This window comes from Pinus tabuliformis, chromosome 2_2 (genome assembly GCF_031772625.1).
Source record: "Pinus tabuliformis cultivar Carrire ecotype Pingquan chromosome 2_2, CPIR1, whole genome shotgun sequence".
NCBI lineage: Eukaryota > Viridiplantae > Streptophyta > Pinopsida > Pinales > Pinaceae > Pinus > Pinus tabuliformis.
Genome location: NC_142300.1, coordinates 860,837,381 through 860,909,469, shown reverse-complemented (window position 1 = coordinate 860,909,469; position 72,089 = coordinate 860,837,381). Strand labels below are relative to the sequence as shown.

The window sequence follows — 72,089 nt, the reverse complement described above, 5'->3', positions numbered from 1 at the left end:
TTGCATCTATGTATATTTGTATTCTGAGTGCGGAAGAGAGAGGAGATTGAGAGTGAAGAGGGAATTACAACGGATCTGTTGTAGGTTGTATCTCTTCAGTTTGTTGGATAATATAAAAAGAAGGATTGGCTGTTTCTCCATGGACGTAGCCCAAACTAGGTGAACCATGTATATTTGTGTCTCTCTTGTTTTATGTGTTTTCTGTGTTCATATTTCTACAGTATTTTATGTGTTCCATTGCTCTATAATATAAAATTCTCTAACATGGTACATACCATAATATGGAGAAGAACTTTGCTATATATTCATTCATGGTTAAATATCCTAATCATAGATCATGGAATTATTTTGCTTTATCATCATAAAATCGTTATGTTAAATATATCCCTTTGAATTGTTTTTCAAAATTTTCCCATGCGAGTATTTGTTCATCAATTTCATGTACTTCCTTAACCTCCTCCCACTACAAGGTGGCCTTTCCTTGCAACTGGTAGATGGCTAATCGGGCTTTCAAATTTTCATCATATTCATAAATTTGGAAGTACCTTTCCATGTTAACCAACCATGATTCTGTTGCCTCCTCAGTTTCACCATAATAGCTCGGGGGTTTTATCTTTCTTAAATCCCCCCTGTAATTCAACATTTCTTTTCTTAACTTTCTTTTTCATATCACTCCCAGAGGTATTACTAGATTCCCTCTCATGTGTTTTACGGTCTCCCTCAAATTCCTGTGTTTGACTCCCTTCTAGCATATTGGCTTCCCTCCTCTTATGATATTTTGCCCTATTGCCATTATCAGTACTCGAGTTTGAAGCCCGGTGGTTCTGTCTATTTGTCAAAAATTTTATAAATCACTCATGTTCTTTCATTAAACATTCATTATTTTCTCTAAGTGTTTCCATTTCAGTTGCTTCATAATCTCCATTACTCTAGTAGTTGTTTTGTGAGACTCATTCTCTAATTGGATCCACAATTTTGGTTTGGTTCCTCCAACAGGTATTGAACTAGATCCTAGAGGAGGTCTTGTTGGGTGCGTGAATTCCATACCACTGTCTCTTCTCATATTTCTTTCCCTGTGAATCACACAACACAACTTATTATTTGCTATTCCATCCAATCAGGCCACAGTGTTGCAAACTTGGCTCTGATACCACCTGTAACATACCACAATAACTAACCATAACAAAAAAAAATTATCCTACAACATTTACCAAATCTTCGAGCATGTCAACATAGGTGAAAATGGTTTATTACACACATATTAAACTTCCTTTTAAAAAGGTCAATTTCAAACCCATCAGGAACAAAATTCAAGCCCGAAGGCCATAAAAAACTCAAGAACTAAGCTTAGTTCTTTTCCAGCACCACATTTTATGGTGGGAAATCATATATATAATTTAATGGGTTATATTTGATATTATTTACAATTTCACCCATTAAACATTGGATTCATGACGTTGTCCTTGGAGACCTTCTTAACAATACTATACACATTTTAAAGTTGTAACATAAAACTTGATTTTTTTACCGCTTCCAACTGTTATCACGAGCAGGGAATTTAGCAAAGGAACTATTGAGAAGGTGGATGGATTATCACCACCTGGATGTTACCTCTAATCTAGGGATCCGAGAGAGGATCTACCACCCAAATAAGTTAAGGCTATATAAAACAACAAAAAAAACAAAAAAAAAAAACAAAAAAAAAACCTAGGTGGTTACGATAATTGTTTACCCTCTTCTGGTGTTCCATTATGCATTGTTTCACCCTCTTCTGACATGTATTTTCTTTGCAACTTCGGCAAAAGGATAACAAATATGGAGACTGGTGTCATGGCACATTCCCTATCAGGTAGGTTTTCCAGATTCTTCCAATCTCAACAATTTATAGGGTTTTCATCTCTTGTACCTATCGATGTTATTTGTCTTTTGTTTATAACTCAATCCTTCAAGATTTTAGCACGGTGATGCAACGTACAAAGTTGAACCAACCTCCACATCAAGCTTAGGTAATTTAAGCATTCAATTAATTCTTCTATGGTTTTTCTTCCAACAGCGCCGCACCTAACCCTAGGGTTTAACCATTGCTATGCAGGCACAACCCATGAACTCCTCCAGGTAGCCATTCCTTCTACTCTACAAAATATTTTGAGGATATATACTCTTAATTATTTTCTATTCTATCTAACCAACAGTTTTTTTGTTGCTTGGAATAGTGAAATATGTGTTATTTTCTTTTCTTCTAGTTTTACCAGCAGCTAGAATTGATTTACCATTAATTTCTTCTACGGTGCAGGTACAATCCTAGCTATGCACATTCTATATTCCATTATCTTTCCTACAATGATGTCTCTGGAAATAAAGGATTATGGTTCCTCATGTTTCCAAGTGCGACTAAGCTTTGGCGTCCTCTTTTACAAAAGTATTGTTGTGACTTGCCGAATATGCTGGGTTGTATCCCTAGGGTTTAATTTTCTTTTGATAACATATTATGGAATTCTTTACACTGTAAATGGTGAATTTTCCTTTCTAGGGCTCAATTGTTAGTTGGTTTTTTATTGTTCATGACTCCACGAGTGTTTTTTACCTATAGAACTATTGCTCAACTGAATCATTTATACAATATTCAATATTCATGCATGACCACATGGTTCTACCTCTTATGTAGATGGACATTTCTCTCTATTATATACAGTCTCTATTTTTTTTTTTTAAAGAAATATTTATGATGGTGGTTTTCTCATGGAAGAATTTACTATTTGGCAATGTTTTTCACCTATTGAAAATGTGAATATTTGGCTTCAATTCTTCCATGAAATTACTACGAAAATTTCTTGCTAAGTTTAATGTGCACTTGTATGTATTTCTTGTTATCAGCTCAGTCTCTAAAAAAAATAAACTCGAAAGTTTTCTTTTTATGTGTTGCCTACTGATAACGTCAAGGTTTTGTGGGACTAATTCTAGGTTGTTGGTCTCCCAACTCGACCTAGAGTCTAACCCTTGCACCCCTTTCTAACGAAGCACTATAACAAAAATTATCTGTGTGCATAACATAAATGAATTCTAACACCCAAGGGGTAACATTTGTGAGACATTTAATAGGAAAAATAGGGGTAGATTAAGAGAAAGACAGTAACCCTATAATACATATCATTATAACATCTACAAAAAGAAATATAATCCTGGAAAAGTAACACAGTTATCTCATATACTTATCCGGTTTCCTCTTGTCAACCACAAAGTTCCACGAATAGGAATACTCCTCCCAACTTACGAGAGCTAGTAACACCACTGGAACTCCCCCCAAGCCAATTTCATATTCAACACAGTTGTAGGTTCAGAAATCTTTAAATCAGTCTTACCCAATACCACCTAGTCCCAACCAACTTCAATCAAGGTTTTTTCAAAGTTCCACTCACTTCACCAACTCAAGAACTTGAAGTCTGGCAGTGTTTTGCCCCTCCACAACATCATGTCAGAGGTTTTTATCACAGTCTCATCCCTTTTAGATTGCCACAGGTCCTTTGTACCTTATTGGCCTTTCCTTAGGAGTTTTTTTTCTTTCTCTTTGTCTCCCAAGAGAGAGGTTGGGCAGGCAACTGCCTTAGCCCATAATTGTTTCTTGCCAATCACTTTTGAATATGAAATCCACTTTTCATTCCTTCCTATAGTTTGTATTTGACTTATTTATTATTGAAATATTATATATATATATATATATATATATAGACAACACTTACCAATACGTTTACATTCGCACCCTTATCTATAATTCATTCAATGTCTTTATTTCTAATTCTTTTTGTTTTGTAAAACAAAGTTAACAAAATTAATTCAAAGTTACCAAATATATCACCATATCATCATTATCAAATACAATTGTATCTTCTTTAAATAAATAAAAAAAAAAAAAAAAAAAAAAAGTACTCAAAAAATATAAATAGATACATGAACTACCTTTTATTTTTATATAAATCAATTCATCTTTTAATGTTAAATGAATGGGAATAATAATAATAATCATATCACTAAGAGGTCGTTCAAAACCACAAAGGTAGAGTATGCATGTCTTTGTATACTTAACAATCAAATTAGTGTGGGGAGGTGAACCCATTGTCCCACAAACAAAAATGTCTAACCTAATAATAACAACAACAACAACAACAAAACTTTTACTAATTTTTTTAAATATATATATATATATATTTAAAAAATACATTAATAAAATATAAAATTTAATTAACTTCATCTTCACATGCCACTAAGTGAATTCTCACCGTTACTACATCTAATATATGTGTTATCCCTATAAGCTCATACATATTAATGGAGTCCCTCCCACAACACACATAGCTAATAATGAGTATAAACTAAAGTAAGGACAAATTATTTCACATATTCCATACATATTAATAGAGTCCCTCACACAACACACAGCTAATAATGAGTATAAACTAAAGTAGGGACAAATTATTTCACATATTTCATATATAAATATGATATAGAGTGACTTAAAAAGTGATTAAATCCCAAATCCCAGGTTTTTGTTTCTTGTGGTTATCATTTTCTAACGAGACAAAGTTTTTTAATTTATTGTTTTTTATTGAAAATTTAGATAATATGAATGTTTTAGGATTAAGTTTGACCGAATAAAATTTGATGTTTAAAATTTTTATTAATAAAATTTTTTAATATTTTTGAAAAACTAATTTAACATATAAATAATGTTGAGCTTATTAATTAAAATTTAACATATAAATAATGTTGAGCTTATTAATTTTTAATTTATTTTATATAGTATTTATGAATACATGACTATATATTTAATTTGTTATATAAAGTCTTTATCAAAATCAATGTGTTTCTTATAGATATTTATTTTTTTAATATAAATTATTTATCTTCTGTAAAACTCCATTGTATGTATGGTATTTATTTTTTAATCAATAAAAATATTTTGGTGTATGTATGGTATTTATTTTTTAATCAATAAAAATATTTTTATAAATGAAGTTTCAGATAATGTAGTAAAATTGATTCGCTTATACTTTGTTTTTCATTACTTGCTTATATCTTGTTTTTCATTACAAGCATGTTATTACAAGTATTGATTAGAATGGCCAATAGAACTTTCTTTCATAATCTCCCCCAAATTCCAAATAACATCTAGTTAAAGCAGCCAACCAACTTTCCTTCATAATCTTCCCCAAATTCCATATAAGATCCAATGAAATGTCATTCTTAATTTTATTTTAGTTTTAAGCAAATGCATGGGCTACAAGAGAGTCAACAATTAAATGTTTGGAATTTTATGATTGGGAAGAACTTTCCCTCAACTATACTATTAAGTTCTTCTCAAGAAAATAGACTATCATATCTTATGCTTTACTTTTTAGGTTCTTCAAGCAAAATGATTACCATATCTTAAGCTTTTTATACTTTTATTTTGATAGTTTTGCTTCTAAAAAAACCTACTTATATCAAAAAGGATTTTAGCTAAATGATAAAAACAATATCTCATTTTAAAGAATTAGAAATTCAAATTCAAATGGAATAGATTTATGTACATCTTCATAAAATCAAGATAAAATTATGTAAATATTCATAAAATAGTCATTTTTTAAATAGATGCACTTTTTTTTTCTCACAAATAAAAAAAATTATATACATCTATTTTGTATTTAACTTAACCTTGATTTTAAAATTATATTATTATTATATTAATTATTAAAATAATAAATTAAATTATTATTATATTAATTATTAAAATAATAAATTAAATTATTATTATATTAATTATTAGAATAATAAATTAAATTATTATTATTATATTAATTATTAAAATAATAAATTAATTTCTATAGTTTTCGACCTTTTAATATTATTATGATTCATGATTATCTTATGATCATGACTTATTTTAATTAATTTTTCACTTCACTATAATATATCTAATTATAATTATATTTGTTTAATTTACAAATTAAAAAATATTATATATTTATTTATTTATAATTTTAAAATATTATTATAATGATATACTTTTACTTATAAAAAATAATATCAAATTATTAAATAATTATTATTATAAATAAAATTATTTATATTATTAAAAACTATATTTTTAAAATTTCACGACGTTAAAAGAAGAATCTTCATAACGTCATTGCCGAGAGTTTCTCTTTTGTCTTTAATATTTCCCGATAAGTTCACAACGTCACTCATAGGAAAATATATTTCTTCACAAAATATTTTAATGAGGGCATAGACGATGCATAGATTCTATAAGTACGGGTTTCTTAAAGAAACGCTATCTTTATTTTGGTAAGACAGTTTCATTAATAGTTTAAATTGTTATTTAAATTGTTATTTTGATATTTAGAGTTGATATGATTTTTTTTTTATAATTTTTTAATATTATAAAAAAATATTTGTTTAAGTTGTTTAATTTATAAAATAGTTATTTCTCATATCTAGTCATAAGTAGTCCTTTTTCATACTCAGCCATAAGTAGTTTTTTTTACGATATTTTTTGGTATGCTACTTTACAGCTTGTTGATTGGGTACACAAATTTGATTTCTATAGGTGAGCAAGATTTCATTATTAATGACACAGCTGAGTCTCTTCTCCTAGCTATTTTATTGTTTGGCTTGTTGCCACAGGAAATGATATTCAGGATCCTTCATGGCAGCTTCTTGATTGGTGAAATCAAATTTTAATTGACTGAAGGTAATTTCATAGGTACAATTTAGCTTCCTACTTAGAGTATATGCCACGCGATTCTCTTTATCTTTTAAATATTTAATGTCAAAGTCAAATTCGCTTTGAAATGCGGTCCATCTTATTTGAAGGGAATTTAAGTTTGGTAACTAAAGAAGTTGGTTAAGCTATTGTGGTTTATCATTAAAATAAACTTTTTCCCCTATACGTAATGCCACCAAACTTTTAACTTGCATGGACTACCGCAGTAAGTTCCAAATCATGAGGATAGTGCTACTCATCCTCCTTTAACTTCCATGATTCGTAGGCTATTACTCGGCCTTCATGCATTAGTACACCACCTACCTCAACTTGACACGCACCAGTACAGACTATAACTTATTTGCTTGGGTCTACTATTCTTAAAACGGGTGCAATAGTTAGTAAGTGTCTTAGCTGATCAAAGCTTTGTAGACATTCAGTGGTCCACTTAAAAGAATTCCCTTTCTTTTGTAGAGAAGTTAAAGGATAGGCTACTCTAGAAAATCCCTCTATAAAACGATGGTAATACCCATCAAACCCAAGGAAAGAATGGATATCTGCAACATTCTTAGGGACATGCCGCTCCGTTATAGTTTTAATCTTCTCTTGCTCCACTGCTATACTTTCTTTTGTAATAACATGTCCTAGGTATTGTATTTGTTCCTTGAAAAAATCATATTCACTGTATTTGACATACATTTGATGCTCTCGCAAGGTTTTTGCACAATATGCAAATGTTTTTTTATGTTCCTCCATATTTTTAGAATAAATCAGAATGTCATCAATACAAATTTGTCTAGGTATGGATGAAGTATCCCATTCATAAGACACATGAACGTATTCGGAGCATTAGTTAGCGCAAATGATAAAACTATGAATTCATAATACCCATAGTGGGTACTAAATGTCATCTTACAAATGTCCTTCTCTTTTATTCTAATTTGATGATACACCGATTATAGGTCAATTTTTGAGAACACAGTAGTGCCTCTCACTTGATCAAACAAATCATTAATTCTAAGGAGTGGGTACTTATTTTTAACAATTAATTTTTTCAACTATCGGTAATCAATGCATAATCTTAAATTTCCATCCTTCTTCCTAACAAAGAGCACTATGGCTCCCCATGGGGATACGTTGGGATGAATATAATGTTTGTCTAATAACTCCTGTAATGGAATCTTCAATTATGCTAATTTTGGTATACTCATCCTATAGGGTGCTCTTGACACCACGGAATCTCGTGCGATTAACTCAATGGTAAAATATATCTCTTTTCGATGGTAGTCCCGATATTTCCTTGGAAAATACATCTACAATATCTTGGACTATTGGTAAATTTTCCAATATGTCTGCTTTTTCCTTAGCATCGGCATATCCCACCTACACTGCATAAATTCGGCATCCCTTCCACATACATTTGTATAATTGGGAGGCAGTGATTGGTCTTAACTACCCAAGCCTCCTGATTCATTGCACTTCATACCTCTCTCCTACCTCATTCAAGAAGTTGACAGTCTTCTCTTTAAAATTCACAAGAGACCAATAGGCCTCCAACCAGTCCATCCTGATTAAGATATCATAGGATCACAGGGGAAAAACATTCAAATTTACCTCTATAGGTTGATCTGCCAGCTCCACCATGCAATTTTCTACCTTAGCTACCACTCATCCTTTTGCTCCTATAGCTAATTGGACTAGTCATGGACTTTTAAATTTGTAAACCTATAATTGACACATTTCTACCACTTTAGGAGTCAGGACTTATGTAACTTAAACTAGCTCCAGGATATATTAAAATAGAAGCAGTATGTTTAAAGAGCTTACCTTCAACTTTAATCATCCTGGGCTAATATTCCTCCGGACAATCTTCTAACACCGCATTAATTTTAGGTATACATTTTTCCACTTCGCCCACTATTGAAGCTTCTTGAATTTTAGATATTGGTTCAATCCTTCCACGATAGGGGTATTTCTTCACATAATGTGGTCCTCCACAGCCCTAACATTGTAGGGGTTGTTTTTGGAGTTGGCTTCCTTTAGGTATGGAGGGTTGTTCTACCATTTAGACTCATTCTACAGGCAAGTTTTTTGCTAACCCTTTTCTCCAGTTTTCCATTGCTTCCCTCTATGGGCACTTTTAAAGTTGGTGGCTTTGTTATTTTTTCCATTACATATATTTCTCTGCCCCTTTTTAACTACCCAGGTTTTATTGTTATCTTTCTTCTGCATCTGTTGGTAGAAAATTTGAGCTTTCCTTATAGAATCATCCATAGTTTTGGGGTTGTGGAACTCCATTCGTTCTTTCATGTGCAAAAGTAAGCTACTAATAAATATTTGAACTTTAGCTTTTTCTTCCCGTATGTATGGTGCGTACCATAATAGGGAGGTGAACTTTGCTACATACTCATTCATGGTTAACTATCATAATCGTAGATCATGGAATTATTTTGCTTTATCGTCATAAAATCGTTCTGTTAAATATTTCCCTTTGAAGTGTTTTTGAAATGTTTCCAAAGTGACTAGTTGTTCGATCAATGTCATGTACTTCCTTAACCTCCTCCCACCACAAGGTGGCATTTCCTTGCAATTGGTAGATGGCTAATCAAGCTTTCAAATTTTCATCAAATTCATAAATTTGGAAGTATTTCCATATTAACAAACCATGATTTCATTTCCTCTTCAGTTTCACCATCATAGCTCGGGGGTTTTATCTTTCTTAAATTCCCCCTGTAATTCAACATTTCTTTTCTTAACTTTATTTTTCATATCACTCCCAGAGGTATTACCAAATTCCCTCTCATGTGTTTTACGGTCTCCCTCAAAGTCCTGTGTTTGACTCCTTTCCAGCATACTCTCTTCCCTTCTCCTATGAGATTCTACCCTATTTCCATTATCAGTACTCGAGTTTGAAGCTCGGTGGTTCTGTCTATTTACCAAATTTTTTATAATGCACTCTTGTTCTTTCATTAAATGTTCATTATTTGCTCTAAGAGTTGCCATTTCAATTCGTAGTTGCTTCACAGTCTCCATTAATGAAGTAGTTGTATTGTGAAACTCATTGTCTAATTGGATCCACAATTTTGGTTTGGTTCCTCCAACAAGTATTGAACCGGATCCTATCGGAGGTCTTATTGGGGGTGTGAATTCCATACCACTGTCTCTTCTCATATTTCTTTCCCTGTGAATCACACAACACAACTTATTATTTGTTGTTCTGTCCAATCAGGGCACAATGTCGCAAACTTGGCTCTGATACCACCTATAACATACCACAATAACTATATATATATATATATATATATATATATATATATATATACCAAATCTTCGAGCATGCCAACATAGGTGGAAAGGGTTTATTACACACATATTAAACTTCCTTTTAAAAAGGTCTATTTCAAACCCATCAGGTACAAAATTCAAGCTCGAAGGCTATACAAAACTCAAGCACTAAGCTTAGTTTTTTTCCAGCACCATAGTTTATGGTGGGAAATCATATATATAATATAATGGGTTATATTTAATATTATTTACAAGTTCACCCATTAAACATTAAATTCATGACGTCGTCCTTGGAAATCTTCTTAACAATATTATACGCATTTTAAAGTTGTAACATAGAACTTGATTTTTTTACTGCTTCCAATTGTCGTCATGAGCAGGGACTTTAGCAGAGGAACTATCGAGAGAGTGGATGTATTCTCACCACCTTAAGGTTACCTCTAATCTAGGGATTCGGGAGAGGATCTACCACGTAAATAAGGCTGGAGCTAACCAGCCATATATTGGGTATTTAATGCCTTCAAAGCAACAAGCAACTTAGCCCGATAACACAGGAGCGGGCAAATATTATTTAATGCGGAATTTTCCCACTCCAGTGTTATCGCGTTAAGTCGCGTGCTGCTCTGAGGGCATTAAATACCCAATATATGGCTGGTTAGCTCTTTCCCGTAAATAAGTAGGGCTATATCGAACGGCAAAAAAAAACTAGTGGTTACGGTAACTATTTACCCTCTTCCGGTGTTCCACTGTAAATTGTTTCACCCGCTACCAACATGTTGTTTCTTTGCAACTTCGGCGAAAGGATGTCAAAGATGGAGACTAGTGTCATGGCACATTCCGTATCAGGTAGGTTTTCCAGATTCTTCCAATCTCAACAGTTTATAGGGCTTTCATCTCTTGTACCTATCGATGTTATTTGTCTTTTGTTTATAATTCAATCCTTCAAGATTTTAGCATGACGATGCAACGTATAGAGTCGAACCAACCTCCACATCAGGCTTAGGTAATTTAAGCATTTAATTAATTCTTCTCTGGTTTTTCTTCCAACAGCACCGCACCTAACCCTAGGGTTTCACCATCGCTATGCAGGGACATCCCACGAACTCCTCCAGGTAGCCATTCTTTCTACTCTACACAATATTTCCAGGATATATACTCTTAATGGTTTTTTATGCTATCTAACCAACAGATTTTATGTTGCTTAGAATTGTGAAATATGTGTTATTTTCTTTTCTTCTCGTTTTACCAACGGCTAGAATTGATTTACCGTTAATTTCTTCTGTGGTGTAGGTATAACCCTAGATCTGCATATTCTAGATTCCATTATATTTCCTACCATGATGTCTCTAGAAATAAAGGATTATAGTTCCTCATGTTTTTAGGTGTGACTAAGCTTTGGCATCCTTGTTGTGACTTGCCGAAAATGTTGGGTTGTATCGCTAGGGTTTAATTTTCTTTTGACAACATACTATGGACTTATTTACAATGTAAATGGTGAATTTTCCTATAAGAGGCTCGGTTGTTAGTTGGTTTTTTTTTGTTCTAGACTCCACGAGGGTTTTTAACCTATAAAATTATTGCTCGACAGAATCATTTATACAATATTCTATAAGCTTTATGATGATGGTTTTCTCATGGAATAATTTACTATTTGGGATTTTTTTTCACTTATTGATAATGTGAATATCTCACTTGAATTCTTCCATGAAATTAATACAAAAATTTCTTGCTAAGTTCAGAGCGTACTTGTATGTATTTCCTGTTATCATCTCAGTCTCTAAAAAATTTAAACTAGGAAGTTTTCTTTTTATGTGTTGTCTACTGATAACGGTAAGGCTTTGTGGGAGTGATTATGGGTTGCTGGTCTCCTAGCTCAACCCAGAATCTAACCCTTGCCCCCCTTTCAAACGAAGCACTATAACACAAATTATCTGTGTGCATAACATAAATGAATTCTAACACCCAAGGGATAACATTTGTGAGACATTTAATAGGAAAAATAGGGGTAGATTAAGAGAAAGAGAGAAACCCTGTAATTCATATCATTATAACAACTAGGAAAAGAAATATAATCCTAGAAAAGTAACAAAATTATCTCACATACTTATCTGGTTTCCTCTTTTCAACCACAAAGTTCCAGGAATAAGAATACTCCTCCCAACCTACGAGAGCTAGTAACACCATTGGCACTCCCCGCGAGCCAATTTCATATTCAACACGGTTGCAAGTTCAGAAAACTTTAAATCAGTCTTACCCAATACCACCTAGTCCCAACCAACTTCAATCAAGGTCCTTTCAAAGGTCAACTCACTTCACCAACTCAAGAACTTGAAGTCTAGCAGTGTTTTGCCCCTCTACAACATCATGTCAGAGGTTTTTATCACAGTCTCATCCCTTTCAGATTGTCTCAGGTACTTTGTACCTTATTGGCCTTAGGAGTTTTTTTCTTTTTCTTTCTCTCCCAAGAGAGAGGTTAGGCAGGCAACCGCCTTAGCCCGTAATTGTTTCTTCCCAGTCATTTTTTAATATGAAATCCACTTTTCCTTCCTTCTTGTAGTTTGTAGTTGACTTAAATATATATATAAGAGACAACATTTACCAATACTTTTACATTCACACCCATATCCATAATTTATTCAATGTCTTTATTTCTAATTCCAGTTTTTTTTTGTAAAACAAAGTTAACAAAAATAATTCAAAGTTACCAAATATATCATCATTATCAAATAAATTGTATACTCTTTAAATAAAAATAAAAATTACTCAAAAAATATAAATAGACACATGAATTATTTTTCATTTTTATATAAATCAATTCATTTTTTAATGTTAAATGAGTGGGAATAATAATAATAATCATATCACTAAAAGGTCACAGGGTCAAAACCAGAGGAGGTAGAGCATGTATGCCTTCGTAAACTTAGCAATCAAATAATTGTGGGGAAATGGGTCCATTGTCCCACAAACAAGAGGATCTCACCCTAAAATTAAATAATAATAATAATATCATAACTTTTACTATTTTTTATTATTTATATATATATATATATTTTTCTAAAATAAATTAATAAAAATATAAAACTTAATTTACTTCATATTCGCATGCCACTAAATCAATTAATATATTCATTATCACTATAAACTTAGACATATCAATGAAGTCACAACACATAAAACTAATTGACATTATTACAACTATAACATCTAATATATTCATTATCACTATAAGCATTATTACAACTATAACATCTACTATATTCATTATCACTCTAAGCTCAGACATATCAATAGAGTCCCTCACACAACACACAGCTAATAATGAGTTTGAGCTAAAATAGGGACAAATTATTTCCTATATTCCATATATAAATTTGAGACTTAAAAAGTGATTAAATCCAAGGTTTTAATTTATTAATTTTCATTGAAAATTCAGATAATATGAATCTTTTAAAATGGATTAAATTTGGAAGAATAAAGTTTAATGTTTAAAATTTTCATTAATCAAATTCCATAATTTATGATAAACATTTTAATATTTTTGTAAAATAATTTAATATATAAATAATTTCAAGTTTATTAATTTTTAATTTATTCTATATAGTATTCATGGATACATGATTATATATTTGATTTGTTTTTCACCATACAACTTATCGTTAAAATATGAAGCACTTATTGTTAAAATATGAAGCTTTTATCAAGATCAATGTGTTTTTTTAAGAGATATTTACTTTTCCAATATAGCTTATTCATTTTTATTTTTTTGTAAAACTCCATTGTATATATGGTATTATTTTTTTAATCAATAGAAGTATTTCTATAAATGAAGTTCTAGATCATGTAGTAGAATTGACTAACTTATACCTTGTTTCTCATTAGTGGTTTATACCTTGTTTTTCATTACAAGCATGCTACTATAAGTATGGGTTAGAATGGCAAATGAACTTTCCTTCATAATCTCCTACAAATTCTTGATAACATCTAGTTAAAATGGCCAATGAACTTTCCTTCCTAATCTCCTACAAATTCTAAATAGGATCTAGTGAAATGTGATTCTTAATTTTATTTTAGTTTTAAGCAATTACATGGACTAACAATAGAGTCAACAATTAACTTTTTTGGAATTTTAAGGTTTAGAAGAATTTTCCCTCAACAATTAAATTTTTGGAATTTTAAGGTTTACCAAAACTTTCCTCAGCAATATTATTAAGTTCTCAAAAAAATAGACTATCATATCTTATGCTTTGCCTTTTTTAGATTCTTAAAAAAAATGATTTTCATATCTTAAATTTTTCATACTTTTGTTTTCATAATCTTACTTTTTTTTTTTTGTAAACATGGCAATACTTCCTCTATTTATATTAATTTTCCAAAATCAAAGACTTCCATTTGTTCCAAGTGGCTTACCTACTCGAAGGAAACTAGGTAGCCACTTGTCTGCATTAAAACCTGTCCAAAATTTAAAAGGTTTTTTTTGCTATCCATCTAACGGCATTGTCTTGACTGTCTATACTACTGCTCAGATAAAACAAATTAAACCACTGAAAGCATTTCATCAAAATTTTATCAGATTTGAACTGGACCACTACATCATTCCTCGTCCGAGGATATTACTGGGGCTGGTGCTTTGGTACTGGAGCCAGGAATCTCGCTCCTCTTCATATCTTGTAGTGTCTTCTCAATTCTTCCCAAGGCCAAGTTGTTTCTGTAGGTCTGTATCTGAACTGTTTCTATTTCCCTAAGTAGTTCAGCCCTGACTGGATCCTTTTCCTTGTTTTTCTCCTTTGCCTCTGTTCTGTCACCCGCTGCTTGTTCTCGATTCAGGGTCATGGCTCGTGCCACCACATTCTTCATTACCCAATACTGCTATATTGTTTTCCTGAAGAGGGAGTGGCGGCCTCGAGAATTCCCTGGATCGGGAACCATGCTTTCCCACTCCTCCATGGGGATGTCCTAGTTCTTGATACTGTCATTAAGTTCTCTCTCCCAACCAGCAATTTGGGCTCTGATGTCCGGCGGGTTCCCTGCCATATATGCGTCAATAAGGGTTTTCATGTGTTCACTGCCCGACTTCCTCCCTCTTTTCCTGCTCGAACCGCTTGTTCCTTCTTCCTTCTTGTTATCTCTCTTGCCTCTCCTGGGTGCCATGTTACTTCCTACCTGCCTGTAACTGTCTTCTTCTCATTGTTATCTATCTTCTTCACTGTGTTGTCCACGGTGTGAGGTGAGACCAACTTACAGGTCTGATGCCACTTTCGTCTGCAGGTTGGATCGTCGCTCTTCGACCACCTTTCCTCTCTCCAGCTCTCGTCTCCGTCGTCTGCAGGCATCTAACTATGCCCTGATTTCCTTTAAGTTTTATGCCCCTCTCCCTCCTGTCCCTTACCTTTACTGCCACCTGTTTGGCATTATTACCTGCGCTGATCCCTACGCCGTCACCTCGGAATGCTGCCCCCCGGTCCTGGCTGCCACCTCCTCTCATTAATCCTCACTTGCTCCTGGCTTCTCTTGCCGTGTACGTGTTGTCCTTGTCTTGCCACTTGCTGACATCCTTCTGCCTGCCCCCTTGCTTACTGCCCTACCCTCTTTGCTGTCATGCTCATCCATCACCGCCCTCATTCTCTTGGGGGTTGTACCTTCTCTTCTCTACTCTACCACTTGCCTTCTTACGTGTCTGCTCACTTCATTTCCCTCATTTGTCTGTTCCCCCACTTGTCCTCTTCCTCTCCCTTCCCGGTCACATCTCCCCGGTCCCTTTGGATTTCCTGTGTTGCCCCCTGATCAGGGGTTCCCCTCTCCTCCTTTGTCGTGTTCTAGGATTTTTACTAAGTTTTCCATCTCCTCCATTTGGGATAGCTCTTCCTCGTTTGCGTCTAAGGTTCTTCCTACATGACTGCTCCCCCAATTTGCCAGGTTGTCTACTGGTGCGTTGCCTTTCCTTCTCACATGGGTGGGTAGGATGTAGTCTAACTGTCTGGTAAGTTTGCCAATCTCCTACACCAGCCAAGCGGTTCTCCAACTACAGTTGATCTTCTCCCACTGGGTTCCTTGTTGTAGTTGTTTGACTATATCAATTGCCATTTTCGAGTCTCCTTCAACTTGTAGTTTTTGGTATTTCTCTCTTATTGTGATTTCCAGCCCTTTTTTCAGTGCATGAAGCTCTGCTTCATTGTTTGTAGCGTTGCCGCAATCCATCGCATAGATTCTGAGGGTCCTCCCCCTATCATCTCTGAATACTCTGCCGGTCCCTGCCTCGCCAGGATTCCCTTTCGCAGCCCCGTCGAAGTTTAGCTTGATGAACCCCTTCTGGGGTCTTCTGAAGTGGTTGACCTCCTCCGCCTCATTGATTTGGTGTTTCCTGGCTAGCTTGTGCATCATGCTTGTGTTTAGGTTTAGGCGTGTCATTATCTTCGTTTCCGTTGGGTTAGTTTTCCAATCCTCCTCAAACCAGTTCTCGGTTAGAATGGTCTCTCTGATATTTTGGATAATTTGGTTCCATATTTATGTTTTTGCTCTACCTTCCTCCTTGAATATCAATTTGTTTTGTTCTTTCCATATATTCCACAGAACAAAGCCTAGCGAAAGTCTCCATGCCCTATTCAGAATCGTGTTTTGATATGGTTTTTTCCTCCAGTTCTCTATTGTTGTTTGCATACTATTTAGATTTATGTCGTTGATTTCAAATATTTGCTAATAATCTTACTTTTTAAAAAAATGTACTAATATTTAAAAATATTTTAGTTAAATGGTAAAAACAATCTCTCATTTTAAAAGATTAGAAATTCAAATCCAAATAGGAATAGATTTATGTACACCTTCATAAAATCAAAAATAAAACTATGTAAATATTCATAAAATAATCATTTTTTTAATAAAGAAACTTTTTTTCTCACAAAAAAAATTATATATAAATTTAGTCTTTAAGTTAATTTTGATTTTAAAATTAAATTAAATTATTAGAATAATAAGTTAATTTCTATGATTTTTTACATCTTAATATCACTGTGATTCATGATTATCCGGTGATCACATACTATTGTGGTTTATTTTAATTAATTTTTCATTTTAATAGTTTTCTATATATATAGATTAAAAAATATTATATCTTTATTTATTTTATAATTTTAAAATTAAATAAATATTTTTATAATGATATATTTTCACTTATAAAAGTTAGTATCAAATTATTAAATAATAATTATTATAAACAAAATTATTTATATTATTAAAAACTATATTTACACCGTAAGGCGTTCCGCTCTGAAATCAACTCCCCCAACTGCCTTTCTGTCATAATCCTGACGGTTAGATCATTTGTTAGACGATTGGAGGATTGTTAATCGTTCAATCAAGGGAAGGTAGTTGAATGGTTGCAACTGTTCATGATGCTAGATTGGAGCCTGAAAGATTTGCCTGGGGTACCCTTTTCGTCTTCTCCGCACGATAGATACGATCATGCACTTTATGTATACTGTGTTGCAACTTGCTAACCATTATTTTAAGGTTTTTGGTAAGCATGCCAGGATACCTTGCGCCTGGAATGTGCTTGCTTGTATTTCTTGTGCTGGAGTTCACTTAATTTATGCACGTCAGATCACTTTGCGCTCAGCATATCAGATTTCATAATATCTTACAGCATTCACATTTTGCAACCGTTTTGGGACCATTCAGTCTATGAATAGGATCTGCAACATCATTGTAAATGTTGTTATGGAGTCTAGTCATGCATCCTTGGTATCTATACGGTTTTGGGAGTCTACTAATGGATGCCCTAAGTGCTTACTGTGTAGATTCTGGATTGTGATACTTCTGTTCTGAAGCCATGATGGTGAATTTCTGACTATGATTTGGATGAATACAATGGATAGCCGAAAAGCTTCTGTGATATTGTTGTCAATGGATCGTACGGATGTGGAAGGTTTTGTGCTTTGACAATGTTATCTCCAATTTGTTATGATTAATATGTTAAATGTATGGTTCTTTCTCTGTTTTATATGCGCACTGTAATATTTTGTCTCGCGCCTACTTTTCTGTAACTCTTGGATTGATACTTTGGGTGAGACTGCTCTTTCTCTAAAAGGCTTGTATTTCTTGTGCTGGAGTTCACTTAATTTATGCACATCAGATCACTTTGCGCTCAGCATATCAGATTTCATAATATCTTACAGCATTCACATTCTGCAACTGTTTTGGGACCATTCAGTCTATGAATAGGATCTGCAACGTCATTGTAAATGTTGTTATGGATTCTAGTCATGCATCCTTGGTATCTAGACGGTTTTGGGAGTCTACTAATGGATGCCCTAAGTGCTTACTGTGTAGATTCTGGATTGTGATACTTCTATTCTGCAGCCATGATGGTGAATTTCTTACTATGATTTGGATGAATACAATGGATAGCCGAGAAGATTCTGTGATATTGTTGTCAATGGATCATACGGATGTGGAAGGTTTTGTGCTTTGACGATGTTATCCCCAATCTGTTATGATTAATATGTTAAATGTATGGTTCTTTCTCTGTTTTATATGCGCACTGAAATATTTTGTCTCGCGCCTACTTTTCTGTAACTCTTGGATTGATACTTTGGGTGACACTGCTCTTTCTCTGAAAGGATTGGAAATGTCAGTATCCTTTAGTGTACAAGGTTACAATTCCGTCGAATAACCATGAGGACCTCTGGTTTCATATTTAGCCCCAACCGGTACCCCAAAATGCAAATGAGAGCACAAAGATGGGTTGGTAAAATTAAACAAACATAAACTGAGTAGGGTCTAAATGTCAGAAAGAAATTATAATTAAAGTGGATGTAGTGTATATGTGATGTGGCAATGTCATGGCCTAGATTGTCAATCATAGCAACTCTCTGATTAGGACACGGTTTAATATGGGGATATGTGTTCCATCTGCAGCTTTAATTAATTTCCAACCCTTATTGCGATGTGAACGATTGGTATTTGTCATTTAGTATGCATAACAAGCTTTAACTTATTTTGATAATAAAAAATGCAAGCTGCATACTCGCATTTGCCTCTCAATTGGACTATTTAATGGTTATTTTCCACATGTAAATAAACAGTCTTCATTTCAGATGGCATTTTCTCTTTGAAACTGTGCCTCTGGACAACAGCCTGCTAACTTAATTGAACATTCATAAAGCTCTGCCAAATCTTAGTAGTTCACAGCCTATTTTAAATTCTATCAAACTTATTCGAACTAACACAGTATTTACTTAAGCGGGGTCATTTCACACTGCTTAGTACAATAGAATGATCTTTCTTGAAATAGAATAAGTACTTCAAAAAAGTACCTATGAATTTTACTCATAGTTATTTGACTTTAACCTTAACAGAATCCTCTGCGGAATCCCTATATGTCTTCTGGTACAATGTGTCCCTTGTTTTACCCAAAAAAAAAAGCAAAAAGGGCATCCTGGCCTTGCACAGCCGGACATTAGAAACTAAGGAATTGACAACAACCATAAAAGGAGGATTGGAAAGGAGGAGACTCTTCCTGTAGCCTGAAATCTTAAATAATCCCCAAAGTTTTCTTAGCTTTTCATAGAATTAACAAACACTCATATCCTTTATACAATGTAATTGAATTGGCACCTGAAAATAAAAAAACCTCAGGAAAAGATTTGCACAATCTTTCATTTGCAGAAGAGGCCAGCAAATTTTCAATTTTTCAGAATTTGGCCATAATTTTAAGGTTGAACAGCGTAACCTTAAACCCTAACCCCAGAAATAAATATCCCACTAAACCCCAAGTAATACATATAAGATCAGACTGCAAGCCAAAGAACTCAGTTTTTGAAATTTTTCACACTGCTGGAATGTTTGAGAAAGAGAAGCCCTTGTAGCCCTTGTACGCGTACCATGCAATTCTCGAATAATAGAACCCTGGGACAAACAGGACTGTTCCCAACAATGCAAACAACATACCTGAACAACAATAAATAGAAATCCCACAAAAATAAAATCAGATATAACCCTCAATCTTCAGCAGTAAGGCAACACCGATATAAGAGGCCAAAAAATCCAAAAACAGATTTGAGAAATAGAAGAAAAATGAAATGCTTTATTTCCGGATAAAAATCATAGACAAACCATGGGTTCTGTCACCGCCGATTTGCTGAGAGAACATGAAGAGGCCAATGGCAATGACGATGGTGCCGAGGATTAACAGTGCAACTGCCAATGATATTTCCTTTCTGGGGGGCTTGTTGGGTACAATAAACTTACCACTGAAATCATTGTCGTTTACATAAGCCATGGACATGGATGGAAAAAATAAAACCTCTTCTATTCGGCCTTATTATGGCAAAAACGCTTCTCCAAATTGCTCTTCGTCAGATCTATTCATCCCAGAGATATTCAATATCTATATATAGCCACTATGATTGAACTTAGCTCCAAAAGCCGCTTTCTCTGCAAACATCTGCCTGTGACAAGGAGAGTAACGTGCATTAAAGCTTCTCCCAAACGCCTTGTTAGAGGCCTTACCTTGGAAGTTGATCTTTCATGCTTCAAACCTCATTAACTTAAAGCTACCGATGAAAATATCAGCATAATTTTGGCTGGGTAATAATGTTGTTTAATTACGCCATAAGGCGTTTCCCTTTGAAATGAACTCCCATCATATGTTGCAGGTCAAATTGACAGATCATTGAGTTGGAAGGTTTGTAATAGTCCTGGTAGAGAGATATTTCAAATAATTCTTCAGTATTGTGTTTGAATAGAATGAAAATGGATAGAGAAGCACCTGGAGAAATCTTGGGGTTGAGTTGTTGCCTTTGCTTGTGACCTTCTGAATCTCAGAAAAATTATTTATGATGAGTCATATTATGATTTACATCTTCAAGAAATACTTCGTATCCTTTTTCAAGAAATATTATGTATCCTTTTTCCAACTTTAAGCTGAAAATATGCATATTGTCACACCAATGCATTTGATTACCCATTTAACACCAAAACAGAAGGCACGGGTCTAAAAATTGTTTAGTTTGAGTTTGTGAGCAGGATGTGAAATGGTTCAATTTGTTTCTGCATGGTTGTTTTTTATTTTTTTTACAAAGATAGCCCTTCAATTGCTTGCATATTATGAGTTTCTTATGGATTCCACAATCTCCCCTGTTTAGCTACTGTACCTTCAGCTAGTACATAGTCATTTGAAAAAGATGTACCTTCAGCTTCCATATCTATTTTTTCACCATCTTTATGACTACAATCAGATTAGATAAACATTGAATAACTATAATTTTCAATTTTAATCACCCTGTCTTGGGCCAAACTTTTGAACATTATGGAACCTCTTTCATTACAAGCATCAGGAGAATTGACATTATTACAAAGATTTTGGTTGATGTTGTATGTATCAAGTTCCGTCCCTGTATATTGGTTGATGTACAAAGGTGGATCTGAGTACCACTGTGTTGGGATTCAAGATATCAATGCCTATTATGATTGCTCCAACTGCCATGCAAAAGATGGCTCATCCCGAAGGTATGCATTAGATTATTGTATTACAGTTAACATCTTATTTTGATGCATATATTTTCTGAAAGTGAATCCATCATCTTTTATAGGAGAGTATGCTACTACAAGAGTTGCTGGAACTATAATGGTTTGGGCATCGGTCTTCTCTTTGTGGGATCGATCTTCCGAATGTTTTAATTTCCTTCTAGCTATTAAGGATTTAAGAAATTATAATGATTTTGGATTTTGAAATAGTTTGTTGTGTTGATAAAAATTGAGGCTTGGACATATTTGTTGTAGACGCTTTCTTCATGGGCTACATCAAGTGTTGAATAGGTTGCTTCAACTAGACCAGGCATTCGCTTTTTTCAACTTTATGTAAGTTTATCATTTCCACCCATATGATTGTCTTCCCATGTTTTCTGAGATGTAATTGAGTTCATATCCATCCAATTGTATTATAGGCTCCTAAACCAATGGTAAGATCAGTTATATTGCGTTTGGTTTACTAAATGTGGATGTATGAGTAGTGTTAAAATTTAGATGTCATTGCTGGTAGGTTTACAAGAATAGGAATGTTGTTACACAACTTGTTAGAAGAGCGGAGAGGGCTGGTTTTAAGGCAATTGCACTGACTATGGACACACCTCGACTTGAGCGGAGGGAGTCTGACATTAGAAATAGGTAGTGAAAATTCATTCTATTTTATATTTTCTGACAGGACTAGGTAGACACGTGGGATAAATCTTATATTCAGAGTATACTCCTCTTTAACGTTATGAGTTTGTACCCATGTTTTAACACTTTCTCAACTCTCAATAAAAATCAGAACATTGTGGAATTCTTTTAGGATCAGAAGAAACACTAGGGTTAGAAAAAGCATTTAGCACCTATAATGTATCAAGCTTAAAATAAGTCAGAAGTCTCCATTTTATCTAGGATTCCTCTTTGTTCATCCCTTGTCTGACACTGAGGTATCTAATGTTCTGAAAAGTCTCATTGTGATATCCGCTAACAGAAGGCACAGGTCTAAAAATTGTTTAGTTTGAGTTTGTGAGCAGGATGTGAAATGGTTCAATTTGTTTCTGCATGGTTGTTTTTTATTTTTTTTTACAAAGATAGCCCTTCAATTGCTTGCATATTATGAGTTTCTTATGGATTCTACAATCTCCCCTGTTTAGCTACTGTACCTTCAGCTAATACATAGTCATTTGAAAAAGATGTACCTTCAGCTCCCGTATCTATTTTTTCACCAACTTTATGACTACAATCAGATTAGATAAACATTGAATAGCTATAATTTTCAATTTTAGTCACCCTGTCTTGGGCCAAACTTTTGAACATTATGGCACCTCTTTCATTACAAGCATCAGGGGAATTGACATTATTACAAAGATTTTGGTTGATGTTGTATGTATCAGGTTCCGTCCATGTATATTGGTTGATGTAACAAAGGTGGATCTGAGTACCACTGTGTTGGGATTCAAGATATCAATACCTATTATGATTGCTCCAACTACCATGCAAAATATGGCTCATCCTGAAGGTATGCATTAGATTATTATATTACAGTTAACATCCTATTTTGATGCATATATTTTCTGAAAGTGAATCCATCATCTTTTACAGGAGACTATGCTACTGCAAGAGCTACTGGAACTATAATGGTTTGGGCATCGGTCTTCTCTTTGTGGGATCGATCTTTTGAATGTTTTAATTTCCTTCTAGCTATTAAGGATTTAAGAAATTATAATGATTTGGATGTTGAAATAGTTTGTTGTGTTGATAAAAATTGAGGCTTGGACATATTTTTTGTAGACACTTTCTTCATGGGCTACATCAAGTGTTGAAGAGGTTGCTTCAACTGGACCAGGCATTTGCTTTTTTCAACTTTATGTAAGTTTATCATTTCCACCCATATGATTGTCTTCCCATGTTTTCTGAGATGTAATTGAGTTCATATCCATCCAATTGTATTATAGGCTCCTAAACCAATGGTAAGATCGGTTATTTTAGATTTACTGACAGGACTAGGTAGACACGTGGGATAAATCTTATATTCAGATTATACTCCTCTTTAACGTTATGAGTTGTACCCATGTTTTAATACTTTCTCAACTCTCAGTAAAAATCAGAACATTGTGGAATTCTTTTAGGATCAGAAGCGACGCTAGGGTTAGAAAAAGCATTTAGCACCTACAATGTATCAAACTTAAAATAAGTCAGAAGTCTCCATTTTATCTGGGATTCCTCTTTGTTCATCCCTTCCCTGAAACTGAGGTATCTAATGTTCTGAAAAGTCTCATTGTGATATCCACTCATACATGCTAGACAGTAAGGCACACCTCTGTGTTGAGATTCAATTCTGGATCCATAATTGTTTTTGACTTCTATTGATTTTTCTTTGTCAAAAATGTAGATTCGCATTGCCTCCATATCTTACCTTAAAGAATTTCGAAGGTTTGGATCTTGGGAAAATGGAGAAGGTATGTATTCCATTTTATGAGTTCTTTAAATAGAAGGATGTTGTTTTTAGTTCTTCCTATATTCAAGGTCCAGACTTCTTCCTTAAGTTGGTTTTTTCTTGCAGACAGCGGATTCTGGACTGGCATCATATGTTGCAGGTCAAATTGACAGATCATTGAGTTGGAAGGTTTGTAATAGTCCTGGTAGAGAGATATTTCAAATAATTCTTCAGTATTGTGTTTGAATAGAATGAAAATGGATAGAGAAGCACCTGGAGAAATCTTGGGGTTGAGTTGCTGCCTTTGCTTGTAACCTTCTGAATCTCAGAAAAATTATTTGTGATGAGTCATATTATGATTTACATCTTCAAGAAATACTTCGTATCCTTTTTCAAGAAATACTCTGTATCCTTTTTCCAACTTTAAGCTGAAAATATGCATATTGTCACACCAATGCATTTGATTACCCATTTAACACCAAAACAGAAGGCACGGGTCTAAAAATTGTTTAGTTTGAGTTTTTGAGCAGGATGTGAAATGGTTCAATTTGTTTCTGCATGGTTGTTTTTTATTTTTTTTACAAAGATAGCCTTTCAATTGCTTGCATACTATGAGTTTCTTATGGATTCCACAATATCCCCTGTTTAACTAATGTACCTTCAACTAATACATATTCATTTGAAAAAGATGTACCTTCAGCTCCCGTATCTATTTTTTCACCATCTTTATGACTGCAATCAGATTAGATAAACATTGAATAACTATAATTTTCAATTTTAGTCACCCTGTCTTGGGCCAAACTTTTGAACATTATGGCACCTCTTTCATTACAAGCATCAGGGGAATTGACATTATTACAAAGATTTTGGTTGATGTTGTATGTATCAGGTTCTGTCCCTGTATATTGGTTGATGTAACAAAGGTGGATCTGAGTACCACTGTGTTGGGATTCAAGATATCAATGCCTATTATGATTGCTCCAACTGCCATGCAAAAGATGGCTCAACCCGAAGGTGTGCATTAGATTATTGTATTATAGTTAACATCCTATTTTGATGCATATATTTTCTGAAATTGAATCCATCATCTTTTACAGGAGAGTATGCTACTACAAGAGCTGCTAGAACTATAATGGTTTGGGCATCAGTTTTCTCTTTGTGGGATCGATCTTCTGAATGTTTTAATTTCCTTCTAGCTATTAAGGATTTAAGAAATTATAATGATTTTGGATTTTGAAATAGTTTGTTGTGTTGATAAAAATTGAGGCTTGGACATATTTGTTGTAGACGCTTTCTTCATGGGCTACATCAAGTGTTGAAGAGGTTGCTTCAACTGGACCAGGCATTCGCTTTTTTCAACTTTATGTAAGTTTATCATTTCCACCCATATGATTGTCTTCCCATGTTTTCTGAGATGTAATTGAGTTCATATCCATCCAATTGTATTATAGGCTCCTAAACCAATGGTAAGATCAGTTATATTGCGTTGGGTTTACTAAATGTGGATGTATGAGTGGTGTTAAAATTTAGATGTCATTGCTGGCAGGTTTACAAGAATAGGAATGTGTTGTGGTCACCAACAACCCCCCCTCTTTGCTCGACATTAGCAATAACGTCGAGCAAAGGGGGGACCCTGAGCAAAAAATCCCAAAAAATATTTTGTTAATTTTTTGTATTTTTCTCCCTAAGGCTTAAATCGCATCGCAAAGAAAGGCTGAAGCATTACTTAAAGTGTGAAAAGTAAAACTGCGAAAGAGCGACGCGAAGTTCATCGCGTCGCATGCATCTCAAACGCGCTCTAAAAAGAGGACCTCCAAGCAGCGCCGATCGCCGATATGCGACATCGCACATCGCAAACGTCACGCTATGGCACCATGAACCATTGAATAAAATCTGCGATCTGCGATGACTGCGATCTGCGATATCAGTAAATTGCGATCTGCGATCTGAAAAGACTCATCACACGATAAACCCAAGACCAAGCGCGCGCCTTAAAGGAAATTAATGACCGCATGCTTGAGTATCAAGGAATGATTGCATCGCATTTATCGAAGAGTCAAGTCATGATGAATGTCAGGATTATGCATTCATTAGAGTTTAATGCTTTTATGTCAATCTTTTCATTTCCCTTCTTCTTTGCGTAGACTGCAAGACACGCAACTGATATAAATCTATATGCAGGAAACATCTGAGAGAAAGGGGAAAGCGCCAATCAAATAGCAGAGAGAAGATGCCTCCGCAAACGAATGCCGCATGCAGCAGGACCGCGGATTCCAGACTATCAGACAACCGGCACTGATGAAATTAGACTATCCAAGACTCAGAGTTAAAGGCGCACAAAAGCAGCGTGTTCACAAAATATCCTGAAGCTCAGACTTGGTAAAGCAGAGAAAGAAGCGCATAGGAAGGAAGACGCTCCAGAAAAACCTGGAACAAAGAACGGAAACAATTCTCGAAACAGGGGGATGTCCATACAGCGCGACTCCTAACCCACTCAGTCATTCGCACGACCGGAAACCGAAACAGCAACAGCAAAATCAGTTCGAGAAGAACCTGGGTTGTGCTAAGTATACACGCGGCGAATACACCCAGCTAGAGAAAGGTTTTCGAAAATATCTTCTGGTCTGTCAGAAGGAGGTGCCAGCTCTTGTCATTTCCACTTTTATCTCCCGAGCAAAAGAAGAAGGCAGCCAGCCGACTCTTCCCAAGAAAGCGTTGCGCGGTTGACAGCACTAAAGAGAATATACAGAAACGGTCAGAGATTAGATTTAAAGTTTTAGAAATAAATTTGCTTTTAGTAAAGGGCGGTCATTTAAAGCCGATTCCCTAAATTCGTGTAATTAAGATCAATTAGCTAGTAGTATTTAACCCTTCTCATGGCATTTGGAGAAGGGTCCGGAAATCTGTCAAAAAACTTGTCCTCAGAACATGCACTTCTGCACCCTCAGAGGAGGTTTTTGATGAATGGATGGATCGAGATTTATTTATGTTTGCATTTTAATGTCTGTTACTGATGTTGCACTTCTGTACTCTTAGCAGATATTAGAACAAGTAGAAGTAAATCATTATTGCTTGAAGTTTATTAGTGAAATCAGTCATAAATGGTACTTTTATCTCTTGACTAAATTCTGCTAGTATCCCTAAAGTGATATACAGCTGAGTTCTTTATATGTTACTGTATGAATGTCTGTATTACCATTTGGCACTTCTGTATGGTGGAGTCATTTATTTATGCTTGACATATAGAAAACTGATTATGCGATATGCTGTTCACAACTACTCTGCCTAACTTCTTATGCAGAATGGTTTATCTTTATCGATTTATATTCTGATAACAGTTGAATGATCTTTATTACCAGCTGTTGTTAGAAATCTTTCTAGATCGAATAACAAAAGAGAACACCCCGGGTTAGCGTAGATTAGATGTATTGTTTCTCTTCATTAGATCACATTAGTATAGAAGTAGTTTAGCTGTTAGAATTAAGACTAGTTCAGAGAAACCTTTTAGATTAATATCATCAAACTATACACACACACGCACACCCTTCACATTGGGAAACTGGTCCCATTACCCCCAGTCGGACCCGCTACTCCAAATGGGCAAGGAGCCGCCAACCAGGTTCCGGACCGGGTGGGTATCCCCCTTGTTGTTGACCCGACTTCGGGGCCCTCAACATTTATGGCGCTAGAAGGAGGGCACGAGCTATGAATGGCGCATAATTCAAAATCCAAATACCATTCTGAGAGCAAATCACCCTCACCAACTTCCCCGACTTCTCCAGTACGACTAAACTCGGAACTAGAAGTCGCTCGGACATCCACCGCTGCTATACACCCCGATACATCAAACCGTCCTATTATCGATCCCCCTGAAGTTCAAACTTTGATCCGTAAACTCCAGGGATTCTCTATTTTCACCCAGAAGTCTGATAAATCTAAAGGCAGTTTGACTTCGCAGTACAACCCTGCTCATCCCCTGACCCGATTGAAGAGTGAAAAGTTTGGCATCCAGCCAACTGAAACCCCTCTCCCTACTAGGAAAAGAGCAAGGAAAGCACTTCCAGAGTCTGACAGAGAGACTCTTTCATCCACTTCGTCCATTTCAACTCCCTCTCCGCGAAGTCTACCACCCACGTCGTCACCTCAAAACACTCATCCATCTTCCACAACCCTTCCTCCGCAATCGTCGAAGATCGTAACATCTCCATCTTCTCAACATCAAAGATCATCTTCTGCACTTTTGTTAACTAGTCACTCAGCGATGGCCCAATCTCCATGGAACAATCCTGGGGCGGTTTTAATGCCTCCACCCCTAAGTCCAATACCTGCCCATCCTGAGAAATGGCTGCCGAAATTCAATCCAGAAACAGGAATGCTAGCTGAAGAACATATCAATAATTTCATGCTTTCTGTTAATCTCAACGGAGTTACCAACGAAGATGCCGTGGTCCGACTTTTCCCCTATACAATGCAAGGGACAGCCGGGTCATGGTACTTTTCGCTGCCCTCCGGATCTATCACCAGCTTGGACATTTTTCAAAATCAATTTCTCACCAAATTCGGCGATGATAGATCGACAGCGACACTGATCAACGATTTGTCCAATCTCAAAGCTGAGGCTAGAGAACCCATTAAAGATTTTAACTTACGGTTCAACAAGATCCTCAACAAAATCCCCGCTGCTTCTCAACCCAGCGAGGAAGTAAGATGCGAATGGTACATCACGGCCTTACCTTCAAACTTGGCCATCTTCGTATATAGGGCAAGCAAGACAACCTTAGTCGAAAATTTGGCTGAGGCGTTGGCAGTTGAAAGACGCGTAGTAGCCCTAGAAAAGAGATCTACAATCGAAGAGCGTAAATCTAAGAAAATCTCTTTCAAAGAAGACACCAAGAAGAAGCAAACGAAGGATCCTTTCGACATGGAAGGATTACAAAAGGTATTAAAGGCCATGTCCAATGAGATGATTGACATAAGGAAACAAGTAGCAGAATCGTCCCCAAGAAAGCCTTTTAGGAGTTTTAAGAGAAATCCTCCTATGGAGACGAAGCCACCCAACGTGGTCTCAAACGTGGAATCTGAAGAAGAAGAAGAAGAGAGCACCATCGAAACGCAGACCGACGATGAAGAAGTGGTGGAACTGCAAGGAATGTGGGATTTCATCCTCCCACAAGAGGAAGATCAAGAAGCACTTCCGGTTAGCACACGAAGCAGAAATCAGCTTGATCCTCCCCAGAATATCCCAAAACAGAAGGGCGCGAGCCCTGCAGCAAAAGAAAGGGTTGCACCAAAGAAAACAACTGCTAAAGCGACCTCATTTAGCCCAGTCCAATCAGAGCAAACGCCTCCATCAAAGACATTAATAGTGTCGGATGAAATGGAGTATAACATCATCGATGACATGAAAAAGACTAGGGCTAATATCACCCTGTACGAGTTGAGCAAATTGAAACACCAACAGAAAATCATGATGAAAGAGTTACACGTCGTACCTACTACGCCTTTACCCACAGCCATAGCTTCCCATAATATAGGAAGACCTCCAATCAACACGATCAATAAAATCGATCCAAATGACATCGCTTTGATTGGAGGGAGATCTAGATCTCATACTCCTCCTTTCCTCCTCACTTATGAAATCTTTAACAGAAACGTGCACAACTGCTTGGTTGATTCTGGTGCTTCAACCAATATTCTACCCAAGTCAATATGTGCCAAACTCAACGTTCAACCGCAAAAATCCGCAGTGCGCATAGTTCAACTTGATCGATCACAAGTCGAAGTGATAGGCGAACTGAATCAAGTGACCATAAGACTATCGTCTAACCCCAAGGTATGCCAAGTTATCGACATCCTAGTGGCTGACATCCCTGAATTTTATGGCCTGATTCTTAGTAGGGACTGGTCCGAGAAACTCCACGGATACTTTTCGACCGACTGGTCGCACATGTGGTTACCCTTCAACGGGAAACCAAATCAAATAAAGGTTGAACGAGAATTGCACCAAAAATACATAGTGACGGATTTGGAAGGAGAGAATGAAGCCATAGCATACAGCAGCAGCATCATAGGCAACTACTCGGTAGACTCTTTCCTCGGAAATTTCAATGCTCACATATCACCATATTTAGAAAATTCAGTTTTGTCCCAGGTAGAAAACTTTTCCCAAACTGATGATTCAAAATGTGTTAGTTTCTTAGATAACCCTGTAAATACTTCTTTATTTTGGAAATTATATTTTGATGGCTCTAAATCCAACGAGGGAGCGGGAGCAGGATGCGTTTTGATTAGCCCTGACGGAAATAAGACCATGCTCACATGCAGACTGGAGTTCGATTGCACGAACAACACAGCGGAATACGAAGCCTTGGTGCAAGGCCTATACAAAGCAATCGGCTGCAACGTCAAATATCTTCAGGTCTTTGGAGATTTCGAGATCGTCGTCAAACAGGTACGTAACACCATACACTGCCTGTCTAGTCATTTAAAGCACTATCAATCTTTAGTACAAGATCTCACTGCACATTTTACAGCGTTCAATATTTCGTCAATCCCGAGACTTCACAACGCAAGCGCAGACCTGTTAGCTAACGTAGCCTCCAGACTCATTCCCTCCGAAGACTTTAGTCCAGATAGGTTTTCGATAGAATTGATTTTTAAACCGTCTATCCCTGACAACATCACTAACTGGAGAGTATTCAACGACGACCCAGACATCATAAGTTTCCTCACCTCCGAAGGATCCTACTCAAACCAGATAATCGACGAAGACTGTCATGATCACCAGATACAACAAAATAACACTGATAATGCCATACCCAAATCGGTGGTCAAACTAGAAGACTTATACGACTTGAAAAGTCGGTTCAAAAGGTCAGCTAATGCCAAACTTTACAGTTCGACTCTGAACTACGAATCAGTGAACCTAGGAACCGATGAGAAGCCGCAAAACGTTAATCTAGGCCAAGGCCTGGCTCCTGAAGAAAAATCAGCATATATTCGTCTTCTACGACAGTACAAAAACGTCTTCGCATGGAATTACAATGAGCTGAAGACTTACAACACTTCTATCATTCAACACACTATCCCCATGATTGACAACGAGAAACCTGTCCAGCAGAAGCTCAGAAAAATCCACCCCAACTTGGAAAGTCAGATAAAACCTGAGCTGAATAAATTGTTGAGAGCCAGAATAATCTTCCCGGTCAGACATTCCAAATGGGTATCCAATATGGTACCCGTTAGGAAGAAAAACGGAGATATTAGAATCTGCATCGACTTCCGGAATCTCAACAAAGCCTGTCAGAAAGACAATTTTCCCCTCCCACCTATGGAGCAAATATTACAGGCAGTCGCAGGCTCAGAGTTAATGTCTTTCCTGGACGGATTTTCAGGATATAACCAAGTGTTGGTACACCCAGATGATCAGTTAAAAACCACCTTCCGAACTAAATGGGGTACCTACGCGTATCGGAAAATGTCGTTCGGTCTGATCAACGCCGACGCTACTTTTCAAAGAGCCATGGACATCGCGTTTAAAGGTTTAGTCAACAAATCGGTAGTGATTTACCTGGATGATATAACTGTGTACTCCAAGAACCGAAACGACCACCTCAAAGATTTGAAGCAAATCTTTCAAAGATGTTTAAGGTATGGGATCTCACTTAACCCGAAGAAATCTTTTTTCGCGTTGAGTGAAGGAAAATTGCTAGGATTCATAGTGTCCAAATCTGGCATTCACATTGAACCTGACAGAATCAAAGAAATTTCCGAGATATCCATGCCCCATAACAAAAAGACCATGCAATCTTTCCTAGGACAGATCAATTTTGTCAAAAGATTTGTCCCAGATTTTTCACGTATTATTTCTCCTTTACAAAAAATGATAAAAAAGAATTCAAACTTTAAATGGGGTCTAGGCGAGCACGAAGCGTTTAACTTAATCAAACAAGCCATCATCAACGCTCCATCTCTAGCAACCCCAAACTTTTCAGAGCCTTTTGTCTTATACACGTTTGCCTCAGAGAATTCTTATGCTGCAATCTTGACTCAAGCGAATCAAGAAAAGGTAGAAGCTCCGATTGCATTCTTTAGCTCAAACTTACAAGGTGCTGAGCTGAAATATTCGGACGTAGAGAAACAGGCATATGCCGTTTTTAAAGCGATTAAATATTTCAGACCATTCTTGCTAAAGGCCCATACCAAGGTCATAGTACCGTTCCCAGCGGTAAGAAATCTCCTGATACAGAAGGATGTGGGCGAAAAGAGAGCGAATTGGATCACCGCCTTGCAAGAATACGACCTGGAGATCAAGCCGGCACACATCGTTCGAGGCCAAGGCTTCTGCAAGATGTTAGCTGGAGCATCGCAAATCCCCGAAAAATCGTCTGAAGAGGTACACGCGTATGAGGTAAGCCTAAACGACGCAGAATCATTATATGTTGACATCATTTATTTCCTGAAGAATGGGCATGCTCCATTTCACCTGGATCACATCAAGAAGAGAGCCCTGAGATTAAAAGCCAAACAATACCAACTCGTGAATGATGTCCTGTTTAAAAGAAATTATGATTCTGTGCTTCTTAGATGTCTTGAGAAAACTGAAGCCGAAAAGGTTTTGCAGGAACTCCACAATGGACCAGCAGGTGGACACTATGCTGGAGAAGCCACCGCGCACAAAATCTTACGTGCAGGATACTACTGGCCCACGATGTTCAAAGACTCGTACAATCGCGTAAGAAAATGCCAAGTCTGCCAGACTGCTGCAGGAAAACAAAAGAAGTCATCCATGCCACTGCAGCTGGTTAACATCGAACAACCGTTCAGCCAATGGGGCCTGGACATAATAGGTGAGATCGTTCCTCACTCCTCTAAACAGCATAGGTATATCCTCACGGCAACTGACTATTTTACTAAATGGGTAGAGGCAGTTCCTCTCAAGACAGCTAATTCTGAAAACATTATTGAATTCATAGATCAGTTTATCATTACTAGGTTTGGATTGCCAACGGCCTTAATATTCGATAATGCTTCATATTTTTCTGGAAATACCATGACTGAGTTCGCGCTCAAAAGAGGGTTCAAACTGAAGTATTCTGCCAACTACTATCCGCAAGGTAATGGGTTGGCTGAATCAACGAACAAGAACCTAATCAGGATTATCAAAAAGACAGTCGACCAAAACCAAAAGAATTGGCATAAAGCGCTAGTAAACACCCTATGGGCAGACATAATTACAAAGAAAGCCTCTATCGACACTTCTCCCTTTAATTTAGTTTACGGGAGAGAAGCAGTTCTTCCTACTCACTTAGTCATTCCCTCCTTGTCCTTAGTACAATACATTGATGAAGTATCCACTTCTCCCTTACAACTAAGGAAAATGGAAATAATCAAGCTAGAAGAACAACGAGAACAGGCCAAGAAAACCCATGCTCACCACCAAGCGCTGATAAAATCCTCTTTTGATTCGAACATAATGACCAGAAAAAACTTTCAGATGGGAGATTTAGTTTTGAAGTGGGATAAGGCACATGAAGAAAAGGGCAAACATACGAAATTCCAGAAGCTGTGGCTTGGTCCTTTTCAGATTGTAGAGGTCATAGGCCCGTCGACTTTTGTGTTGCAGGACTTGACAGGCAGAAGAGATTCTCTGCCTGTAAATGGACATATCCTCAAAATGTATTTTCCATAGAAGGTTATCCTTCTAATTTTTGTAGGATAATTTTAGTTTTATTTTCTATAAATAAGGTTGGTTGTGAATGATCATAAATTGTATTTATGAAGAATATACCATTTCTCTATCAAATTTTGATTTCACTTGTATAAATGGTAAAACTTTTCGAAAAATCTGACTTTTATTATTGACAGATAGAGTTAACTTTAGCCTGAATATGATGTTAGTTTCAACTTCACAAAGAAATCTGGGATGAAAGTAACTTTTGGCAAAAAATTGTTTTATGCCAACGCAATGAAAAGTATCATCAATAGCAAAATAAGTATTCTCTGCAAAACTACTGTTCTTAAACTCTATTATTGTCGTCCAGAGCTTTCTTAAGGAAAAACAATGACTTCCTCCCTGTTAAGGAAAATCGCAGCATCCAGAGAAACAATCCAAGAAAACACTATATCTCAAAGAATAAGAGGTCTCATCACGAGCCGGCTTATCATGATCACAAATATTATAACTTGCTGACTTTGCCACTACTGTCTATCAAAACAGGGCAACGACTCAAGATTGTTGCAATCAAAAGACAAGGGGTCTCATCGCGAGCCAGCTTGTTCAGCAAAAGTGTAAATCAAGTGAATGACTGTGTCATAATTTGGCCACCAAACCAAGACATTGTTCTTTAGAGAATAAAAAAAAAAAATCAAAAAAGAAAGAAAAGTGTCAAAAGGATTTTTCTCTGGAATGTTGTAAATAACCTCAAGCAGGAAAAAGGATCATTGCTGGATAATATGGTAACCCTGTCGAGGCTATGGACGCTTGCGGGTAGCAGAGGCTCTACCTACGACAAATGAGCATACTTTACAAAGCCAGTACGCAGAGAAGACCTTATTTTGTCTTTGAAAAGACTGAGTAATGTCTAGGTGTGAATACAAGAAATAACCCAGAGGAAGCAAACAATCGGAATGAAATAAAAAGTTGTGACGAAACATCATTGACAGGATAAGGGGTAATACTCTATCCGTCCATAACAAAATTTAGACATAAGAAAATTTTTCTGTTTTGGAAGTGAAAATGCAATAGAACAAGCAGAGATAACTGGTTCTTCACAGTGAATCGCCATTGTTGTGGTCACCAACAACCCCCCCTCTTTGCTCGACATTAGCAATAACGTCGAGCAAAGGGGGGACCCTGAGCAAAAAATCCCAAAAAATATTTTGTTAAATTTTTGTATTTTTCTCCCTAAGGCTTAAATCGCATCGCAAAGAAAGGCTGAAGCATTACTTAAAGTGCGAAAAGTAAAACTGCGAAAGAAGTTCATCGCGTCGCATGCATCTCAAACGCGCTCTAAAAAGAGGACCTCCAAGCAGCGCCGATCGCCGATATGCGACATCGCACATCGCAAACGTCACGCTATGGCACCATGAACCATTGAATAAAATCTGTGATCTGCGATCTGCGATATCAGTAAACTGCGATCTGCGATATCAGTAAACTGCGATCTGCGATCTGCGATCTGAAAAGACTCATCACACGATAAACCCAAGACCAAGCGCGCGCCTTAAAGGAAATTAATGACCGCATGCTTGAGTATCAAGGAATGATTGCATCACATTTATCGAAGAGTCAAGTCATGATGAATGTCAGGATTATGCATTCATTAGAGTTTAATGCTTTTATGTCAATCTTTTCATTTCCCTTCTTCTTTGCGTAGACTGCAAGACACGCAACTGATATAAATCTATATGCAGGAAACATCTGAGAGAAAGGGGAAAGCGCCAATCAAATAGCAGAGAGAAGATGCCTCCGCAAACGAATGCCGCATGCAGCAGGACCGCGGATTCCAGACTATCAGACAACCGGCACTGATGAAATTAGACTATCCAAGACTCAGAGTTAAAGGCGCACAAAAGCAGCGTGTTCACAAAAGATCCTGAAGCTCAGACTTGGTAAAGCAGAGAAAGAAGCGCATAGGAAGGAAGACGCTCCAGAAAAACCTGGAACAAAGAACGGAAACAATTCTCGAAACAGGGGGATGTCCATACAGCGTGACTCCTAACCCACTCAGTCATTCGCACGACCGGAAACCGAAACAGCAACAGCAAAATCGGTTCGAGAAGAACCTGGGTTGTGCTAAGTATACACGCGGCGAATACACCCAGCTAGAGAAAGGTTTTCGAAAATATCTTCTGGTCTGTCAGAAGGAGGTGCCAGCTCTTGTCATTTCCACTTTTATCTCCCGAGCAAAAGAAGAAGGCAGCCAGCCGACTCTTCCCAGGAAAGCGTTGCGCGGTTGACAGCACTAAAGAGAATATACAGAAACGGTCAGAGATTAGATTTAAAGTTTTAGAAATAAATTTGCTTTTAGTAAAGGGCGGTCATTTAAAGCCGATTCCCTAAATTCGTGTAATTAAGATCAATTAGCTAGTAGTATTTAACCCTTCTCATGGCATTTGGAGAAGGGTCCGGAAATCTGTCAAAAAACTTGTCCTCAGAACATGCACTTCTGCACCCTCAGAGGAGGTTTTTGATGAATGGATGGATCGAGATTTATTTATGTTTGCATTTTAATGTCTGTTACTGATGTTGCACTTCTGTACTCTTAGCAGATATTAGAACAAGTAGAAGTAAATCATTATTGCTTGAAGTTTATTAGTGAAATCAGTCATAATGGTACTTTTATCTCTTGACTAAATTCTGCTAGTATCCCTAAAGTGATATACAATTGAGTTCTTTATATGTTACTGTATGAATGTCTGTATTACCATTTGGCACTTCTGTACGGTGGAGTCATTTATTTATGCTTGACATATAGAAAACTGATTATGCGATATGCTGTTCACAACTACTCTGCCTAACTTCTTATGCAGAATGGTTTATCTTTATCGATTTATATTCTGATAACAGTTGAATGATCTTTATTACCAGCTATTGTTAGAAATCTTTCTAGATCGCATAACAAAAGAGAACACCACTGGTTAGCGTAGATTAGATGTATTGTTTCTCTTCATTAGATCACATTAGTATAGAAGTAGTTTAGCTGTTAGAATTAAGACTAGTTCAGAGAAACCTTTTAGATTAATATCATCAAACTATACACACACACGCACACCCTTCACATTGGGAAACTGGTCCCATTACCCCCAGTCGGACCCGCTACTCCAAACGGGCAAGGAGCCGCCAACCAGGTTCCGGACCGGGTGGGTATCCCCCTTGTTGTTGACCCGACTTCGAGGCCCTCAACAAAATGTTGTTGCACAACTTGTTAGAAGAGCAGAGAGGGTTGGTTTTAAGGCAATTGCACTGACTGTGGACACACCTCGACTTGGGCAGAGGGAGTCTGACATTAGAAATAGGTAGTGAAAATTCATTCTATTTTAGATTTGCTGACAGGAATAGGTAGATACGCGGGATAAATCTTATATTCAGAGTATACTCCTCTTTAACATTATGAGTTTGTACCCATGTTTTAACACTTTCTCAACTCTCAATAAAATCAGAACATTGTGGAATTCTTTTAGGATCAGAAGCAACGCTAGGGTTAGAAAAAGCATTTAACACCTATAATGTATCAAACTTAAAATAAGTCAGAAGTCTCCATTTTATCTGGGATTCCTCTTTGTTCATCCCTTGTCTGACACTGAGGTATCTAATGTTCTGAAAAGTCTCATTGTGATATCCACTAACAGAAGGCATGGGTCTAAAAATTGTTTAGTTTGAGTTTGTGAGCAGGATGTGAAATGGTTCAATTTGTTTCTGCATGGTTGTTTTTTATTTTTTTTACAAAGATAGCCCTTCAATTGCTTGCATATTATGAGTTTCTTATGGATTCCACAATCTCCCCTGTTTAGCTACTGTACCTTCAGCTAATACATAGTCATTTGAAAAAGATGTACCTTCAGCTCTCGTATCTATTTTTTCACCATCTTTATGACTGCAATCAGATTAGATAAACATTGAATAGCTATAATTTCCAATTTTAGTCACCCTGTCTTGGGCCAAACTTTTGAAAATTATGGCACCTCTTTCATTACAAGCATCAGGGGAATTGACATTATTACAAATATTTTGGTTGATGTTGTATGTATCAGGTTCCGTCCCCGTATATTGGTTGATGTAACAAAGGTGGATCTGAGTACCACTGTGTTGGGATTCAAGATATCAATGCCTATTATGATTGCTCCAACTGCCATGCAAAAGATGGCTCATCCCGAAGGTATGCATTAGATTATTATATTACAGTTAACATCCTATTTTGATGCATATATTTTCTGAAAGTGAATCCATCATCTTTTACAGGAGAGTATGGTACTGCAAGAGCTGCTGGAACTATAATGGTTTGGGCATCGGTATTCTCTTTGTGGGATCGATCTTCCAAATGTTTTAGTTTCCTTCTAGCTATTAAGGATTTAAGAAATTATAATGATTTTGGATGTTGAAATAGTTTGTTGTGTTGATAGAGATTGAGGCTTGGACATATTTGTTGTAGACGCTTTCTTCATGGGCTACATCAAGTGTTGAAGAGGTTGCTTCAACTGGACCAGGCATTCGCTTTTTTCAACTTTATGTAAGTTTATCATTTCCACCCATATGATTGTCTTCCCATGTTTTCTGAGATGTAATTGAGTTCATATCCATCCAATTGTATTATAGGCTCCTAAACCAATGGTAAGATCAGTTATATTGCGTTGGGTTTACTAAATGTGGATGTATGAGTGGTGTTAAAATTTAGATGTCATTGCTGGTAAGTTTACAAGAATAGGAATGTTGTTGCACAACTTGTTAGAAGAGCGGAGAGGGATGGTTTTAAGGCAATTGCACTAACTGTGGACACACCTCGACTTGGGCGGAGGGAGTCTGACATTAGAAATAGGTAGTGAAAATTCATTCTATTTTAGATTTGCTGACAGGACTAGGTAGACACGTGGGATAAATCTTATATTCAGAGTATACTCCTCTTTAACGTTATGAGTTTGTACCCATGTTTTAACACTTTCTCAACTCTCAATAAAAATCAGAACATTGTGGAATTCCTTTAGGATCAGATGCGACGCTAGAGTTAGAAAAAGCATTTAGCACCTATAATATATCAAACTTAAAATAAGTCAGAAATCTCCATTTTATCTGGGATTCCTCTTTGTTCATCCCTTGTCTGACACTGAGGTATCTAATGTTCTGAAAAGTCTCATTGTGATATCCACTCATACATGCTAGATAGTAAGGCACACCTCTGTGTTGAGATTCAATTCTGGATCCATAATTGTTTTTTACTTCTATTGATTTTTCTTTGTCAAAAATGTAGATTCGCATTGCCTCCATATCTTACCTTAAATAATTTCAAAGGTTTGGATCTTGGGAAAATGGAGAAGGTATGTATTCCATTTTATGAGTTCTTTAAATAGAAGGATGTTGTTTTTAGTTCTTCCTATATTCAAGGTCCAAACTTCTTCCTTAAGTTGGTTTTTTCTTGCAGACAGCGGATTCTGGACTGGCATCATATGTTGCAGGTCAAATTGAAAGATCATTAAGTTTGAAGGTTTGTAATAGTACTGGTAGAGAGATATTTCAAATAATTCTTCAGTGTTGTGTTTGAATAGAATGAAAATGGATAGAGAAGCACCTGGAGAAATCTTTGGGTTGAGTTCCTGCCTTTGCTTGTAACCTTCTGAATCTCAGAAAAATTATTTGTGATGAGTCACATTATGATTTACATCTTCAAGAAATACTCTGTATCCTTTTTCCAACTTTTAAGCTGAAAATATGCATATTGTCACACCAATGCATTTGATTACCCATTTAACACCAAAACAGAAGGCACGGGTCTAAAAATTCTTTAGTTTGAGTTTGTGAGCAGGATGTGAAATGGTTGTAGACAATTACCAGTTTGCCAATACTTGTGAAGGGTGTTTTGAGAGTTACAGTATGTCGTGTATGCAGACACACCTCCCATGGTCATAGGGGCACTCCAATTCAAAATTTCTTCTGCTCTCCAATCAGATTTCCTATATGGTTTTTCAATTGTACTCTCCCATAGTAAAACATATTTTGTATGCAAAACATAGGCAAAATTATATTGCATCACTGAAATTAGCAAGCAAACCTAATCAACATCCCACATACATGATATGCAAAGATTCCATAGTAGAGCCAATCATGTGTACATAATTTAGATGTGAAATCAAATACTAGGATTAAAAGAGATAACTACAATACCTAATCAACATCCACATACATGATATGTGAAGATTCCATAATAGATCCAATCATGTGTATAGAATTTAGATGTGAAATCAAATACTAGGATTAAAAGAAATAACTGCAATTAAATATGCAAACAATGATATTTGCTACTCAAATTTAATCTCAATAAACCAGAGTCATAGTCTAATGGCAACTAACGAATCTAGGAATGCATTTATATATGAAATTTAGCATGTATACATAGTGATCTTAAATCCATGAGGTGTAGACCATTGGTTTATATGAGATCTAGTCTCCATTAGATCTCAAGTTCAAACCTCATGGGGAGGGGTTGAAGATGGGAGCTACCTACGATGGAAATAAATTATCTTGAGAGACATCCATGGTTGACCAAGTCTCACACAATATCAAAGCCACTCCTAACCCAATTGGAAGGGAGGAAGAAAAAACTCTTAGCTGACATTGAGGCAACTTGGGAAGGTGATATATGGTGTATTATTGTTGCAATGGTAGGGGATGAATTTTAATTGCTGGTTGGACCAAAAGAAATTGATGCAAATCAATATTAACTACTTATTGATAATTTTGCCCACTGAATTCCCTGAGGTCGAGTATAATGCTTTCCTTGCTTATCAAAGAGTATTGCTTATCAAAGAGTATTGATTCCTTTTCAATTTCAACATTCTGGATAACCAAATCCAGTTCTCTGTAATCATTGCAAAAGGGAGTCCATTATCATGTAGGGTTTGAATTGTTATTCTCCTCTTGTTGCATGCTAATCTTGATCATCTTGTTCAGCTTCTAAGGTTCTTAGTGGCCTATCCTTTTCAGATCCTTTGACTAACACTATATCTCTCCAATCTTGCAGGAAGGTCATCAAACTCTCCCTTTTATCTGCCATGGTTGGCCAGGATTAAAATTGCAAAGGGAGTAGCCAGAGGCCTGTCTTATTTACATGAAAGGAAGTTTGTTCATGCAAATATTAAGCCAAGCAACATCCTTCTAGGCTTTGACATGGAGCCATACATAGCAGATTTTGGGCTAGAAAAGCTACTGGACACTGCCAATGTCAAGTATAGTAGCTCTGTTATCCACCTAAGGAACCTTGAAGGTATATTTTCAGGGAGAAAACGCTCCACTGGCTCCTACGATAGCCTGCAAACAACACCTGATTTGCTGAGCAGTCCAAGCACATCCAAGAACTTTGTATCTCCTTACCAGGCCCCAGAGGCATTGAAAACTCTCAAACCCAACCAAAAGTGGGATGTTTATTCCTTTGGGGTTATTTTTCTGGAGATTCTTACTGGGAATCCACCTTCAGATAAGGATTTTGTAGCATGGGGTCAAAACTTTTTTGATGACAAGCATCGCCTTTTGCGCATCATAGATCCTACTCTTCAACCAGAGGTTGAAGGAAGGGAAGAAATCTCAGTGTCTGTGGGGATTGCATTGAATTGTGCTTCTGCTTCCCCTCAAAAGAGACCATCAATGAAGGAGGTATTGCATTTTCTAGAAAAAATTCCATCATCCACAACCGATTAACCAATTCTTTCTTCCTATGTATCATCCTTGCTCTGTCTAAGAGGACTTACACCCACATTCTGTATTCAACAGCTCTACTTAGACATTGACATAACTGACATAGACACCTCTATGATTGGCACTCAGACAAACTCTACTATCAACTCAGCTGCTTATGAAATCTCCAGAGTCTTCTTAAAAATTTCAATATTTCTACAGTTGAGGATTGTAGCAAAACTCAGGGATCAAACTTAACTCCATGCTTATGAGGCATCCGCGTTCTCACAATTTACTTGCAGCTCATTCTCAGTTTTAATGGGAAGGTGATATATGGTGTATTATTGTTGCAGTGGCAAGGGATGGATTTTAATTGCTGGTTGGACCAAAAGAAATTGATGCAAATTAATATTGAAAATTAGATTTATTGGTTCAACTATAGTTTTCATATACAAAGAAGAAACTGCTCCTTTTTCAAGTTAGAATATTTATATATACATGTTCATCTCAGCAACAAATGATAATTTATCAAAACCATGAGAATGCTACACAACTTCCTTCATAAGCCTTCTTAGGAAGACCATGAAATAAGACAAGTGACCATGTGCTTGTATTTGTATCTTATTCTACATAACATCTTCTTACTTAGCTGGAGAACAATTGGCTGCAGTATTTATATCAGTTTCTATGGAATGTTTCTGCTGTTATATATTGAACAGGTCCATTATACCATATTACTGGATTCTACAGAGTCTATCCCTGTTTTCTCTTCTTTAGAATATATATCAACCCTTTTCTTTTGTTTCAAGGATATGTTGCAGTTTATTTCATTTCTCCTTTATCTTTAAGATGGATATTTATCTTTTTTATCACCACGTTCTTTGTGGTTCATTTAAATTGGATATTTGTCATTTTTTTTCACTGGGTTCTCTGTATTTTGTTATAACTAGTTATTGATAATTTTTCCCACTGAGTTCCCTGAGGTCGAGTATAATGCTTTCCTTGCTTATCAAAGAGTATTGATTCCTTTTCAATTTCAACATTCTGGATAACCAAATCTAGTTCTCTGTAATCATTGCAAAAGGGAGTCCATTATCATGTAGGGTTTGAATTGTTATTCTCCTCTTGTTGCATGCTAATCTTGATCATCTTGTTCAGCTTCTAAGGTTCTTAGTGGCCTATCCTTTTCAGATACTTTAACTAACACTATATCTCTCTAATCTTGTAGGATGGTCATCAAACTCTCCCTTTTACCTGCCATGGTTGGCCAGGATTAAAATTGCAAAGGGAGTAGCTAGAGGCCTGGCTTATTTACATGAAAGGAAGTTTGTTCATGAAAATATTAAGCCAAGCAACATCCTTCTGGGCTTTGACATGGAGCCATACATAGCAGATTTTGCGCTAGAAAAACTACTGGATACTGCCAATGTCAAGTATAGTAGCTCTGCTATCCACCTAAGGAACCTTGAAGGTATATTTTCAAGGAGCAAATGCTGGGCTCCCGCAATAGCCTGCAAACAACGTTTTAATTTAAAATGGAATTATCATGGTAAATTGGTATAAGAATATTAGTAGAAAAAATCACCTAGTTATAAGCCTAAATATTGGCAAAGGCTAATTCTTCGTGTGGCATAATCAATTAGCCATGTTATCTTGCTACATGATGCAAAAAAATGACCCATGGATACTAATACTTTTTAGGGCTCTTTTTCAATTCAATAGGCTTTTCTTCTTCTTCTTCTTAAAGATAATGACTCAAGAATGACTCTAAGCTTACTAGATAACCAAATTCTCAACATACCTTGCAATGCATATTTGTTACACCTCTATTATAGACCAAGACAAATGTAACAAATCAATGTACACTAGTGCATCAATATGATTGTTTTCACATAAGGCTTGATCATTAAAAGGACATTAAGGTTTGTACCTTTTGGGACAATTGCTAGTATAGTCAACATCAGAGAAAATACAAACGACCCAGAACATGAGAGAAAATACAAATGACCTAGATCCATTAAAACCTTGAAAGTTTGTTCATGAACTCTCCGAATCTGGTATAAAATGTGTACTGTATTTGAAACTTCAATTTGCCATTAAATTAATGGGACATGAATTCCCACAAAGCAGTTCAAAAATGTGCAATTAAGTTGAGCTTTCATCTTGTCATTCAATTGATGGACACTCAATATTAAATATAAGATAAATATATAGGAGTAGCATGTGAGTGTCAGTTTTATAAAGAAGATTCTTTTTATTATTAATAAAAATATAGATAGTTAGTTTCATTTTAAAGGGTTATAAATATGAGTTATAAATACAAGACTTAAAAGGTTGTAAATATTTAAAGTGTTGTAAATATGAGTTATTAATTGTTTTTACTCAAAACCTGATAAATAGCAATTTAGCAATTTCTTTTTAATTGAGTGACTCAAATTCATGTTTCTTTAGGTTGAAGGGAAAGCCACTAAAGTGCAAAAAATTGTGATGCCAATAATTAGAGGGATTGTCATCATGGGGTGATAAGAAATTTAATATTCCAAGAAGAGGAGGTAGTAGTAGATTCTAAATAAATTAGCAATGCAACAACATAAATGTTTGCAACAAATTTAGAGAGATCCACCTTGTTGAATAATGCACACACTACATGGATAATGGATTTCCGCACTTTATGCCTTACGACGTTTTCTTTGCAACATCTGGTGCAAATGCTAGTTTTAAAATTTCACAACATTAAAAGAATAATCTTCACAACGTCATTGCCGAGAGTTTCGCTTTTGTTTTTAATATTTCCCGATAAATTCACAACGTCACTCATAGGAAAATATATTTCTTCAAAAAATATTTTAATGAGAGAATAGACAATGCATAACTTATAGAAGAACGAGTATCTTCGTAAAGTCGCAACGTCATTGCCATGGTTTCTCTTTTGTTTTCAACTATTTCTCGATAACTTCACAACATCACGGAGAGGAAAAATTTCCTCTAAAGATATATGTATAATGCATAGATTCTAGAGTATATTTTAAATTGTATAGTTTCACTAATAGTTTAAATTGTTATGTTTTTTTTCAAGTTTGGTAGGACTATATTTTTATTATGTTTAATATATCACCTTATTAAGTGGGGAATTGTCACATCTCTGATATACATCATAAAAAGAAATTAAATATATTATTCAACATAATTGTATCGTACATAATTCAGAATATACAAAGGATATACATTTATTGGAAAACGCAGTGATACATTAATACAATATTTGAGGTACATCAATGCGAACCTAAACTTGCAGTACGAGGGTTAGTTTTTATTATAAAACTTATATAGTCATATTATGTGAATGACATAAGTTGTCCTCCTGAGCTTGGCCGAGAAGTCCTCGAGATCCCCTCCATATGCTAGCCAGATATCCTCCCTTCCTCGACTGTGGTACTCCATCGACAGTCGACTTCACCTACCCACATCCAACGATGATTGAATGATCACTTAACTCTGCCTAATCTCCGGTAAGGGCCTTATGGTTTCTGTCATTCGATTTTTTTGGCTAGCTTAGTTCTCTGGTAATGGCAGCGTTGTGTTGCTATGTTCCAGGCAGTCAGGTGCTAAGCTTCTGCGGCCAGCAGAGGTCTTCACTACTCATATAGCTTATATCCACTACGCGGCCTCGCAGGTAGAAGTTCTGTCTACCCCTACAATTACTTTTGTGGTTTTTATTTGGGAATCTCGCTTGCAATTTCTACAGTAGCACTTCTGATGTAATTCATGTTTTTGTTTTCAGGTGTTCTCCGGAGGTTGCGGCTACCCATCCAGCTACAAATGGCATCCTACCCGGAACTCTGCCAAGGCAGGCATTCTAGACCCAACAATCTTCCGGGTATGTTGATGAATCAAATTCCTTAGTGATTCCAGAACAATGGAATAGTGATGGGAGTTTGTTCGAGGGTTGTTTTCCTTCTCTGGTTTAGTCTAGATTCTGGTTGCTACTTTTGCCGAGGTTCTATCCTCATGGCTCAGAGTCAAAAGCTATTTGCACTGTTAATTCGTTAATGTATAAGAAAGGCCAGCCCTCATGGCATTTTGAACATTTATGCCTGAATATATAAATGGTCGAGGGTTTTTATAATTTCTCTGTCTCTTATAAATGTATTCATTTTTTTCTTTGGAAAACCCTCATGGGTTTGAGTTGGGTTCTAAAACCCTCTCTGTTCTGGAGGTTTTGTTCCATATGTGAATTGTTTAAATGCTTGCCACGGAATATAAGTATTACGCTTGTTGTTTTTACTCATACTAGTTACAGTGTGGATTCTTTAAAATAGTTTTCGACTGGCCCGTGGAGGCATGGCGATTTCTTAGCGCCACCAGCACTGGTTAAGGGTAAATATACGGGACTCTTTCGATCCAAGAATTAGATTGTTAAAGCTTTGGAAGAATTCTATGTTTGTTCTATACATTCTTAAAGGAGTTCTGGTAATTTATCAGTGGTGTTATTATTGCTACGCATGTATAGTTGTTTTGGGAATGTCTCTGTCCCTAATTTCGTTGTTCAACCGTTATTGTCTGTGCTTCGAAGAAATTTTTGTATGCACTTATAGTTACGTTAATTAGGATGGGTCTGGGCACTTTTCTGAGGGCCTCAAACCCTCACGCCACAATCAAGATAATCCATTCTTTTAATTCAACTATTATTGTTGCGATAGTCATTTAAGTTCTAGAGTTTTGTTTGAGTACTCTTACAAGCTTTCGTAGTGATAATTCTGGGTACCAGTCACTAATATCTATTCTATAAAACTAATGTTTTTCCATAACTATGTTTAAGCTACAGGATTCCCTTTCTTTTGTATTGCTCTGTTTTCTCGACGAATGTTAACTAGCTTCAGTTATTTCTTGATTGTGGAAAACTGAATCATAATGAAATCTTTTTATTTAGTTAAGATATTTTCGGTTCTTTTGCTTATAGTTTCCTATTGCTTATAGTGAATATCTATACTGTAGTTTACTGTCCATTTAGCTAGGATATACTGAATTTATCATTACAGTCTACAGGGTCTGTCTTAGAGTTTTCATCTATATTCATTTACAACTTTCTTGAAAAGTTTCCAAGACTTTTATGTAGTTACTAGAATCACTAAATCACTAATTTCTACCTTTGTTATCATTCTTTACTAATACTAGACCAAAAATAAGCTAGGTAACTAAACTACTTACCTGTATCCAGTCCTTAAGACTACCAGCTTGTTACAGCCACAATTATGCTTTCTTGTTTTAACCTCCCAACCATGAGACTTGCCTTCAGGTCCAAGTCTCCCCCCGAGCTTCTGCTCTCAGCATCGATGCTTTCTTGCAACTTAATATGTTACAACATTAACAGCTATGTGGTCTTCACTAGACTTAGCTCTTTATCCAACCTCTCCCCGAGCTTTTGCTCTCAGCACCGATGCTTTCTTGCAACTTAATATGTTACAACATCAACAGCTATCTGGTCTTCACTAGACTTAGCTCTTTATCCGTCTGATCTCTCAGCATGGTCCACTTCCCTTTTCTTCCTCTTTGTTTTCTCAGGTACTCCACTCTACCCTCTTGATCACTTCTTGGGAATTCATAGACATGGAAGTGGTTAGGGTTAGGTAACTACCTTTCCCTCACTTCTTGATATGAAAAGAGTTACAAGATTTGTTAACATTCAATCATTTGTTTCCCATTCATAATTAACAAAATTCAAATACTTAATTCAAATGTTTATAATAATAATAAAAATCCAGTGTTTGCTTTTATTGCGGTAAATAAAATAAAATAATTACAGGTTTCCGGGGACATCACAGGAATTGAACTAGTCACTTCACATCAAGGAATGTACATGATCACAGTCTATCTAAGACTCTGTGGACAATTTAAATTGTTATTTTGGTAACACAATTTCATTAATAGTTTAAATTGTTATTTTGATATTTAGAGTTCATGTGAATTTTTTTATAATTTTTTAACATTATAAAAATTATCTGTTTAAGTTGTTTAATTTGCAAAATTTCAATATTCCAAAAAATTTCAAGACCCTGAATATATTTATGCATTATAATGTCACCCAAAATTTAAGAGATTATTAAAAATTATGAGTAAAATTCTAATTTACTAAAAAAATTTAAAGCACTGAATCTATTTATGCACTATAATGTCACCAAATTTTCATCTATTAATTAAAAATATTAGATTAATCAAACATAAACATTGTTATATTTTGATAAACATTGTTGTATTTTAATAATCATCAGATTGTATGAGATTTTCACGGTACAAAATTTACGTATTCTAATAATCATCAGATTGTATGAGATTTTCATTACACAAAATTTATAAACCAATAAGAAAAAATTAAAAATAAAAATAATAAAAACATTACACAAAATTTATAAACCAATAAGAAAAAATTAAAAATAAAAATAATAAAAACTTTAAAATAATAAAGTACTGCAATTTGATTTTCATTTGATTTTACGAATATTTATTAATTAAACAAATAGCATTAAGGTCAAACCATTAATGTCACCATTATATATTGGATTTCAATGTATTCCTACATTCTACCATGTAAGTAAAAAGTCATACATTTTCCTAAAATAAAAAATAAAACATATATTTATAAACCAAATGGTAAAATACTGAAAATAAAAAAAATAAAAATAAAAATAAAAAATACATACATTTATAAACCAAGGTCAGGTTTAAAATGGTAGAATACATTTTTAATGTCTTTTTGGCTACATCACATAAAATTGGAAAAGAAATTAGCATGGTCCATGCCCAAAAATATAACATAGAAATCCAAAAATAGTCTCAATTTTTTTTTAAATTACATTTTTAATACAATGGCATTTCAGTAATGGGAACACGTCCTATGTAATCTAGATTGAGAGATCCATAGTAGAGATAATCCCTGGTCTTCAAAGCTATAGTGATTAGACTCCTGGTATTTGGATGGGAGTAGAGAGCAATCGGATTGCCCATCTCCTTCACTGCTAAAACACTTGCTTCATTAAATACAGGAACGATGGCGCTAGGTGCCACTCTGCCTATGAGAGCCGACACGTTCCTGAGGGATGTAAATTTGGTGGCGATCGTCCATAACAGGCTTCGACTCTGTGAAATACCAATCAACAACAATATATTCATGTCATGTCAATGTACAGAGAATCAGCTCTAAGCCTTCTGTTTTGAAATTAAAAAAATTAGCCATGGTGGAAATAAATGTAGTATCATTAAAAATTCATAAACCCTTAAAATGTTGAAATTTAATAATTATAACCAAGATTTCCTAAAATTTTCAGATGATTTCGATCATCTGAATGCATTCAAAAACTCATTAATCACCTTGAATCCCCAAAGCTGCCTATGAAGCGGCTGAGCGTTTGACTGTTCGTTACAGAGCCAAGGTGTCCTGTATCATGAAAAATCTGGAAAATTGGTTCAACCGCGGGAGCTCTGGCAGAGCTCTGGGGAGGAAGGTGAGTGAGGGAGCAACCGCGGGATTTCGCGAGGGCTGATTTCGATCATCTGAATGCATTCAAAAACTCATTAATCACCTTGAATCCCCAAAGCTGCCTATGAAGCGGCTGAGCGTTTGACTGTTCGTTACAGAGCCAAGGTGTCCTGTATCATGAAAAATCTGGAAAATTGGTTCAACCGCGGGAGCTCTGGCAGAGCTCTGGGGAGGAAGGTGAGTGAGGGAGCAACCGCGGGATTTCGCGAGGGTTGATTTCGATCATCTGAATGCATTCAAAAACTCATTAATCACCTTGAATCCCCAAAGCTGCCTATGAAGCGGCTGAGCGTTTGACTGTTCGTTACAGAGCCAAGGTGTCCTGTATCATGAAAAATCTGGAAAATTGGTTCAACCGCGGGAGCTCTGGCAGAGCTCTGGGGAGGAAGGTGAGTGAGGGAGCAACCGCGGGATTTCGCACCTCCTCAATTCGAATTGGAGTGAGCGAGACTCTCCATTCTCCATTGTCAGGGGATGTCAGGATTTACAGCTGCGCCGGATCCATTGTCAGGGGATGTCAGGATTTACAGCTGCGCCGGATCCATTGTCAGGCTCTGTCAGAATGGCCAGGGAAGGGTGGCGGCGAGGGAGGGTGGTTGCGAAGGAGGGTGGCGGAGCGAGGGGAGGGTGGCGGAGGGCGGAGGGATTGCCGGCGGCCGGAGCCGGACGATTTTTCTGTCGGTGCCGGAAAACGGGCCATTCCTCCGCCCAGGTAGACTACTCCATAAGTAAGAGAGAGTAGATGCAGTGCCTACATTGAAGTTTCACAGAAGACGAGGAAGTTGTGTTGAGCGGAGAGAGCCACTCCATTGGGGAAGTGGAGGCCTCACAGAAGACGAGGAAGTTGTGTTGAGCGGAGAGAGCCACTCCATTGGGGAAGTGGAGGCCTCGTATTTGAGCAATCGGCCGTGTGGTCGGTATCTCATGGAAGCCATATTTATATGAGGTATCACTGAAATAAACTGTGCCCCTTCTGCTAACGTCTATCCTGTCTGCAAATCTTCAATAACATGACAATTGAATATAGTTATGAGAGGATAATAACGGGGGAGAGAAACGAGAGAAACATATTAATGAATAATAACTAGAAATACATTAAATATCTTTGCAATTTTTTAATAATATAATAACATAATTTAGTCAGGATGAATGAAAAATAATATCGAAAGGGGAGTTGTTTTAGTGTGACTTTTTGGATTTTTAGTTGTTAATTCAGTAAAAATAAAAATTGAAGTGAAATTTTTTATTTGTATTATTTAAATTAGTTTTTTGAATATATATATATATATATATATATATATATATATATATATATATGGATTAAGTACCCTCAAAAACTCTTAGGGCACTTTGATTGTGCAGGGTCACCCATCAAGAATGTGATTTCAATAAATTCTTGCTGGATTTAGAGAAATTAAATGGGGAAAAGCTTCCAAGTGCAATTTTGAAGTCAAAAATTATAAATATATTTAAAAATTCAATTTAAGGTTTATGTACACTTTCATAAAATCAAAGTAAAATTATGTAAATATTCATAAAGTAGTCATTTTTTTTTAAGTAAATGCACATTTTTTTTCTCACAAATAAAAAACTATGTATATCTATTTGGTGTTTAACTTAGCTTTGACTTTAAAATTAAATTATTATTATATTAATTATTAGAATAATAAGTTAAATTATTATTATATTAATTATTAGAATAATAAATTAAATTATCATCATATTAATTGATGATGATGATGATAGTGGTTAACATCCATTGAGACCAAACTTTGGTCTATCAGGCCTAAAGAAACGAATTATTTAGTTTGATTTAATATTTTATTCATATGCTCAAAAAGCTTGGAAAGAAGCCTCCCTAGCTCACTGTAATTTTGACAACCTAAAAGGTTAGGAAGGTCAGTATTGCAATAAAGATTTTGAAACTGAGATCTAATGTGGTTGTACACAGGGCACTCTAAGAGGAAGTGATTTTCATCCTTAATGTTCGTATTCTCACAGAGATGGCAGAACCTTTCCATCCATGGTGTTTTAGAAACTACCCAACGACCCGTTTCACTATGGAGCTCATGAGAGTTTGTTATAATCTTGGTTATATTAATTTTCTTCTTTGAGCTAGTTAAAACAAAGGGATACTTTTGATCTTCTAGGGTGGGGTTGATGACCTCCTTATAATATCTTAATTTTCTTTTAGTTGCTAAATCTTTCTCACACCACATTTTTTTTGAACTTAGAAGTAATGATATTTTTAATGTTACTAATGTTTTGCAATGCAACATTCTCGTTGATCTCCCAACGGTTTAAGCAGGCCCTAGTGTCTTTATACCAACCTCGTTTGAGCCTTAGGTGGTTTTGGGTGGAATTTAAAGCTAGCTTAGGAAGTCTATGGTCTCCTATGTTATTGAGTTTGTGCTCGTACAACAGAAGCTAGGCTCTCGATAGGGGAAAAACCCACTTCTATAAGGAGAATAGGATAGGGTGTGTTGTTTTTAATTTTGAGGTTACACATTATAAAACGCTTCTGGATTTGCTCAATCTTTCTCCAGGATTCTCTAGAGATGCTACAATCCCAAATCTCACATCCATATAAGATAACCGGAGTGACTAAAGTTTCAAAGAGGAACTTCTTTCTATCCCACATTACGAGGTTTTCCATTTTACAATTATTTTCAAGACCAAAATAAGCTTTCCATCCCCCATTAATCATTTTCTCAATGCTATAGTTCCAGTGGAGCTTGTGATGAATATCAATTCCTAGGTACTTGCAGGAAGACACTTCCTCCAAGTTACTATTGTCATACATAAAATTAGCGTAAGTGTCCTTGGATTTGATAATCATAACTTTTGTTTTGTCAGTGTTAACAATCATACCCATGGTAGAGCAAAAATCCTTAAGAAGGACAAGTTTCTTATCAAGATCATATGGGCACCTTGCGAGAAGAACAATATTGTTAGTGTAGAGAAGAAGGATGATGACTATCCCAGCTAAGATCGTGCCAGTACATCCTGCTTCCTCTAAACAACCTTCTAGCTTGTCGATGTAAATGCCAAATAGGGTAGGGAAGAGGAGGAAACCTTGTTTAACTCTGATATTACACTTAATATCTTTCGACCACCCCTCATTGCTCTTTAACTTGGCAATTACATTCTCGTATAACTTTATAGTGGCAGCTCTCAACTCAAAAGGAACCTTTAGTTCTTCTAATTTGTTCCAAAGGTTGTTTCTAGGAACCGTATCGAAAGCCTTTCTAAAGTCCACAAAGCAACAAAAGAGATTGGATTTATCATTGTGGCATTCCTCCATAATTATCCTAAGCGTATCGAGGTGGTCTGTTGTTGAGTGTTGCTTTCTAAAACCCGTTTGGCCTTTAGCCCGCTTACCTTCACTTTCAAGCCATATGCTCAACTTCCTTTCCAAAATAATACCATATAAATTGGCTAGGAGAGGGCTAATCATAATTGTCCGATAATTAGAGGGGTTATTTGTATCCCCAGTTTTAAAAATAGGGATAATGAGGCTTCAAATCCATGGTTTAGGGAGACCTTTATTGACCACTTGATTGAAAAGCTTGTGAATGTGGTGGATGAGGATAGGACCTCCAATTTTTAAGATTTCTGCCTGGTAACTTTCAATGTCCTTACCTTTCCCATTAGCCAAGCGATTAACCCCAAAATCAATGTCTTCTAATGAGAAAACTTCTTTCATTGTAAGCAGGGTTTCAAAGTTATCCATGACATTTGGAGATTCATAAAGCTTTTTAAGATAGGAATTCTAGTCGTGTAAAGTAATTTTATTATTATCATTAGTTTTCCTAATTAGAATTTGCCTCCACAATTTCTTAGGAGCTACCTTAGAGAGGTGTAAGAGATTCTCTTGTCTTTTACGAATATATTGCCTTTTTTCCTTTTAGTTAGGGCCTTGTATATTTTTATCTTGCCAATTTTAAGAGATTCATCAACAACTTCCTTAACTGCTCTCCTCGCACTTTTACAATCTTTGTCATACCATGGGTTGGTTTTGTTATTTTTTTTATTACTTGAAACTTCAATTGAGAACTTGTTAATAGAATATGAGAAGGATGTAGTAAAATTACGATAGAGATCTTCTATGTTGTCTATACTAGATAAAGGAAGCAAATTAGTTTTTAATTCATTTAGAAAGAGATCTTTTTTATTTCTATCAAAGATTAACTTCTTTTGGTTATAAGGATTATCTTCTATGGGATCTCTATGCATGACAAAATTAAGAGTTATAAGTAAAGGACTATGATTAGAGTTAGGCTCGTGGTCGTTTAAGATGTCCAAATTTGTTATTTCGTTGTATAGAGGGAGATCGAAGATAACATAGTCTACCATGTTGCTACCAAGCCCATGGATGCAAGTCATCTGGCTAGAATTGGGCCACTTATTTAGACCGTTGCAAATTATGAGATCTTGAGCCCTATATAGCTTGACTAGCTCCAACTCAAACAAATTCTCCCCGAGGTCTTCAGAGATCCTTTTGTACCAGCTAGCCAGAGGAAGGTCTTCATCTAACCAAAGAGGATTAGGGTTGGAATGATTGCTTAGAAGAATAGCTTGGTTTCCTGAAGTTTGAGCATTAAAGTCACCCATTAAAAGGATATTTCCTTCATTCCTTAGGTTAGAAATATCATTCTCTAAACCATTGTAAGGACTATTTTTATCTAGACTCTTTTTCTTATAGAAGTTAGAATTGATGGGGGCGAGGGGGGATAATAGTTTGCTATGTAGGTATTTTTATCATAAATGTCAGTAATTTCTATCCAACTATATTAGTTGTAAGAGTCGTTTTTATAAATCCTAGCATGGGGAGAGATGTTCTTCTTAATGTAACAAGTTATACCCCCAATGCCTCTACGAGAGGATCGCTTATTCCAGGTAGACCATAATGTAAAGTCATCTATGTTAGGGACCTTAGATTCTTCGTGCTTCCAAGTTTCAACAAGCAAAATAATATCAACACCATTCGAGATCCAACTTAGCTTGGGGCCTTTGTTCCATGGAAAGCCCCGACAGTTTCAAGAAAGAATCTGGAGCATGTTGAATTGCTATTTATTATTATCTTTTTGGTTTCTATCTCGAATAACGACTTTTTTATTTCTGATTATTGCCAATTTTCCTTCCTTCCTAGGTTCCGTTACCTTTTGAACCTCCTTTCTCAATTATTCTTGATCTTCTGGAATGAGATCTTCATTTATAAATATTCTCTCTCTTTTTAGACTTGAGGTTTTACTAAGTATGTCATACTTATGGTCAATAGAGCTCACCTTTATTAGGATCAACCTTCCTTTATTCTCAGTTAGTTTCCCCAACCTTGTTGCTTCTGTGAGACACGTTGTTTCAATTTGTAATCTGTTATGTAATTTTGTCTAGGCTATGGCTAAAGTATCATCATCTACCTCCTCTTTCAAACCGAAGATTATAAGGTTCAAGGGCCTTTCATTACGCTCATGGTCTAATTCTATCAATTTTTTTATTTCATCTTTAGTTTGTTTGATATATAATTTACCTGCCACACTATTTAGGGTGAGGTAGCTATTAACGTTTTCTTCTAGCTCTTTAATCATGTCCTTCATTTTAAGACCCTCTAAAGTATCAGCATCTACTTGCTGAGATGTTTGATTCATATTTTGGTTTTGTTTTTCTATAACCTGCAACCTAGTCTCCATTGCGTCAATCTTATTCTCCAATAGTTCTATTTTATTTTCTATTTGTTTTTGGATCTTGTCTTCAAGAAATGTGAATTTAGTCTCCATTGCGTCCATCTTATTCTCCAATAGTTCTATTTTATTTTCTATTTGTTTTTGGATCTTGTCTTCAAAAGATGTGAATTTATTTTCCAGCATGGCTGCTAACTCTGTTTGTAGCTTGACTTCTCTTTCTTCTCTACATTTCTCTAAAAGCTCTATATACTCATAAAGGCTAACTATGCTAAGGCTACCTTTGGTAATCTTTAGTAATAAATTAATTTCTATGATTTTCAACCTTTTAATATTATCATGATTCATGATTATTTTATAATCATAACTTATTTTAATTAGTGTTTCACTTTAATAATTTTGTCACTATAATATATAATTATAATTATATTTTTAAAAATATAAATTAAAAAATATTATATATTTATTTATTTTATAATTTTAAAATATTATTATAATAATATATTTTTACTTATAAAAAATAATACCAAATTATTAAATAATAATTATTATAAACAAAATTATTTATATTAGTAAAAATTATGTTTTTAAAATTTCACAACGTTAGAAGAATAATCTTCACAACGTCATTGCCGAGAGTTTCCCTTTTGTTTTTAATATTTCCCGATAACTTCACAACGTCACTGATAGGAAAATATATTTCTTCAAAAAATATTTTAATGAGAGAATAGACCATGCATAGATTTTATAAGTATGTGCTTCTTAAAGAAAGCGTATCTTCGTAAAGTCGCAACGTCATTGCCATGGTTTCTCTTTTGTTTTCAACTATTTCTTGACAACTTCACAACATCACGGAGAGGAAAAAGATTCCCTTAGAAAGATACTTCAATGAGATTATGGATAATGCATAGATTTCTGAGTTACAAATATATTTTTTTAAATTGTATAGTTTAATTTTTAGTTTAAAATGGTTATATATTTTTTTAAGTATGATAGGATTATATTTTTATTATGTTCAATATATCATTTTTATTAGGTGGGGAATTGAACTAGTGGTTTCACATTAAGGAGCGTTTTAGTAAAGTACCATATCATCATTTGTTCAAAATTTTATGGACAATTTAAATTGTTATTCAAGTAACATGGTTTCATTAATAGTTTACATTCTTATTTTGATATTTAGAGTTCATATGATTTTTTTGTAATTTTTTAACATTATAAAATTTATGTGTTTAAGTTGTTTAATTTGCAAAATTTGAGAGTTCCAAAAAATTTCAAAGCCATAAATATATTTATGCATTATAATGTCACCAAAAATTTAATAGATATTATTAAAAATTATGAATTTAAGTTATTTAATTTACAAAATTCTAATTTACTAGAATTTTTAAAGCACTGAATCTATTTATGCATTATAATGTCACTAAAATTATATTATTGTATTTGAAAAAATACCATTTCATTTATTAATTAAAAATATTAAATTAATCACATTTTGATAAACATTGTTGTATTTTAATAGTCATCGGGTTGCATGAGATTTTCATTATACAAAATTTATAAACCAATAAGAAAAAATAAAAGTGAAAAGTGAAAATAATAAAAACTTTAAAATAATAATAAAATACTGCAATTTGATTGTCATTTGAATTTAAGAATATTTATTAATTAAACAGATAGCACTAAGGTCAAACAATTGATGTCACCATTATATATTGGATTTCAATATATTTCCAAATTTTACAGTTCAAGTAAAAAGACCTACAATTTCATAAAAAAACAAAATAAAATAAAAAAATACATTTATAAACCAATGTCATGCTTAAAATGGTAGAATACATTCTTAATATGTCTTTTTGGATACATCAGATAAAATTGGAAGAAGAAATTAGCATGACCCTTCCCCAAAAATATAATACAGAAATCCAAAAATAGTCTAATTTTTCTTTTTAAATTACATTTTTAATACAAGGGCATTTCAGTAATGGGAACACGTCCTATGTAATCTAGATTGAGAGATCCATAGTAGAGATAATCCCTGGTTTTCAAAGCTGTAGTGATTAGACTCCTGGTATTTGGATGGGAGTAGAGAGCAATCGGATTGCCCATCTCCTTCACTGCCAAAACACTTGCTTCATTAAATACAGGAACGATGGCGCTAGGTGCCACTCTGCCTATGAGGGCCAACACGTTCCTGAGGGATGGAAATTTGGTGGCGATCGTCCATAACAGGCTTCGGCTCTGTGAAATACCAATCAACAACAATATATTCATGTCACGTCAATATACAGAGAATCAGCTCTAAGCCTTCTGTTTTGAGGTCAAAAAAAATGAGCTGAAATCTAATTATGGTGGAAATAAATTCAATATCATTAAAAAAAAAAAATCATAAACACTTAAAATCTTGAAATTATAACCAATTTTTCCTAAAATTTCTATCAAATTTTATCAAAATATTAAATAAATTCCAAATTTAAAATCTAATAAAATTCCAAATTTAAAACCTAGTTAAACTACTTGTTTTATTTATTTCAAAACTTTACCGTTGGGAGTGCAATCCAGAAAGTGCCGCTACCGTTGTAGCGGACGTTATCTGGAAATTCGGGGAGATTGTCAATAAAATTTTCGACGGTGCCCTTTGTTAGAGGCAAAGATGTGCAGCAAACAAATAAACAATATACACAGCAAATAACCATACACAGGAGACAGCAGATTAACGTGGTTCACCCAACCAATCTGGGCTACGTCCACCAAACATAGGCATCGGCAATTCTTTATTATCAAACAGGAGATTACAAAGTAATCAATTTCCTCACAAACTCTCACCCAACAAATAATCCGTATGGATACCTGTTTTATAGCTAAGAGAATCTAACTGCCTCATAAATCCTCTCACATCAAATATAGGATGCATTAACTCTCTCCCAACAACCTGGAGCTAATCTAGCAACAAATTCCTATTTTTGTCACACACTGAGATTTTTGCCTATTTTTATAAAACAGAAAATCTCAACAATCTCCACCTTGACAACAATTAGCCTGATACCCTGTTTGTTTATTATTTTATCTTTTCTGCAAGCCAAGAGAAGCCAAACACCAACGTAGCTTCTCTAACAAAACTGGTTTCGTGAACATGTCTGCACAATTCTCCTTTGTATGCACCTTTTCAAGAGAGACTCCCCTTTCAGTGATAACCTGTCTTACAAAATGGTACTTGATCGGTATATGCTTTGATTTACTATGATAGGCCGGATTCTTAGCGAAATGTATTGCACTTTGACTGTCACAAATAACTTGATGTTGTCCTGCAGCCTACCAAACTCACCAAACAAACCTTTCAATGTATTCTGCTTCAGTAGTGGATAAAGCAACAATATTCTGCAACTTTGACATCCAACTAATTGCTCCACCTGCAAGAGTAAAGACATACCCTAATGTTGACCTTCTCTTATCCAAATCACCTGCAAAATCAGAATCAACATACCCGCAAACAAATTCACTACTCTTATTGTAAGTGATACAATAACTACTTGTGCCTCTCAAATACCGAAGCACCCATTTCACTGCTGACCAGTGTTCTTTACCCAGATTTGCCATATACCTGCTGACAACCCCAACTGCATGTGAAATATCTGGTCGCGTACACACCATCGCATACATTAAACACCCTACTACATTAGCAAATGGAATTCGAGACATAAATTCCTTTTCTTCATCTAAATTAGGACATAAACTCGAAGAAATCTTGAAATGAGAAGCGAAAGGGACTGACACAGGCTTCACATTATTCATACCAAACCTCAAAAGTATTTTCTCAATATACTTTTGTTGTGATAGCCATAGCTTACCATTGCTCCTGTCTCTGAAAATATCCATGCCCAAAATCTGTCTTGCTGCTTCTAGATCTTTCATATCAAATGTCCTTGCCATCTGAGCCTTCAACTTGTTGATTTCTTCTATGCTTGTGCTTGCTAAAAGCATATCATCAACATACAATATCAAGATAATGAATATGCCATTATTTAACTGTTTAAAATAAACACAATGATCATATTCACTTCTAACATATTTCTGACTCAACATGAAAGAATCAAACTTCTTATACCACTGCCGAGGCGACTGCTTCAGGCCATATAATGACTTCTTGAGCCTGCAGACAAATTTCTCATTGCGATGCTGAACAAACCCTTCCGGTTGTTCCATATAAATTTCCTCATCTAAGTCTCCATGTAGAAATGCAGTATTAACATCTAATTGCTGCAACTCTAAATCAAGCAAAGCCACTAATGCTAACACAATTCTAATTGAAACAATTTTAACCATTGGTGAAAAAATCTCATGAAAGTCAATGACGGCTTTCTGAGAAAACCCTTTTGCAACTAGCCTCACTTTGTACCTGTCTTCTGTATCATTCACACCCCGTTTCAGCTTGAAAAACCCATTTACACCCCACAGTTTTCCTGTCTTTCGGAAGCTCAACCAGATCCCATGTGCCATTCTTACCTAAGGCCATCATTTCTTCCTTCATGGCTGCTTTCCACTTGTCACTTTTCGAACCTTCTATTGCTTCCTGATAGCACAGAGGTTCATCATCATTAGCAGTAAATGCAACTAAAGTAACATAATCATCATACCTTCTCGGTGGCCGTTTGATTCTTGTCGACCTCCTTAAGGATGTTTCTGGCGCTTCCTTGATTGGCTGACTACCATCTGTAGGAACTTCTTGACGATCAGTATCGGAGACCTGTTCATGATCTAAACCTGAACCCTGTTCATGTTCTAATTCTGAAACCTGTTCATGACTAGTATCTGAACTATGGTCATCATGACTATCATTAGAAATGTTATCAAACTGAATGTGCTGAAAGTCAGATACATCATCCTGTTTCAATCTACAATCTACATCTAACTGTACAAGAGAGGATTCATTAAACTTTACATCTTTGTTGATGATGATTTTGCGGGTAGTAGGATCCCACAATCTATATACCTTTGTTCCAACACCATACCCAACAAAGATATACCTTTTAGACTTTGGATCTAATTTAGTTCGCTGATGTTTAGGCACTAGAGCATATGCATCACAACCAAACACTCTCAGTTTAGAATAGTCACAAGGGTGACCTTTCCATACCTCTTGAGGAATCTTGCAGCCTATCGCCGTCGATGGAGATCGGTTTATCACATAACAAGTTGTTGCCACCGCTTCTGTCCACAAATCCTTTTGCAACCCAGCGTTACTCAGCATACTCCTTGCTCCCTCTAGAAGAGTCCTATTCATGCGTTCAACAACTCCATTTTGCTGAGGAGTATAAATCGTGGTCTTATGTCTCTCGATCCCTGCATCCTTGCAATAGCTGTCAAACTCCTTGGAAGTAAACTCACCACCATTGTCAGTTCTTAAACATTTTATTGTTCTACCAGTGTTGTTTTCTACCAATGCTCTAAACTGCTTGAAAACTGAAAAAACATCAGACTTCCTTTTCAACATATAGACCCACACTTTCCTAGAAAATTCATCAATAAGTGATACAAAATAAGACGAGCCACCATATGAGGTTGTAGGAGCTGGACCCCAAACATCTGAATGGATATAATCAAGTATGCCTTTACTAGTATGTTTGCCTGTTTTAAATTTTTGCTTACTTTGTTTTCCAAATAGACAATGCTTACAGAAATCTAACTTTCCCGACTTTAGATTTGGAAGCAACTTGCGATCAGCCAAAATTTTTAACCCTCTTTCACTCATATGCCCCAATCTTTGATGCCATAAGTGAATGGAACTACTGTCATGTTCAGACACCGTAGACACATAATCTGACCTTGTACTTCCTTCTAACTGAAATAGATTTCCTACCTTCTTAGCTTTCATAACTAGTAAAATACCTTTGTAAATTTTCATTACTCCACCTTGAATTACAGTTTTATATCCATTTGAATCAAGTGCTCCTAATGAAATCAAATTTTTCCTTAAATCTGGTACATGCCTCACATCAGTTAACATTTTAGTTGTCCCATCAAACATTTGCAGTTGTATACTCCCAATTCCCACAATATTACATGTTACATCATTACCCATGTACACAACACCATCATCAATTGATTTATATGTCTTAAACCAGCCTTTATGAATACACATGTGGTTTGATGCACCAGAATCTAACAACCAATGTTTACCATGATTTGACACATTAACTGATAATACTTCATCACTCATACCTGAACCTGATGCCGAACCTGTATCTGTCGTATTTGCCTCCTTCTTCTCTGTCGAAGAATCTGCTTTAGAAGTTTGCTGCTGTCGCTTCTAGCAGTCCTTCTTCAAATGCCCTGATTTGCCACAAAACCAACACTTTACCTTACTCTTCTTCCCTTTCGACTTTGAACGTGAGTCGCTCGGCCTACTGGAGCGTCTTTCTTTCGAACGACCTCTAACCATCATAGCTTCTGATGTAGAGGTTTCTGAATGCGACCTTCTCCTTGTTTCTTCCAATAATAAAGATGCAACTACATCATCAAACTCAATAGTTTCTGATGAACTAAGACTTATAGAAGTAACAAAATGATCCCATGACTCGGGCAACGAGCACAATAAAGTAATAGCTTTATCCTCGGATTGAATTTTTACTTCTATACTTTGTAATTGCACCAAAAGAGTATTAAAAGCATTTAAATGATCAGCAATCGATGTACCTTCCTTCATTCGCAAACTGTACAACTGTCGCTTCAGGAGAATGCTATTTGTTAAGGATTTGGTCATGTACAGTTTCTCCAGTTTCGTCCACAAACCAGCAGCTGTTGTCTCTGACACGATATTAAACAGGACATCATCAGCCAGACACAGTCGAATAGCACTTATTGCTCTTTCATCCATCTCGGCCCACTCATTATCTGTGATGTTGTAAGGTTGTTTGGATTTTCCCAACAACGCCTTTGCCACACCATGTTGGACAAGCAAATCGTACATCTTCACCTTCCAAATCTCGAAATTATTTTTGCCATTAAACTTATCAATTTCAAACCGGGCACTCTGAGTTTTTGCCATCTTGTATCAACCAAAAAACAATAATCTCCAAAATCCAACTTTTAAATGCCAGCAATTAATATATATATAAAACTGCCTATGCCTTATATTACATTGCCTTTGCTTTTAAAAAAAAATAAAAAAATTTGCTGTGCAAATTACAGTACAAAAAACTGAGTATCAAATTTTATCAATAAAATTGGCACACTGGCGCACTTAGGCTGCGACCACGATATTCATTTTAACACTGATAAATACGCGATCCACCTCTAGGGAAATCTTCAGATTCACTAGACGACGCCATTATATAATCCAGGTCTACCCAAAACAGGTTCCAGCCAGATTTTTCCACGTTCCTTATTTCCAAGAGTCCCGATTCACCATCCAACCATGGCCCACTACCCTTTAAGTGCTGGTTCAGTCGAACTTAAACTCCAGCAGTAGTTGACTCCGACTTAGTTTGATACGAGTTGGAGTAGGTAGACAAAACAAAAAATTGTGCTTTCGAGGTCAGGGTGGAGTTCAGCAGTAACATGTACCAGCATCAATCTATACGCATCAACATCAGCAACGGTTTTTAATACTTCCACGCAGCTTCTCTGATATGTAATACCTCCACGCAGCAAGTTTTAATTCCACGCCCACCACGCTGGAACTGCTACAAAAAACACCTTCCGCAGCACGCAGCAATGGTTCGAACAGCCATACAAACACATGAAGACAGCCACGTTACACGCAGGACCTCCTCCGCTGCGCCACGCCTCCAACATGCTCTGATACCATTTGTTAGAGGCAAAGATGTGCAACAAACAAATAAACAATATACACAGCAAATAACCATACACAGGAGACAGCAGATTAACGTGGTTCACCCAACCAATCTGGGCTACGTCCACCAAACATAGGCATCGGCAATTCTTTATTATCAAACAGGAGATTACAAAATAATCAATTTCCTCACAAACTCTCACCCAACAAACAATCCGTATGGATACCTGTTTTATAGCTAAGAGAATCTAACTGCCTCATAAATCCTCTCACATCAAATATAGGATGCATTAACTCTCTCCCAACAACCTGGAGCTAATCTAGCAACAAATTCCTATTGTTGTCACACACTGAGATTTTTGCCTATTTTTATAAAACAGAAAATCTCAACACCCTTCTTTGACCCTTCTAACCAATACTTTTGGCAACGATACCTGTTCATTTTGGATCAATACAGTGTCATAAATAAGGTGTAAACTCTTTGCTTTGCAGCAATAAATTTTTTTGTAAAATCTATTTTTAATTTAAAAGGTATACCATGTTTTTAAGAAATTTAAAGTTTATAACTCGAATTTTTAGACCTAAAAATATTTAAATTTTATAACTCCAATTTCAACACTAACACTCATATATATATATATATATATATATATATATATATATATATATATATATATATATATATATATATCGTGTAATTATTTTACATTATATATTTTTTATTTGAATTATGTAAAATAATTTTTAGTTAATTCAGTGATTTGAAAATCTCTAAACACATTAAGATTATGAAATGTTTACAACTCAAATTTATGATTCCAACAAATTTAAAAAAAAAAAATTCAAATATACAGCAATTAAACTATAACTATTATCATTCATTCATATATATATATAAAAACTCATTAAAGCCTTGAAAGTTAATTCAGTCCATTTACTCCCCATCATAATTAAGAGAGAGTAGATGCAGTGCATACATTGAAGTTTCACAAGAGACGAGGAAGTTGTGTTGAGCAGAGAGAGCCACTCCATTGGGGAAGTATAAATCTTTGAGCAGCACCCTAGTTGTCTTGGTGGAGGCCTCGTATTTGAGCAATCGGCCGTGTGGTCGGTATCTCATGGAAGCCATATTTATATGAGGCATCACTGAAATAAACTGTGCCCCTTCTGCTAACGTCTATCCCGTTTGCAAATCTTCAATAACATAACAATTAAATCTAGTTATGAGTGGATAATAACGGGAGAGAGAAATGAGAGAAATGCATTAATGAATAATAACTAAAAACACGTTAAATATTTCTGCAAAATTTCGATAATATAATAATATAATTTAGTTACGATGAATGAGAAATAATAAATGAAATGGTAGTTGTTCTTAGTGAGATTTTTTGGACTTTTAGGTGTTAATTTAGTAAAAAAATGTAGAGGTGAAATTTTGATTTATATTATTTAAATTGGTTTTTTGAATATATGTATATGGATTGTATTGAGGAAGAAGGATGGAGCTCTGCAGCGCTAGCCTTGCACCCGTCGATGACCCTAGTTAATCTCACGCAATTACTGTAGCGGTCAACCCGACAGCCCTCAGCACCGGTCCTTGTCTGCACCTGTCGTTTTCTACAGTTAACCATGGACGGAATGGACCTCGATGCTGTGGATTATTCGCCAAATCCATTCCCCAATCAGGTCATTTTCCACAACCCTGCTCAGAACCTGGTCGCTGCAACAACTGCCCCGTCTAGCTCACAAACTGCGTTGATTGTCTCCTTGCCAGGGCATATCGACAGCTCTCCCCGCCTCGGAACCCTCTCCATCGACTCTCCCGGCCTTGACTGCCCACCCCTGTCACCCACTACCCTCAACCTCCTAGCCTCCTGCTTGTCCCCGCTCTTTGATCCCACTCCACCCGCCGACCTCTGCTACCCACAAAACCCTAACCCTAGCTCTCGACCAGCTACAAACACAGATACACCCTCGCAGCAAGCAGCTAATCCACGAGGAGCTGGTGGCTCACCTCAGGAATCTGCGATCCCTTCGAGATGTTTTGACACACTTGTGGTTAGGGTAAGAACAACGGATCCACCAGCAGCGACAAGCACCCCGGCAGATCATTTGCAATCACACCCCACTGCGCCTCGGACAGGGAAAAAGAAAACCAAGTGTATCAAAGCCTCTGGAAAAGATTACACTATCAAGTTCGGCGAAGGCCTCACCATGGGGGATATTGCAGACAACGCCAGCAAGGTATTGGTGGGTAGGGTTCGCGGTCAAACCTACACTGCGGAGTGTTTAGGGCTTTGGGTAAAGGAGATTTGGGGGCAGATCTTCCAGCAACTGCCAGAGGTCCAAACCCTGGCCCGCAGATGGTTCGCACTCCGTTTTGCACACGAAGAATACACAAATTTGGCCCTGGCACGATTCTGGCATATTGAAATGGCACCAGTTTTACTCAAGCGATGGAGTCCTCTCTTTGATCCTGAGAGAGAGCAGATTGGAGCAGGGCCACTATGGGTGAGGCTGCCAGGCTTACCCTTGCAATACTAGTCAGAAGAGGTGTTTATAAAAATTGGCAACACCCTTGGCACATTCCTGGACTACGACAAAACCATTGTCCAATCCAAAAATCATTCATTAGCTCGCATATTGGTGCACCTAGACACGCGGGAGGGTTTGGAAGAAAGGATTACGCTGCAGTGGAGGAATTTTACCTGGGTACAGATCCTGGATTATGAAGGCGTGCCATTTAGATGTCGCAGATGCCACAAGGTTGGGCATATCTTCAAAGAATGCCCTCTGGTAACAAAACCACAGGAGACAGCAGCAGTGCAAGACACAGGCAAAGACAAAGGAACTCCTGTCCACAACAGGAAGCTCTCAAAATCTGGTCCCGAACCTCCTCGCAAGGCGACTCCATCCAAGCCAGTGCACCATGAAGCTAGTACATCCTCTGGTCCTCCATCCCCACCACTGACTCGAGCATGAGCAGCGGCGGAAGCGGCTCGATCAGCGGGTACTCCTCTTTCCTCATCTCCATCTCTTTCTTATGTTACTGTATCTACTACACTGCATTATCAATCTGCATCTCATTCTCATGTCAGCTCCATTCCGACATCCATTTTCTGCACCCCTCCCCCCATCATCTGGTCGATTCCACCACTCCCCCCTCCACCCACCCTGTGATTTCCCCTACTCCCCCCTCATCTCCCCTAGATCCCCCTCACTCCTATAACCTCAGATCAAGAACTCCATCCGGGGTTTCTCTACCCCTCTCAGGCCTGGGTCTGAATCCCCTCACTTCCTCGGCTAGACCACCTAGAGGACGCAAATCATACCTCACCCATGCAATCCTTCATGCCAGGGCTAAGGTACTCTCGGGTAGACAATCATCTATTGATCGGGTTCTTAGAGCAAAGCAAACCCCAGCTATGGTTCCCCCATGAAATGCCTCTCCTTCAACTATAGGGGACTGGCTAGTTCTCCCAAAAAACTACTCTTCTCTGCAGAACCAATCGACATAATCCTCCTACAAGAAACACTAGGAGAAGCTCAACATGTCACTAAATCGTTACAGTCAATGTGCCCTGGATGGATTTTCACTGCTCTTGATGCCATGGGACATTCCGGGGGTCTGGCTATTGGTTATAATCCCCGCTCTATTAAACCCCTGGAAACCTGGGGAGTCAAGGGTTATATGGGTATAGATATCTACTCTGCTGATTTGGGCATGGAGCTCAGGGTCTTGAATGTTTATGGGCCATGCCATGGAAGAGAGGCCTTCTGGCAACACCTCCTTAATCTATCTCTGTCCTCGGTCGACAATCTCATATTAGGAGGGGATCTAAACTTCTCTATTGGATACAGCGAGTCTTGGGGCTCTGCAGCTCAGGTTGATCCCCTCTCAGAAGTCATGGAAACCCTTCTTGACCAGGCACAGCTTCTTGATGTTCCTATGATAAAGCCCTGCCTACTTGGAGGAATAGAAGAGTTGGGGAGGCAACCCTAGCTAGGAGACTAGACAGGTTTGTCATTAAGATCCAATTACACCAGCTCCTATCACATTATAGGCAATGGGTAGGGTCTGGAGGCATATCTGACCACTCTCCTATCTACCTAGAAGTCACTGGTCCTCCCATCAAACCTCGGGCACCCTTCAAGTTCAACTCTGTTTGGTTACAGGACCCAGGATTTATTGAGATGGTCAAGATTCACTGGGCACAAAATCCACTTTCTCAGCATCATTCTAAGGTGGAAGGCTTCTGCCAAAAGCTTCTACATCTCAAGAAGCTCACCATCAAGTGGGCCAAAGACAAACATAGGAAGGATAACCGAACCCTCTCATCTGTGGAAGCTGACCTTGCTAGCCTTACTGATGACAATAATAGGGGTTTTATGAGTCCTGAAGACAAAGCCCACTTGATTGACCTGGAGAACAAAAGAGCAAAGATTTTAAAGGAACGGGAGGAAACATGGAGGCTAAAGAGTCGGGCCATTTGGCTCAAAGCAGGAGATGACAACACTAAGTACTTCCAAAATTTTTCCAAAGGAAGGAAAGCTGCCAACACCATCTGGCAACTGCCCACTCCGGAGGGAGGCTCTGCTCATACCTTCCACCAGCTCTCACAGTTGGGCATTGCACATTTTCAACACCTCTTCAAAGAACCTCCTGGATGTAATTTGGTAGAGATCATCCGTGTTGCAGGGCACTTCCCCGATTTGTAGATCAAGATACTGCAAACGAGATCTCTGCCCCTGTCTCTCTAGAAGAGCTGGAAGGAACACTCAAGTGGTTCCAAAAGGACAAGAGCCCTGGGCCGGACGGATGGCCTATCGAATTTTATCTTGCCTTCTTTGACATCATTGGAAATGACCTCCTCAGCATTGTAGAAGAGTGCAGACTGTCAGGAAGAATGTATGAGGCCATCAATACCACATTCATAGCTCTTATCCCGAAATCGGACTCCCCAAGCTCCTTCAATGATTTCCACCCTATATCCCTCTGCAATACTCTATACAAAATCATTGCCAAAATCATAGCTAATCGGCTTCGCCCCATCCTATCCCATCACATCTCCCCTGAACAGTTTGCCTTCCTCCATAAAAGGCAGATTCATGAAGCTATTGGAACAGCTCAGGAAGCCATCCACTCTATTAAATCAAAAGCCCTGAAATGCATTATTCTCAAGATTGACCTTGCCAAAGCTTTTGACCGTGTATCTTGGCTCTTCATTAAGATGATCCTCATTCACTTAGGCTTTCCTATTGAATTCATCAACTGGATCATCTGTTGTATCAACACCGTCACCTATAGCATACTAATCAATGGCTCAGCATCACACTTCTTTCATGCTGAGCGAGGATTGAGGCAGGGTTGTCCCCTGTCTCCCCTCTTATTCCTCTTGGTGATGGAGGGCCTCAGCAGACTCATTGCCTCGGCAAAGAGGGGGGGTAGATTAAAGGGCCTTAAAATGACTGATCTCTTATACCTCACCCACCTGCTCTTTGTTGACGATGTTCTGATATTCTTAGATGGTAGTGTCAGGGATTCGGCCACTTTCCAAGAGATCCTCAGCCTTTTTGAAAAAGCAACTGGAATGACAGTGAATCAAACCAAGTCCACCATCACTTTGTCTCACACTACACCTCATGAAGCTAGATCTGCCAATCTTCATTTTCAGTACTCCCCCCACAATCTCTCGGATGGACTCAAATATCTGGGATTCCAGATAAAACCAAACAGCTATAGGATCGCTGACTGGATCTGGTTAGTAGTCAAACTGGAAAAGAGGCTAAAAAGTTGGAATCACAGACTACTCTCTAGAGCAGGGTGACTTGTCCTGATCAAATCAGTTTTGGAAGCCACCCCCGTATATTGGATGTCCCTTGCATGGATCCCCCGGGGGATCCTTAGCCGAATTCAACAGCTCTGCAGCCGATACCTTTGGAATGGGCACAAGGAAGGTAAAATATTTGCTTGGGTATCCTGGAAAAACATTGCCCTACCAAAGAAATGGGGGGGTTGGGGGATTAAAGAGCTGCCTTACTTTGCAAAAGCACTAGCAGCAAAGATGAGTTGGACTCTCCTTACTGCTAGCAATCTCTGGACAACAGTGTCGTTTCATAAGTACATCTGGCCGCTCTAGATCATGGACTGGGCTCGGCAACAAACCTGGCCTAGTGGAGGAATATCCATTGTTTGGAAATCTATCTTACAAACTATGCCTTTCATCAGAGCAGATCTGGCATGGCGCATAAACAATGGTTCTTCGGTAAGAATTGGTGTCGATCCATGGATAGGTGGGGGCAATCGATACATTCTCCCTCCGGAGCTCATTCAATTCCTAAATTGCAGGGAGGTCAAGATGATAGCCCATATTGCAGATCAAGACCATCGATCCTATCTCAGACAGCATTGGAGATCAACACATGATCTGGATATCCCTGCACAGTGGCAGCAATCTTGGGATTTATTCATAGGGGCTCTACAGGAGGCGCATATCATACTTAATCAAGAACCTGACGCCCTAGTTTGGACCCCTCCTGAGCACGAGATATACAGCCCAAAGCTTGGATACTTGCATCTTATTCAGGCTCGAAAGCCCAATCATCCCCATAGCTAGTGGCAGCAGCTTTGGAAGCTTAAAGCTCCCCCTCGAACCCGGTTATTCATGTGGTCTGTCCTAAACAACAAAACCCCCATGGGAGAGGCGCTCATGCATAGATCTGTATATGGGCCGAGTTGGTGCGTCCTCTGCCAACAGGCATCCGAATCAAACGAACATTTGTTTCTGCACTGTCCACAAGTCTCTCATTTCTGGCAAGCCATCACACAACAACTCTCAATTAGAAACACATGGCAGGGACCTTCTCTTATACAAGCCTGGAATAGCTGGACCATTGCCCATCAAAAGGAAAAAGACCAATGCCTTCCTCTTATACTCTGCTGGACTATTTGGCTTGGGCGCAACCGCTACATCTTCAAAAATCAGCCTGTCAACTGGAAATTGCTCTCTGCACAGGAAATATCCGTCTTCTATGATGTCCCAGAGGATGAGCCAACACGCACTCGCACTATAACAGGACTTGGTAACATTGATAAAACCCGACCATGGGCCTTCTTCGATGGGGCAGCACAACCTCACGGATGTGGGGGGGGGTTTTGCCTATATATCTCAAAACAGCACCATTACAAAGTCAAGCTTGGCCTAGGTGAAGGAACTAATAATTTTGCTGAGCTTCTTACTCTCAGACACCTATTGCATTTCACCCTTGCGCATAACTGCATTTCTGTTCAGATCTTTGGAGACTCCCAAATCATCATAAACTGGTTCAATGCAATAAATCAATGCCATGCCATTTCTCTTCAAAATATTCTAAATGACGTGCTTAATCTCAAATCAGGTTTTAATATGATCTCTTGTCAACATATACACAGGGAATACAATGAGGATGCTGACAAGCTTTCCAAGGAGGGCTCGTTACTTCCCTGAGGCATGTGGATAATCAATGAACAGCTGGACACAGAGGTCTATCAATACCACCATAGACCGTACATAGACCAGGACTACCACAGGGTGGATCAGCCATAGACTTCTATGTAGCTACAGCCGATGTTTTTTTAGTTATACATAGATTTTGGAACTTGTATATTTTTTTTGCTATGACAAAACAAACAGTATTATTTTTTGAAAATGGCCGGCAAGGTCAAGTTTTTTCTATCACAAAATATGTATAAAGCACTAGACTGATCATACAGATAACGCATATGCCTCAGGCATCTACTGCATGTAATTTTTCTTACATAAATGAAAGATTACGATTTTTGTCTTCGGAAAAAAATGTATATGGATTGTACCCTCAAAAACTCCTAGGACACTTTGATTGTGCAGGGGTTACCCATCAAGAATGTGATTTCAATAAATTCCTGCTGGATTTTAGAGAAATCAGATGGGGAAGGCTTCCAAGTGCAATTTTGAAGTCAAAAATTATAAATATATTAACAAGAAAGGAGATATTCCATAAAATTTAAATTAAGGTTTTTAGAGGAATAAATTTTTTTAGTGTAAAGTTTTCTTAAATTTTGCACTCAAAAGAAATTTGCAAGTTAAAAGATTTAATTGAGTGCTTAATAAATCTTGAATAACTGGATCTATGTTGACTTATGTTGATCTATGTTGATTGGATCTATGTTGACTTTAAAAAACGCACTCTACAAAGAACAAGAAAGCACTGACACATCCCCTCATACTAAATTGTAAAATATACTTCTAAATACAATGAAAATTAATTTTTAATCTTTTTACATAATTTTGAGAATAATTAAATCAAAATATTACTTAATTTTCAATCCATCTGCTTTGGTTGACAATATCTCCACATGGCCTTCCATTACATTTAATAGACCCTGTAAAACATAATGAAAATGAAATTAAAAATAATATTGAGACCAGGATATGAGGGCATTATGAACAAACTATATACCTGCTATATATATATATATATATATATATATATATATTGGAGTTATTTTTAGTGTGATTTTTTGGACTTTCACGTGCTAGAATCTGCGGAAAAGTTTGAGGTGAAATCTTGATTTGTGTTATTTAAATTGGTTTTTTTAACTGTATATATGGATTCAGCTCCCTGAAAAACCCTAGGGCTAACGCACTTCGATTGTGCAGGAGTTACTCATCAAGCTTGTGATTTCAATAAATTCCAGCCTGATTTTAGAAAATTAGACAGAAAAACCCACCAAAAAAAATTCCAAAAAATCTCTCAAAAACAACTCGCTATATTAAATATAGAAATCTGCGATCAACATAAAATGATTACATCAAACTAGAGACAATAATGATTGATAACCTGATAAGGGTCACAGAGTAATAACTCTTCATGGATACCGAAAGCGAGGTCCAGAGGACAACCTCCAACGTATGTCTAGTTCTCCACAAGAACATCAAGGTTATCAAGAAAGGAGATTCACTTGATCCACCCATCGCCACAACCTGTATACAGTCTTCCTTGTGAATCCAAAGCCAAATCTTCAGGGCCAGAGAAGAATCCAGATCCAAGTTTGTGGGCATTTAATAGCCTCTTGTTTTAGGCGAATACACCAACTCTTGGAGGAGGAGGAGGTAGGTCGATGTTTACTAGATTGATTGGAGAAGTTCTCAAGAGAGCCCTCCAATTTGCTACTAAACCTATGCATAGTGCAGCTGCTACCACTGCAATCGTAGGATTTTCCATCTCATACCTAGAGGGGGTAAAATGAGGTAGGAGAGACCTCACAACATGCATATTAAAAAATGTATTTTTGTCTTGGGATTATTTGTTGTGTTTATTTTAATGGTAGAATTTGAAAATATTTTAAAATTTCATAGATAAGAATGACATTAAAAAGTTGATCTCATTAATGACATTAAAAAGTTGATCTCATTATTTTTAATTAAATTTCAAAATATTTTTACATTAATAATATTAAAAATAAATAATTTTATAAATATAAATCTTTAAAATTATAATATTAGAATTAATTTTTTTATTTTTTATTAAATTTAAATTATTAAATTATTATTAAATATTAATATTAAAAAATATAAATAATCTTTATATACTCTCTTATTATTATTAAATATAAATATTACAAAATTAAAATAAATTTTATATATCCTCTTATTATTATTAAATGTTAATATTAAAAAATAAAAATAATCTTTATTCATTAATGAAGATGAAATTG

The 72,089-nt window shown here is 36.5% G+C and overlaps 1 protein-coding gene, 1 long non-coding RNA gene and 1 pseudogene across 2 annotated transcripts; 1 reads left to right on the top strand and 2 right to left on the bottom strand.

Annotated features, from left to right (window-relative positions):
• Positions 1-19,844: 19,844 nt before the first annotated feature.
• On the bottom strand, positions 19,845-20,297 carry LOC149195704 (uncharacterized). Its single transcript, XM_089407996.1, has 2 exons — positions 20,132-20,297; positions 19,845-19,966 (listed from the first exon to the last, which is right to left on the bottom strand). The coding sequence occupies exons 1-2, from the start codon at positions 20,295-20,297 to the stop codon at positions 19,845-19,847; spliced, it is 288 nt and encodes a 95-aa protein (XP_089264122.1).
• A 24,350-nt stretch (positions 20,298-44,647) lies between these two features.
• LOC149195703 (uncharacterized) lies at positions 44,648-45,433 on the top strand. Its single transcript, XR_016255172.1, has 2 exons — positions 44,648-44,855; positions 44,941-45,433. It is a non-coding gene; the product is annotated as an uncharacterized LOC149195703 (long non-coding RNA).
• Positions 45,434-56,523: 11,090 nt separating this feature from the next.
• On the bottom strand, positions 56,524-71,596 carry LOC149195702 (protein STRICTOSIDINE SYNTHASE-LIKE 6-like; annotated as a pseudogene).
• Between the last annotated feature and the right edge of the window lie 493 nt (positions 71,597-72,089).

Excerpts from the sequence above, each read along its gene's own strand:
- LOC149195704 (XM_089407996.1), bottom strand. The coding sequence starts at position 20,297 with ATGGCTTATGTAAACGACAATGATTTCAGTGGTAAGTTTATTGTACCC. Across the intron at positions 19,967-20,131 it reads CGGCGGTGACAGAACCCATG|GTATGTTGTTTGCATTGTTG; the intron begins GTTTGTCTATGA and ends ATTGTTGTTCAG.